The 64708-nt window shown below is 37.1% G+C and overlaps 1 protein-coding gene across 1 annotated transcript; it reads right to left on the bottom strand.

Annotated features, from left to right (window-relative positions):
• Positions 1 to 6224: 6224 nt before the first annotated feature.
• LOC134670306 (putative inorganic phosphate cotransporter) lies at positions 6225 to 46944 on the bottom strand. The gene is made up of 11 exons (XM_063528056.1): positions 46610 to 46944; positions 19603 to 19733; positions 18284 to 18463; positions 16027 to 16165; positions 10504 to 10730; positions 9881 to 10030; positions 9529 to 9661; positions 9167 to 9291; positions 8905 to 9024; positions 8636 to 8771; positions 6225 to 8192 (listed from the first exon to the last, which is right to left on the bottom strand). The coding sequence occupies exons 1-11, from the start codon at positions 46647 to 46649 to the stop codon at positions 8116 to 8118; spliced, it is 1458 nt and encodes a 485-aa protein (XP_063384126.1). The 5' UTR covers positions 46650 to 46944; the 3' UTR covers positions 6225 to 8115.
• Positions 46945 to 64708: the final 17764 nt, after the last annotated feature.

The raw sequence follows: 64708 nt of genomic DNA, 5'->3' as shown, positions 1-64708 counted from the left end.
AATAGACTTTAATTAGCTTCACGCAATAGTGGCCTCTTAATAAACTTCAAGTGCTCAGTGCATAATTAATGTATAGACTTAATAAACTTTAACTGAGACTGCGTAGCCAGTCCGATAGCATAGTGTTCCTAGTATACTTAATAGCATAAGGTTATTTTCTGTATTGCCTTACTGTACTACTGTTTTTGTGTGAAACATTGATATTATATTTAATTGTCTCGAGCTTAAACAATAGTTTTCTTTTCTCATCTTGGTTTTCACCTTTCTGTACGCTTTACAGCGTGCTGGCGCCCATTGCTTCTCATTCTCCCTGTCTAAAATTAATTTTAGTTATTAAATAGATTTTTAGGAATATCACAGACGTGTAGTGTGACAATAGAGCGTCAGACCCACGAACCCTAAGTACCACTGATAGTCCATAGCTCTTAAAAACCAAAACGCCAATATAGCCTGTTACAAGTATCAAGACTGAGCAACGTACCATACGTCAAACATATTGTTTACAAGTAGTCAAATAACGGTTTCTCAATAAATTGATTTCTCTCAGAGGTGACATTCTATGCCCTCCAAAAAGCTCAGACTTTAGGTACACCTTATTAAACCTACCTTATCTTACCTTAATTAAACCTAAGCATTTACTGCTGTCATGTTTACGCGCCATGTTTTCGGGCGTCAGAGGTAATGAGCATAACTAAACTTGGGTTCGCATTTTAATGATTAGTCTCGCCCACTCTTGCACCTAAATGCGAATAAAGCCTGTTTTTATTGCTTTCACTGAGGTGTTCCAACTGACGATATTTTCTGTAGGACATAATTTATGTACGACTACTTTAAGGCCAGTAACGAAACAATTTTATATATAGGTACTTTACAATAAATAACATATTACCATTTTAATGGCAGCACATTTGAATCAAACTTATTTCAAAGGATTATTGTCAAATTAGGCACCAAACGAGCATACCTTTGATTTCGACAGAAATTGGATGTATACGAATTCCTTTAATCGAACTACTCCTGCAGGAGGTACCGGTAGGGTGACCAGGTTGGATTTTAAATTTTACGGGACAGTCCCATTTAAGTATATTTCAGGACTCGGGTAATTCAGGAAGGTATTTACTTGAAATGAACTTACGTTACTCAAAATAGATAACTAATTCGTCAATGGACTGGTATTTTTGAAGTGAAATCTTCTTTAGCGGAGCTATGCACTTTTTGAGGTGGGGAAAAAATGTTAAACTCGAGACAGCGTAAGGCGTAAGGCGGCGAAAATGTATGCCTGAGTCTGCTGTTTCGTTTAGGCGGCGCAGGGCGCTTGCGTGACGTCATGTGTGACGGACAATGTCATTACTTTTTTAATTTAAATGCCATCTAGTGAGTTTCCCTCAAACTGGTATTATAATATAACTGTAGTACTCACAGAGATGTGCTTAGGGGTTTCAAGTAATGCGACGAAATAACGCTAGATGGCGTTAACCTCAATTATACATAGTGCTGCAGACATTTTACAGTAGATAGCGCTGTTATTAATATTTTGAGTTACGATGTCGTTGAGTTTTCACTTCTGCCGGCACTCCCGGAGTGCAACCCGTTATTTTTTTTATTATGGGAAAATATTTAAAAGTAAGACTACATTAAAATATACAAAATGCATGGAGAAATTGTTCATTAATTCATTGATAAGTTCGACATGCAATTTTACAGTTAAGGGGTCCTAATTGTTAGGCATTTGGACAAGAAGGACAATTTTAAACCTGCAAATAACTTTGGAAATTACGTAGAAAATAAATATACAAAGTTTGTCCTCAAAAGCCGAAAGAAAAATAAACTCAAGAGATGTAGTCTCAATTTCCTCAAACAGTAGATATTTCCTTTAGAAACTTAACTCGTTTAACAGTCAAATTAGCTGCTGAAATCCTTTTCATAAATCCAGGTGATCACCCTCTTGTGGTTTGAATGCCAAGTGGTCTATAATGACTTCATAACAAAAGGTGATTACTAGATGTTGACAACTTCAAATCATCAAAGTTTGACTATTACTTATGTTATTGCCATCACTCGACTGCTTTGACTCTATTCAGAGCGGGCTTTCGGAATATTTGGCGACCCAAAACTTAAGTGACATTGAACTTCTATGTCTATGAATAAACTCCGCCTCGATATGTGTGTTCTTAGGGTCTCTTTAGATATATCGACGCCCATTCGGCAAAATTCGGTAGCAAAAAGTCGTCGTCGCAGGCAGGTGCCGGCGGATGCGAGCATGCAGAGCCGAACGACGACTTTTTCGCTCTTATTGCGCAGAGATAAAGCTTTTTACTATCGGATTTTGCCGATTCCGCGTCGACATATGTGGGGGAACCCTTACGCTTCGTAAGCGTACTGTACGATGTACACTGAGGAGCAATTTCATACGATGGCGACGGCTGCTTCCTGGAATCTCACTGCTTCAGAGGACAGGGTATTTATCTTCACACCGTTTAAGGATATCCGCAACTTCGCCGTACTGGCGGGCGAGCGGATTAACGGAAAATAGTGTGAGTGCCACTGACTCACGCAGAGGCAGATTTTACCTACAAATTTCACTCCATGCACCGCGACATTGCGGGCGGCCTAACCTAGAAAGTTTAAACTGTGAAGCGTCTAAAAAACTCATCTCGCAAGGGTCTACGCATCGTTTTTAGGGTTCCGTACCCAAAGGGTAAAAACGGGACCCTATTACTAAGACTCTACTGTCCGTCCGTCCGTCTGTCACCAGGCTGTATCTCACGAACCGTGATAGCTAGACAGTTGAAATTTTCACAGATGATGTATTTCTGTTGCCGCTATAACAACAAATACTAAAAACAGAATAAAATAAAGATTTAAGTGGGCCCATACAACAAACGTGATTTTTGACCGAAGTTAAGCAACGTCGGGCGGGGTCAGTACTTGGATGGGTGACCGTTTTTTTTGCTTTTTTTTGCATTATGGTACGGAACCCTTCGTGCGCGAGTCCGACTCGCACTTGCCCGGTTTTTTTATGGAAAGCATCACGTGATCGCCTGTCGTGTCATAGAAAAGTAGGCGCTGGAAGCTCCGGCCCGGACACGACCCGGTCTACCGTGAGTCATCCTTAAAGCTGATGCTATAATATGACAGCATTTTGTAATGCATAAGAGTAGTACAGCGGTGCTTACTGGTGAACTGTATTTTATTTCTGAGAAAATTTAAAGCAAATCGCTTGCACACATACCGGGAAATAATATTTTTTGTATGTTTCATAACTTTCATAATTCATTTAAACAATCTGCCGTATTCGAACTTCAAGATATTCACAAGAGACGACACGTACTAGATCCATTCTAGATACGTTATAGTTTAGATATCAACTAGTTCTCTTTTGCAGCGCAATACGGGCAACCAATGTCACTTTTAAGATAGAGTAAGATATTTATTAGATGTGAATTGGATCTCTAAGTCATATCCTGTGGAAATCGTTCAAGAGTATCTCCAGAATCGCGCAAATGTCAAATTTGACAGGTTAGATCTTAAACATATCGTTATCGTATCTTGGTGGTGTCTAAAAGATATCTAATAGATGTGTATTAAGTGAATCGGGCCCAATAACTATAAAACATAAGTAACTGACAAATACTCACAATCAGAATGTTGATACCAGATGATACTCTGCATCAATATTCCTCACTAAAGACATCCGCACAAAAAACAACAGAGCCAATAGGGCCGATTTACTATGGAAATCCTACTTTGGCCTTTCTATGAAACTATCAAGTTGTGGTTACACATAAATCTAAATATTCCGACAATTTTGCGAAGGATTGACCACAAGCCCGACTCGGATGATAGTTACGGAGTTATGTTCTGCCTGACCAAGCATAACTTATGCAACTGCTATTGGTAAAATTCATTGAGTTCACGTAATAAATTCTAAATTCAAACTGGTTTCAACTGGTTCAAACTAAAAGGCCTACCTGTTACGCATTTAGTTGCGTTTTCAGAGTACATAAAAATACCTAATACGGCTGAAACAAAAGTGGCAATGCCTTCTTTATTCATTCAAAACGAATACACTTGCATGAAAAACCATTTTTAGGGTTCCGTACCTCAAAAGGAAAAAACGGAACCCTTATAGGATCACTCGTGCGTCTGTCTGTCCGTCCGTCTGTCACAGCCAATTTGCTCCGAAACTACTGGACCAATTAAGTTGAAATTTGGTACGTATATGTAAGTCTGTGACCCAAAGACGAATATGTAACGTCAACAAATGAATTTTAAAGACAAGGGCTACTTTTGGGGGGTAAAAGATAAAATTTAAAAACAAAGTTTTGCAAACCATATCGTGTTACATATCAAACGAAAGAGCTTATTGTGAGAATCTCAAGTATATTTTTTTTATAAATTTACGATAAAAAGTTTAGAAGTTATCCAAGAAAATAGACAAAAAATGACCATTCCCCCCCCTCTATCTCCGAAACTTCAGGGTCTAAAATTCTGAAAAAAATACACAAAATAGTCCTTTATCTAAAGATGACAGGAAAACCTATTAGGAATCTACAGTCAAGTGTGAGTCGGATTTAAGAACAAAAATGCGGTTTAGGTTTTTTAGGGACACAGCCGCAATGGTTTAAGTGAAACGTGATGTAGACAGCTATTGCGAAAGCCCTAGGCCGATATCCGCATAAGGCCGAAGGCCCGAAGTGTCCTGAAGAGGCGTGCAATGGCGACTCACGTTGAAGCTAACTTCAAGCGTGAGTCGGAATGACGACAAAAAATGCGACTATAGTTAGACCGTAAAAAGTCTGCAGCGATTTTGATAGCCCACGCAGTGCAAGTGTCATATTAAACGTCAAACTTCTATGAAATTATGGCGTATTAATAACACTTACACTGCGTGGGCTATCAAATCCGCTGCAGACTTTTATCGGTGTGACTATAGGCTGTATCTGGCACACAGCCGCATTGGTACAAGTTTAGTACTGATTGATTAGGTTACAATTGTTATGTGTTTTAAAAAGCACTATACTGGGTGGCCAAAAAATTAACTAAGTGTATTCCCGTTGCCAACGTGCAATCCCGAAATTGCGAGGAAAAATTTGGCTGTTTCATAAATTTTGGCTGGTCCGTTTTCTATGGGAGGATACATTTTTTTATCGCGATTTCGGGGTTGGTCCCATAGTAAAAGTTGTAAAGCTCAGTATAATCCGAAAACCTCCCCGGCTGCGGGAATGCACTTATTTTTTGGCTTTGGTGTAGGTATTATCTCTCTTCGGCCTTCGCTTTTAAAACACTTGCGAAAGTTGTAGGAAGTGCGACCCGTCCGACGCTCCGAGATATCAGCCCTACGCGGAGCTCGGTCTTCAGTCTTCGCATTTGGACACTTGTACTGTTGTTCGGCATTTAATCTTCCTATCTAAGCTACTTTGCATATTTGCAGAGATATAAGCCATCACGCCAGAAAACTTCATTTTACATCTGGTTTTTGATTGACCCATTCGGGTTTTTCAAGACGTTTCACTCACGTCACGTTTCATGTACAAAAAAAATGTTGAAAATTGTGTGATGTACGGAACCCTTGAAACGCGAGTTCGAACTCGCACTTGACCAGTTTTTGTTATTATTTTGTATCATAATATTTATATGAATACATTATACTTATTTACGCATTCTGGAAGCTTGTTGTTTCATAATGGGTTGTTATTTTTCCATCATCCATGGCATGGTATCCATGGATTCATTCCATAATATATGCAGTTCACGAAGCGAACCCCAGTGTGCGAAATGAGAGCATCCTAAATCCTAAGTAAAACTAGAGGGGTGTTTGATGTAATAATAAAGCGATACGGGTAAAATTAAATTGATATTTTAGTTAATTAAATTTTAAAGGAAATCAACCCATAATGTAGGTACACTATAATGAAGCCCACTGATAAAGCGATACGGGTCAAATTAAATTGATAATTTAATTAAATTTTCAAGGAAAGCAACCCATACTTACACGTGAAATTTCATGGTAACTAGGCAACCTAGACTCATTACCTAGTAAATCTGTTAACTCAGAGAACCCTCTTAATTAAGGCCCTATAAATTTAATAGTCTCTCATTTTAGCTCGCCCTTTGGTGAACAAATAAAAAATATCGATTAGGAGCTGATTATACAAAAAATTTTAGGTGATGCTGGGGCAGTCTAGCAGGAAATAGTATTCTACAGGGGATAAAAAATCGTCTATTTTAAATCTATTTATTCAATGTTCAATTTACAAATAAATAGTACATTAGTTACCTAACTATTTACATTTAAAATCATAAGCTAAATTTATTATTACCACCCTTATTGACAGGAGAAAAATCATAAAACGCTCAAAAATATGTACGGGCCATAATGGAATCCAGACAAAAGGGGTCTTTGGTGTGGTTGGTTGGATAGTGACCACGGTTTTAGGAGTTTTGAGGGTAGTCCTCAAAAAACTTAGGATAGCCATTTTAAATAGTTTGTAGCTTAATTTTAAAACTATGCTAAATATGTCGCAGGCCATGTCATGGGCGTATTAATTGACATTGTATAAATAGAGGTATTTTCCGGGATTGAGGAAATAAAACATTTGGTTACATTATCGGCATCCTACCAATAGTTGACGTATTAACATAATGAAAACGCAGCAGTGATTTTTCTATACCTAAGAATAGGGCGCTCTAGTTTGTTAGTGTATTGTTATAATTGGGTAAGTACCTAATTTGCGGTAACCGAGATCACTATAGTTGTCTAGTATGGCTGTTAAAACTAAAAATTTCAACATTATCTTTTATTTGATGTCGTGTACATCTCGTTCGCACCAATTTATACCTATCAATAACAGATTTAAAAGGATTTTAAGGTACAACTTTAATAAAATTCTAGCATTTGTCATTTTGATGACTTCCTTAAATGTGACTAGTATGAATAGGAATATGAAATCATTGATTACAATTAGTGATTACTATTTTATAACGATAAAGGTACTCGGTTGCGTTAATAAAAAATCTGTCTATACTCGTAATTATTAGCATTTAAATCTCTTTTTAAAAACAAGCTGTACATTACATTCATTGGTTCACATCTATCTGAATTTTTTGTTCATTCAATATCTAGAAATGGAAAATACCAAATTGGAAAGCAAAACGTAATATGGTGTTGTGCATTTCATAACACAACAATGTGTGATATGCCAGTTCTGAGCGCCTAAAGCCACTAAATTGCAATTTAGATTATTGTCCAGATATACCATTGTCCCATCCACGAAGGCGCGCCAAAAACGTGGCGTTGGTAATCATCTCTTGTAACGTAGCCAAATGACAAAATTTGCTGTACAGTATGTCTATTATGACTTCAATATATTACATACATTTGGAATTATAATCTTTTCAATAAAGAGCGCAATGTCACCAGCATTCTTAAAGCTGTCGTTCAAACCAAGAGTTACTTTTGTTTTATAGAAACATAGATCCAGTACTTCAATTTTTAACACACTGAAAAATTTAAAACATGGTTCCAAAAATGTAATGTCAATGCGGCCAAATCCGTTAGCTTTTAGCTGCTGATACTAAAAGCATGCGCTAATTTTTTTCATTGAATTAAACAATAGTGTACTTTGCTAGAAAAAGGCGATAATGTGTATTGTATTTAAAAAATTTTCGATGGATTTGACCACATAGACCTTAGGTAACAGTAGGTATTAATTCATTTAGCCATATGGCACACAAATCTTGTACTACTTTGTACTATTGTGGCTCTAAACTTAGGATTATTAATTATTGTAAAATTTCGCCTTCACATTTTTTATGAAAGTTTGTTAGCGGAAAATATTAAACTAAGTAATTATTTACAGTAACTGTTATTATTACCTATAATGTAATGATATATTTATGAAACAAGTATTTGCAGTATGTGAAGAAAAAATTATTTGTGAAATATACTGACGTTATTTAGTAAAATAATATTCAGATATATTTGGTTTTAAAATATTATTGTCACTTTTTGCGTATAGATATTTTTGAACTATTGGTTCTCACATTCAATTAAACAACATGACTAGCTAGCACAGCTAACAAATAAGTTAACATTAACACAACTCTACATTTCTAAAACTTCTCTTCTCCGTAGTTTGAACTGCTATTCTTTTTCCCTGGTTTGACTTCTTTAGTTTTCACTCCCTCTTCTGTAAAAAAAACACGAGTTTAATAAAGAGTGTTACTCGTATAAGTAATGTTGTTTTTCTTTGTGTTAATTGTGTTGGTTCCTCTAGGTGTTGTTTTTTCATTAAGACATAATCATATATCAGATATAACTAGCGAATGCTCCCGGTACTGAGTTTGTATGGCGAGAATCGGGAATTACCGGTTCCGGTACCGTGTTTGTATAGAAAACCGGCGCCGGGAGCACTCCCTAGATATAACATTTATATTTTTTTAAGTTTCAAATATAAAATTGTTATGTGGAGAGATACGATTTAAACCGGAGCCACTGGATCGGATTCAGTAAACTGTATCAATATACAAAAGTTTATAAGGTATTTACACGTAAAATGGTTTACATTAATAATGCATTCAATAAAAACCTACTACATATTTGGAAATATGTTATAAGAAATTGTGAACTTACCCAAACTATTATTTTCAGTAATAGGTTCATTCCATGGTTGAACGTTGCCAGACATGAAGAGGACATAAAACATATTACTGAGGAAGTAGAAACCAATCGATATGAAGAATACCTTCCGCCATTCTGAAGCGCTTGCCTAAAAAATAATAAAATATGGTATTACCCATATATTTCCCAAACGCACTTAATCGAAAAAAAAATTCAATAATTTCAAATGGAAATGTTTTATCGACCAAGTATCAAACACATTATAACAATAATACATTTACCTCATCTTTGACCACAGCTGAGACACTAAGAGGCGCCAGAATGGAGAAAATGTTTCCAACGCCATTTGTTATACCCATCAAGGTACTAGCAAAGTTCGGTGATATATCAATATGTGTGATCTGGAAAACAATAGAAATATATTAACAACTAGTCTTATTAAACTTTGAGAAGTACAGGTCAGTGAGAATAATGAAGCTGAAAAGGATACACATTTTTTTGAAAGTTGACCAGATGCAATAATTACAATATTATTATCCTTACTAAGAAACCGACGTAGTGAGCTCCGTTTAATCCAACAGTGAAAGTCAGAATTACAACCGCCAGTGTCAAGTGTCCTGGCGGAAGATAGGAGAGGATCAGCAATGCCGCTGCAGGCCCCCAGAATGCTAAAAAATAAACATTTATCCATAAGAGATACATTAGTTTTGAAAGTTTTGCTTTCAATGTTACAAAATTTTTCGAATAAAATTTCGGGGTTCATCCATTTGCTTTAAAGTTTATTGTATCTAGTAGTAGATTGCATCGGCATACCAGCAGGTGAGATTGTTGTCATAGACTTACCTTTTTCCAATAACAAAAGTACATAATCAAGTGTAGTAATATTAACTTTGAATTAATCATACCAATTGTATTAAAGATTTTTCGTGTAGTGGAAACTGAACAAATGTTTCTGTTGATAAGGAAGTCCGCCGACCAGCTGAAGATGAAACTGAGGATGTACATCGCAACATAGGGAAGTGCAGACAAGATTCCATTCTGAAAATCAAAAATTTCAAAGATTTTAGAAGATCATATAGATTAGCGTAAGAATAATTTATACTGTAATTTATCATTATGAAATAAATAAACTAAACTAAACTATTTTGGCATTTGTACTAACAATAATCCACTTGAATAATTAATCAACAAAAACTAAACTTTCACGAAATATTTTTTTTAAACTGATACATAGACCAGGTATTAAAGAAAACTTACGCTTTTAATGTCGACCCCAAGAACCTTAGCCATGTAGGAAGGCATTTCAGTAAGGAGCGTCCAGAAGCCAAGACTCTGTCCGCTGTGAGCGAGCAGGATAGCCCAGAAGGGAAGTGAGCTCCAAATGCTCTTCCACGGGGTCACCATTTTCTAAAAAAAATATCATGTTAAAACTTATTCCTTTATACGACTATTTATAAATTTTATAATACTGTTATATCTGTATCTTTAAATCTAAATTTGACAGCAGAATCCTGAAAATGCGTGCACATAATAATGATTACTTATTCGTATCAATAATATTTTTAAAAGTTCAAAAATCAACACCAGCAATCGCATGCTGCCAGGAATCTTGATAATTTTAGAAGTCTTAAAAAATGTAATTTGTAACAATTATTCAATAAAAACATTTAAGAAATACATAGCAGATGTATGAAACTAAAACCCGTTCTGAGCCTAGCCGGGTCCAAAGGTCCCGTCCCTATCACACTAGCAGTGTTAGTAGTGTTACCCTGCTGTATGGCGATGGAGACCTGTTGAAAAAGCCATGACTCAATATGGGGGTCTTTCCCTTTCTCTCTTGCCAAGCTCATCATCTTAAAAAAGTACGACCATAATTTTACCTTGGCTTCACTAATGTCGGCCGAAGCAGTATTTGTCTCAATATACTTTCTCTCCTCCTTCGAAATCCATCGGCTCATACCCGGAGTGGAGGCTCCGAAGATGATCCACAAAAGAGACCAGCCCAGGCAGGTGATGCCCGTTACGTAGTAAACAGAAGGCCAGCCCCACTTGCTTGCTGAGAGCACTCCGGCTGACATCATCTCGATTATAGTGCCTAGTTGTGCTCCTGAAAAAAAAATGGTAGGTTAAAGCTGATTAGCCATTCTTTTGTGAATAAAATAAATGTGCCGAAAACCAAAAATGCGCTGCGGTCACTATCGGCCCGATTCGAACTATAAGATACGTCAGTTAATAGATCTAGAAACGATATGGATTAAATATGTCAGTGTCAAATGTAACGTTCCTTCAAAAAAATGTTACTTTTGACACTGACACATCTAATCCATATCGTTTCTAGATCAGAAAAAACAACAAAATGCAGTCAGCTACAATACGTCAGGATCTTTGAAGATCTTGCATTGTGAGTCTTTTTTCAGGAAACACTTTTTTTAACTCCTAAAACGATATTTCGACCTAAAATATTTACTTATGTATAAGAATCATGGACTGGACTCTCTGTTGGATGATGATGATTAGTATGGATTGCATGTTTTTGCGTTAGTATCATTTCCAACTTAATTTGACTAAGTATCATCAATTGAACGGATTTAATTAAGTAATTAACCTAATTAATATTTGATAAATTTAATGAATCCGCTTTCAATTAGAAATACCTATTGTAACAACATTTTTTTAAAGCCTCATAGGCATTAATATATTTCGTTTCTAATATAAGGCCATCTAGCGTTGAGCGTTGGTAATACTGGTTTTAATACTTGCATTGATCAAGAGAGGGCGTGAGTAGCCCGCTATTGGATTTTTCTTAAATAAAATGTTTACTCCTATTAATTTACAGAAATTAAAATCTTATTAAATATTTTACAACTTTCTTCTTTCCTTTTTGGAAATTATTATTAAGTATCTTTTCTTATTGAAACGAGTTTTGGAAGCTGTATTTACATCGTGCGCTCAACGAAACGCAGCGGTGGAAGCCTCTGTGGTTTGATCTGTCAGCTGTCATTTTTTATTTCGGATGTGATGGAGTAGGATGTCGATCCGTTTTCTTCAAAGGCCAGTGAGCCATATTGTTTAAATCGCGGCTTAAACCGCTTAATCGTAAGTATTTTTCTTGATCTACGTATCAAATTGTTCGAGACGTGTTCAGTGCTTATTGTTTTATTACTTATTTTCAGGGAGAATATTATGTTCCTCGTACCATAACCTCTGAAGGCCCCATGCATCGACATGAAAGCACGGACTTACAAGCCGGCTTCTTTTCTGCATTGGGTAAGTTGCTCAACCGTTCTGGTGAATTTTAACTCTCGTCGAGAATCGGCAAAGCCACATACTTATTGTTTTTTAGGGCTTTCAAGAAAGGGTATTTCAGAAAGAGGTTTATTTAAGAAGAGGTTTTCGTTTACCCCTTCAGTCCCCTAGTTAGTCAAGGGCGTCGGCATGGGCGAGGATGTGCTCCAGACCGCGCTGAGCTGGTGCTTCCTTGGCGGCTTAACTAGCATGGACGTTCGGAGGCGGCGGCTGCGGCACCGGGGTGGTTGAGCTCACCACCACGAATCTGCAGGGCTCGTTTCTCATTCCTTATCTAACTGGAGGTCAGACGGTTTTTTATTATTTTATAAAGGCGCCCAATATTCAAATATTTTTACCCCTAGTTACCAAGGTCTTCCAGCCTATTGAAACACAGACTCACCCCCTGTGCTCTAAAATTAATACCTATTTATTTAAGTTACGACTGAGCTAGCTATTATTATAATATTACCTTAAATGTCTTGTCGGAATGGTAAATATACTTGTTAATACAAATTTCTTTATTATTTTATTTTTATACCACTATAGGGCTTCCCGAACCGTTACAGTGGCGGCCCTACGTGTGGCTCTAGTGTGTTCAAGCTGGAAGACCATTATCTTTTTATTATTTACTTTTGTAGTTAAAGCGGTTAAGCACCGTGTGTTGTGTATAATGGAGGTTATAAAGCAATAGCCATCCTTGTATTCTTACAATTACTTATTAATTTACCTTAGTGTTGCGGTACTGTGTAATTAAATCTAAATATTTTATTTGTACTTTTGAGGGTGTTTTATGAATCTTAAGTTTGTAGTCATGAAGGTAGTAAGTTAAATAATTTCAAGTAGAAAGTTATGAACAGGTGTTACAAGTATTTCTGTACCTATTTTAGTGTACATTTATCCTCATTGGTATGGTTGGCAAAATAATTGTTAAAATATTAGTTAAAAAATAATTAATTAATTTAGAATGTTTTGTTGTAGGAGGTTTCTTGTGTATTAAAAGTACAGTCAGTTGGAATTATTTACCCTTGCTTAGTGAGTTACCAAATATAATTATTCAGTTTTATTTTTTAATGGCTAAAAGTGCTGACCATACCTATTTTATTCCTTTACCGAAGTGAAGTGTAAGCAAGTTATACCTAAATTTTCTTTCAAATAGTACCGCAAACTTATCTATTCTTTTTATACTTAATAGTTGAAGATGAATTGGTCTTTTTGATGTGAACGAGGTACAGTCAGCAGTTTATTTTTTTTATAATGTTGTACTAAATTTATTACTGTTTGTTCCGGAAGGTGGTTAATTTAAAATTAAATAATATTACTTACTATAGATGTGTAGGAGAATAATTAAGTACAGTCAGTCACATATTTGGTGCTGTTTTTACCTTAAATATATTAATACTAACTTAATGATAGTGAATTGCGGTTTTGTAAATGGTAGCACAAGATATTCATATTAAATATGTAGTACTTTTGGAACCTTAACACAGTAAGTTAAACATGTGAAGAGCATACAGGGTGATTCTAAAAAAAAAAATTTTACATCCATTTAAGTTTTGAATAACTGGTTGACCTCTTAGTTCTTTAATCGTTTAACTTAGTCCAACGTGCGCATTTAACAATAACCGGGTTCATTTCTTTGAGGTTTGTCTTTATTGTTGAATCTTATTGTAGTTGTTACGACGGGAGTTATGTTAATTACCTACTTTTCCTTATCTATTATCTCGACTTAAATCGAGTTTTTCCTTATTGTTGTTACTTTAGATGGAGTAAATATTTACTTATTAGTTAACTATCGGTGATTGCGCGTTTTTTTTTTGTTGATGTTCGGTAGGAGTTTTTATTTATGTGTTTCGTGCAGGTGTTTATCTACATAGTGTCCGGAAGGGAAAATTACCTTTCGACCACGCGTACTTATTACCTTTCGATCGTGTCTGAGCAAACGTAACTCAGGCACGTGGTTTGTTTGTTGTTGGTGGGCGAAGAGGACGATTTAAAGACTCTTCGTGTGTTTTACCGGGGTGCTGGCGCTTTAAACCAGCATTCCAATCGGCACTGGCTGGTCGGGTTTTGGCGGATTTTAAACCGTCAAGCTCTTAATAGCAGTGCCATCTTCTCTGTTAACGCTTTGCGGTATGACTTAAATCATATGCGTGAACGTTAATGTTGATGTTAGGGGGTTGTTATGTGGTACACGCCTTAAAGCGTTGTCCGTAAACATCGGATTTTTGTGTGTCAGACTGACAGACTTGCATTGCCTGAAATGGAGCCTGTACAGTCGAGTTCATTGTGTCTCGTGTTGTTTCGAACGTTACCGTCTGCTTGTCGTTCAGACACAGCTGGTCAACGTATCATTGTTGTTGTGTTATTGTCTGATTACCGCGTTCAGACCTGTGACGTCTGACAGTCACGGCCTGATATGCGCGCTGTATATATATTTAAATTAGTTGTAGTACAGTCACCGATCTTAGTTATAATTAATTTCACTTGGCTATATGCCGTCTTCCGCTATATCACTTGGACGCATAACCCGCGGCCTGGGCCGTTCGTTATGTCACCAAGAAATATATGCGATTCGATGTTTTGTAGTATTGTAGCTTAGAGCTCGACTTGCAAACGTCGTGTTTATTATAAAGTAAGTATAGTTTAGTGCGTGGGTTCGATTTGGGTGGTTGTTTTTTTTATTTAATTTTTTTTATTTTGTGCGGGGTAACTGTTGTTTACATTCTGCGGATGGATGTTTGGAGCTGGAGACCAGCTCAAAATTTTGCCTACGTCAAAATTTTATTCGGGGAGGGATGTACTGTAACAACATTTTTTTAAAGCCTCATAGGCATTAATATATTTCGTTTCTAATATAAGGCCATCTAGCGTTGAGCGTTGGTAATACTGGTTTTAATACTTGCATTGATCAAGAGAGGGCGTGAGTAGCCCGCTATTGGATTTTTCTTAAATAAAATGTTTACTCCTATTAATTTACAGAAATTAAAATCTTATTAAATATTTTACAACTTTCTTCTTTCCTTTTTGGAAATTATTATTAAGTATCTTTTCTTATTGAAACGAGTTTTGGAAGCTGTATTTACATCGTGCGCTCAACGAAACGCAGCGGTGGAAGCCTCTGTGGTTTGATCTGTCAGCTGTCATTTTTTATTTCGGATGTGATGGAGTAGGATGTCGATCCGTTTTCTTCAAAGGCCAGTGAGCCATATTGTTTAAATCGCGGCTTAAACCGCTTAATCGTAAGTATTTTTCTTGATCTACGTATCAAATTGTTCGAGACGTGTTCAGTGCTTATTGTTTTATTACTTATTTTCAGGGAGAATATTATGTTCCTCGTACCATAACCTCTGAAGGCCCCATGCATCGACATGAAAGCACGGACTTACAAGCCGGCTTCTTTTCTGCATTGGGTAAGTTGCTCAACCGTTCTGGTGAATTTTAACTCTCGTCGAGAATCGGCAAAGCCACATACTTATTGTTTTTTAAATTATTTCCAGGGCCTTCAGGCAGGGCTTCAGGCAGGGCTTTCAAGAAAGGGTATTTCAGAAAGAGGTTTATTTAAGAAGAGGTTTTCGTTTACCCCTTCAGTCCCCTAGTTAGTCAAGGGCGTCGGCATGGGCGAGGATGTGCTCCAGACCGCGCTGAGCTGGTGCTTCCTTGGCGGCTTAACTAGCATGGACGTTCGGAGGCGGCGGCTGCGGCACCGGGGTGGTTGAGCTCACCACCACGAATCTGCAGGGCTCGTTTCTCATTCCTTATCTAACTGGAGGTCAGACGGTTTTTTATTATTTTATAAAGGCGCCCAATATTCAAATATTTTTACCCCTAGTTACCAAGGTCTTCCAGCCTATTGAAACACAGACTCACCCCCTGTGCTCTAAAATTAATACCTATTTATTTAAGTTACGACTGAGCTAGCTATTATTATAATATTACCTTAAATGTCTTGTCGGAATGGTAAATATACTTGTTAATACAAATTTCTTTATTATTTTATTTTTATACCACTATAGGGCTCCCCGAACCGTTACACTATGGAATACGCATAGAAGCAACTCTATAGTCTTGGAATTTAATAATTTCTCTAATTATATTATCATACATTCGCAAGTTACCTGCATATACTATGGTCCCCATACGACTTCTTTCAGAAACTGGTGACCATTGGCCGAGCAAACCGTGAAGACTTGGATACAGCAGACCCTGAGTCAGACCCATAAGAATACGGCAACCGCAGACCGCTATCCACCCACCCTGAAAAAAAAAACAACGTGTTGCATTCCGGGAGTGCCGGCAGATGTGAAAACTCAATGACATTGTAACAGATTTTCGATCGGGTCACGTGTCCGTCTTACGAATCTTACGGTCACGTGACCTGTCGCGAGTTTAACATTTTTTAGCCATCACAAAAAGTGCACAGCGCCGCTAAAGAAGTTTTCACTTTAAAAAAAACTGAGCTTGAAAGTGGGATTAATGATACTTAATGGAAATGTTCCTTTCCTGGAAATATTTCTAAGGGAAATATATCTGAATGATAACTATTTTCCTAGTAACTTTCCCCCAGCATTCCAAGCAAATCGTTTAATTTATATTCAACATGCACCTATAAATAATTGATGGAGCTCCTGAATCTCTTTACCAACCAAACAGAGACGTAATCTGTTGTTAGTAATCGTTTTTACGAACACGAATAGTAGACACGATAACAATACCTATTAACTTTTCAAACTAGAGCTCCACCTTGTGTAAATAAATTCGCCAATTTTCGAGACACTAGATCAGCCATTCTCAAAGTGTGTTCCGCGGAACCCTAGGGTTCCGCAAAGCCTCTGTTGGGGTTCCGCGAAAATATACTTGTAATAATAAGAAAAAAACCAGCTCTTCTATAGGTATATTAGGTATATCTGGTCCACAGTGATGGACGAAAATTTTTTATTTGGGGTTCCGTCAAATATTTCGCTTGCCGAAAGGGTTCCGTCTCCAAAAAAGTTTGAGAACCGCTGCACTAGATACTTTCGATAGCATTTTAACTCTAGAAGTTAGGATAAATTTAATTTAAGTATACTATTGTCAACATTTGTGCCCTGAAACTTGGACAAAGGTCTGGTAATGGGCCATCACTAGTTTGGACCCAGTAAAAACCGATTTTTTTGCAAAATAAAACAGCAACTTTAATTGCCGATGATTTTTTAATTTACCTGATCATCACTTTTTGAGCAATTCATGCTAGAAAATATATTACTAACCTACAGAAGCAGTTCTAAAGTTCTTTGGCCAAGTTTGTTTGTTATATTTATCAAAATATAAACCTAAATTTTGGTCAAAAAAGTCAATGGAAACGACGCCGCCGCAAAATATAATACTATCTTATTATATACAATTATATCCAACAACAAGCACTAATCTCCTAGAAATGTCGCCAGCTTATAAACTGTGATAGACCTCTTCCAATTCATCTCGGGAATGTTGGAAAAAGCAACGAATAATTTGTATCTCGAAAAATATTTGTCAACTACAATTGAAACTTATTCCCTTGACTGAAGAGTCAAATTTGAAATGTTTTCATTGATTTTCAAATACAGCCGGCGGCAAAATGGTTTTAGTACATTTCTTTTGGACGGGTTTCTTTTAACAAATTACTGTCATTTGTTTTCGCCCGCAAGTTTAGTCAAGATTGATTCGGTGATTACTCCTTTATTCAATGTTGTCTTGGATACAAGCAATTAATGAGTAATTAATTACTTAGGATACATTTTAATCATGTTCATCATCATCACCAGCATATTTACACCCCACTGCTGGGAAATGAGTCTCCAATTGAATTTTGGATTTCAGAAACCGCTAAGAATTTTCTTCACTGTATGTATTGTACTCGTATTAATAGGTACTTACCTATATTATCTTACATTTTCGCCAGGAATACGCGTTGGCCATGACAAACGGATGAAAGAATGAAAAGATGATTCACGTCAGACCGGGCCGTGTCCGGGCCGAAGCTTCCAGAGCTTCGTTTTCTATGGAAAGCGCCACGTTAACACCGTCAGCCGTCATAGAAAATGACGTAGGACGCCCCGGCCCGGGCACGGCCGGTCTATAGTAGACCCAAACCAAACGGACGACCGGGGTCGTAAATCTTCTCATTCACGCTCGCATGGTTGAAGGTGGAGTGAGAGAGATGGAGATATAATCCCAGTCGTCCGTTTGGTTTGGGTCTACTATAGACTGAGGCCGGTCTAGTATGAGTCATCCTTTAAGCATAATGTCGGATTATTCAAACCCATCCCGTATAATGAGGAACATCATTAAGCGCACCAGCTGGCTCTCCTAACTTAACAATGTTGCTATGAGCATGAGTTTAGCTTGATTTAATACCTTTTGAGCAGCATACGGCACGAACAGATTTACTAGACCGTTGGACAGCATCGCAGTCAGAATGAGGTTCTTGCCACCGAACCTCCCGGCTATCATGCCCGCCGGAATCTGCAGCACTATGTAGCCCCAGAAGAATGATGACAGGATCAGGTCTTGGATGCTGCGCTCCCACTCGAACACCTAGGAAAAGTCAGGGTTTACTTTTAATTATAGCCATAGTTTATATTTAATTCACACAAAGAATTTTATACACTGAAAATAATACACCGGAAGAATGAATGTGAATCTGAGGAAAGGAAAACCGAGGAAAAGGTGGATGGATTGTGAGAGAGATGTTATAAAACGAACGCAAGTGAATGATGAGATGACGGGCGACAGAGAGGTGTGGCAGAGAAAAACATGCTGCACCAACCCCAAATTAATGGGAGAATGGCGAGAGAATGATGGTATTTAACACACTCAAAGAAAACCTGTTTTCACTCGCTATCTGAGGAAAGTTTGTTTCCTTTATGTACTTATTCCTGTTTTCGAACCGTCTGATACACGTGTTCTTCATTTGACCTTTTGTCATAAATTTTCGTCGAAATTTCAATCTCGAATTTTTGTAATATATTTTGCTTGTTACTCGATACCTATTTACTGTGCAAACACCATAACAAATTATATTTTGCGGAAATTTGAACATGTATCTTTAATATTTTAAATTGCTTTAGTTTTAATATCTGTTTCAGATTATATTTAATATGTTTATTTATTAAGGAAAATACAAGGTTCTAAAAGGGTGGTTATTAATTACTTTGCACCTTGACTTAAGTACATTGTTAACGTTTAACTTCGGGCAGGATTGAATTGAAATATAGAAAGTTTATGTAAATCTCTGGAATAATGAGGTAGGTTCCTGAATTAGTACAAAACTGGCTTCTAATATGAGGATTAATTTGTTTAGTTTTGAGATATAACTAACTATGTTGGGAGGGAGAGGGACAAAGAGATTGAATAATGCATAATAGTACGTACGAGTATATTATACGATCTAAAGGTCCATTATAATACGTCTACCTGCGGCTGTGGCCAGATACCGTGGAAAAAGTTGGTATTTAATTTTTTTTTTTCTCTAGCCTACTTTGGTGTCCCACTGCTGGGCAAAGTTATTTAATCATTAATGTCAGGTTTTTTAAAAGCACCAACTGTGGCGCCAACCCGCTAGATCTGACCTTGACATCTGTCAAACAGTATGAAAATATCGTCACGTGATCCCTACACATTGTTATCGTTTGATTTTCATTTTGTTTCGTTTCATACCCAATACTTTTACTCACTGGGTACCCATAGTCGTTGGAACTGGTCATGGCCACGATGGCCATGCTCATGCTAACTCGTGTGGCGTAGGCGACAGTTGTGGACAGAAACAGCAGAAGAACCATGACGTGACGCATTCCGAACATCGCATCTGAAAAAAAATGTGATTGAATCAGTCAATTCTGAAATGAATGTTAAAAACTACTTCTCAAAAACTTAAAGATGTTCAAGAGCACCCTAAACCGGCGAGCGTGTATGAGGAATGTTATGAAAGTGAAGGAAGCGAAAGAGGTATGTCAAAATCGTACGTAGCAACTGGAAGTCCGTGGTCTCTGCTTAACCCTCCGGGCAATAGGCGTGATTATATGTATGTATGTATGTATTAAAAATGTTATTTGGTACTTAAGTGCTATATTAAACTAAGACGAGGCTGTATCGCGTAAGCTTAAATTTGCACATGAATAAATATAAACTAAGTAATATAATTTATCTGAATTTTCAGTCCGCTGAGTTGTAAAAAAGGAACAGTCAGAATCTCAAATACCTACCTAAGTTGCTGGTTATTAAATTATAGTTTGCGTCAACAAGCGACCACTTTTGAAATAACAGTAAGTACCATTCGATAAACATCGTTGTAAGCTTTTTTAGTTGTGTTTAAGTAGTTTTCTTTTAGTGATTGTGACGATGTCCGATTTTATAAATCTTCCCAAATATGATTAGTAACGAAAAGAAATTCTGCAAAAATGCACATATTCGCATTTTTTTTACTTGATAGTTCGATATAAGTTCCTCATGTCTATTCTTTACTCGTCTCTCCGGCAAATCTCGGGTAGATAAGATAACAAGGAAAAGCTTTTTAATAACTTTCATGTATACGTGGGTTAAATGTAATACTAATCCAAACGGTGCGTAGGTACTCGCGTCTATTCCAATTTAGCTTACTACTGCATTAGAGATATTACTTGACCTTTATCATGATAATGCATACCTTAGATTAAACAGTATGTTACATTGAGGACATAAAGGGCCCGATTCAGATTTCGAAATAGACATCTATTAGATATCTTTTAGACATCACCAAGATACGATAACGATATGTTTAAGATCTAACCTGTCAAATTTGACATTTGCGCGATTCTGGAGATACTTTTGAACGATTTCCACAGGATATGACTTAGAGATCCAATTCACATCTAATAGATATCTTACTCTAACTAACGTAAAAGTGACATTGGTTGCCCGAATTGCGTTGCAAAAGAGAACTAGTTGATATCTAAACTATAACGTATCTAGAATGGATCTAGTACGTTTCGTCTCTTGTGAATATCTTGAAGTTCGACAGCAGAAAAACTGTTTTAAGTTTAATAGCGATATTTTAGAAGTTGTTTTTGTAGAGGGGTTATTTTATTTAAAGTTTTAGGTGATTCGTTTATTGTCGTATTGTTAATTTGTAATGTTGTTATTGTATGTTTTTATTAATACTTAACGTAAAATTTCACCAAGCTTGCAAACACACTCCTATATATTAATGATTATTGCCCAATTTGGAAATGTTTATGTAAATTCTACTCAGAACGGGCTCTTTCGATAAGTACTAATAGGCATACGTGTCTACGTTTCTTAACTCGGGGCACGTAAAGTGATGTTAATTATTAAAGTTTATTACCTTAATATAAGGGTCTCGTTATGATGTTAATCCTCTTTGCTGTAATAGAGAATGTATTTATCGCCGTGATTCCTACTGACATTGTGGGAGAATCTATATATATAAATGCAAGTGTCCTGACTGACTGACTGACTGACTGACTGACTGACTGACTGATTCATCAACGCAGAGCCGAAACTACAAAAGCCAGAAAGTTGAAATTTGCACACCAGATTGCATTTACAAAGTGTACAAGAGATAAGAAGCGATTTTGAGAAATTCAACCCCTAAGGGGGTTAAAAAGGGGATAAAAGTTTGTATGGGGTTAAAGTTTTCTTTTAAGCTAGGAATTTGAAACTTCGTAAAAAGATATATTATTAAAATACAAGAAAACTAATTTCAGCGTTTTTGAAAATTCATCCCCTAAGGTGGTGAAAAAGGGGTTGAAAGTTTGTATGGATATCAAAAATTTTTTCGAGTGGTGGACTTGAATCTTTGTATTTAGGGATATTATTAGAAGACAGGAAAAGTAATTTCAGCGTTTTGTAAAATTCATCCCCTAACAGGGTTGAAAAGGGGTTGAAAATGTTAATCCATTACAAATGCTTTGAAACTTCTTAGAAAGGCATAATAGCCGATTACAAAAAAAAGTTATTGCAACGTTTTTGGAAATTCAACCCCTAAGGGGGTTAAAAAGGGGATGAAAGGTCGTCTTCGGTTGCAAATTTTATTTTAAGCTAGGAACTTGAAACTTTGTAAAAAAGTATCAAATTCAAATACAAGAAAACTAATTTCAGCGTTTTAGAAAATTCATCCCCCAAGGTGGTGAAAAAGGGGTTGAAAGTTTGTATGGATATCAAAATTTTTTTCGAGCGCAGGACTTGAATCTTTGTATTTGGGGATATTATTAGAAGACAATAAAAGTAATTTCAGCGTTTTGTAAAATTCAACCCCTAAGGGGGTTAAAAAGGGGATGAAAGTTTGTATGGGGTTAAAGTTTTCTTTTAAGCTAGGAATTTGAAACTTCGTAAAAAGATATATTATTAAAATACAAGAAAACATGTTTCAGCGTTTTTGAAAATTCATCCTCTAAGGTGGTGAAAAAGGGGTTGAAAATTTGTATGGATATCAAACATTTTTTCGAGTGTGGGACTTGAATCTTTGTATTTAGGGATATTATTAGAAGACAGGAAAAGTAATTTCAGCGTTTTCTAAAATTCATCCCCTAACAGGGTTCAAAAGGGGTTGAAAGTTTAAATCCATTACAAATGGTTTTGAAACTTCTTAGAAAGGCTTAATAGCCAATTACAAAAAAAAAGTAATTGCAACGTTTTTGGAATTTCAACCCCTAAGGGGGTTAAAAAGGGGATGAAAGTTCGTCTGCGGGTGCAAATTTTATTTTAAGCAAGGAACTTGAAACTTTGTATAAACGTTTTAAACTAAAATACTAGAAAATTAATTTCAGCGTTTTTGAAAATTCATCCCCTAAGGTGGTGAAAAAGGGGTTGAAAGTTTGTATGTATATCAAACATTTTTTCGAGCGCGGGACTTGCATCTTTGTATTTGGGGATACTATTAGAAGACAATGAAAGTAATTTCAGCGTTTTGTAAAATTCATCCCCTAACAGGGTTAAAATGGGTTTCAAAGTTTGAATCCATTACAAACGCTTTGAAAATTCTTAGAAAGGCATAAAAGCCAATTACAAAAAAAATAATTGCAACGTTCTTGGAAATTTAACCCCTAAGGGGGTTAAAAAGGGGATGAAAGTTCGTCTTCAGGTGCAAATTTTATTTGAAGCTAAGAATTTGAAACTTTGTAAAAAGGTATTAAATTAAAATACAAGAAAACTAATATCAGCGCTTTTGAAAATTCATCCCCTATGGTGGTGGAAACGGGATTGAAAGTTTGTATGGAGATCTGATATTTTGTGAGTGCGGAACTTGAATCTTTGTGTAAGGGCATAGGTACCTATTATGAGAATACAAGAAAAGTAATTTCAGCAACCAACATCAAAATCCACTTGACTTAAAACTTCATACAACTTGCTAAAAAAGAAAAGTACTTAATTTCAACATTGCTTGGATATGAAAATTATAGGTACTTAAGATGTAAAATGTTGAAGATAAGATTCCACGCGGACGAAGTCGCGGGCAACAGCTAGTTATTTTATAAATTTAAAATTAGAAAAATTACTGTCTTGGATGAGACTTGAACTCACGGCCTTTGGATCGATACTCCAGCGCTCTGCCATCTGAGCCACCAAGACCTCATCCATAGCAAGCCAATCTTTCCACCATATGGGTGGGTTCTGATTGTTAAAAATTAAAATAAATATTTCATAATTAAGATGAATTACGGTAGTTACGCTTTTATTCAGAGTTTTTAACAGAAATAAATGATGTAGGCCAGCCATTCTCAAAGTGTGTTCCGCGGAACCCTAGGGTTCCACAAAGCCTCTGTTGGGGCTCCGCGAAAATACTCGTAATCATAAGAAAAAAATAGATCTTCTATAGGTATATCTGGTCCACAGTGACGAAAGAAGATGTTTTAATTTGGGGCTCCGTCAAATATTTCGCTTTCCATAAGGGTTCCGTTACAAAAAAAGTTTGAGAACCGCTGATGTAGGTGAACATACATTATCTGTTCAAATGTCACCCTGACTTTGTACGCGCGAAATGTCATAAGATGTTGGATAACTAAATCACGTCCATGTAGCCCTTGAGACAATTCTAACTCTGCGAGGAATGTAATGTAAACATATACAAAAATAGTAAATAAATACCAGTAGTTATATTTTTCATTATAAGCTTGTTTTTATAAATGTACTAGCTTTAGCAGCTACCTAGTTTAAGCATAGCGCCTGCATAAAGTTTAATAGCAATTATTCTATTTGAGCATAAGTTTTCAATATAAAAATATATATATGGATGGTAAAGTCTTACAAATTCTGTGGAGGTAATTGGCATCAAACTTATTACCTTATTAGCGAGCTGTTTAAAAAACGTTGGCCTGCCAGGAAGAATAAACGCTATTTTTTGCTCACAAACTGTTATATTAACAATTATCTAGAATTATAATAGGTAATTTGAAATTTTGATCGTGGGAACATCCGTTTTTAAATAAGCGTTTTTATGCCGTAGGTACCAATATAAATTTGACTAATAGTAATAATCCTGAAAAGTGCCTATTTTTTCCTACAATGAATATTTAGCCCATTACTATACTTTATCGATGTCAGCGAAAAATATCTGAGCACGTACTCTAACGCCCTGGCAATAGAGGCGTGTTCAGATATTTGTGAGCGCCTCGACCGCTCCGATATATCTGATGGCGACTGTACATTGTATTGAATTCCCAAATATTGTTATTCGTATTTTTACAAGAAATTACTATAGTCCTAAGGTGGCTGGCTCTGACATTTTACTGATTTTTGAGTTTCACAACCCTACTAAGGAACAAAAGTATTATTATGCGTAAGGAAAACGGTGTTATGGGTAAGTAAGTTGTTTATTCATTATTTTACTTTAGCTGACTAATATAAAATATACCACGTGTCCCAAAATTCAACGATAAGCTGGCACCAGAAGATGGACCTGCTTATGACTACTCGAGGAAAAATAATAAAAAAATATATCTCAATTTATTATGGATTTACAAGAAAAAATTAAAATCGACACCCCTAGTGGTATTCTTAACGACCATGTCTACAATTTTTCAATTTTTTTTATTATTTTACTCGACTATTCATAGGCAGGTCTATCTTCTGGTGCCAGCTTATCGTTGAATTTTGGGACACTTTGTATGTATTGATTGTTAAACGGTGCACTCTTTTCAGAATCACAAAATTTTATATTACTGTTTTGTCACCTGTAAATAGGTACGAGCTTGCAGCTTGCTGTTATTTTCTTACTATGGAAGACGTCGCAGAAGAGAGTGGTAATTTACATTACTTCGGAGAGATACGAGTAGGAATAAACACATTTTGTAATTCTAAGAGGGATTTTTAACAAGTTTAGTTTTTTATGGTTCTTGATTTAACTTTCTGATGAAAATATGTAGTAAATTAAGTTCACTAAAAACGCAGATCTGGCATCTATGGCAAAATAAAATTAGATAAATACCTACATTTAATAAAATAATTATGTAACTCTAGACTTTTACTAACACTAGATTACATTTGTTTCAGCGTTTACTAGATTATTGGAGCTGCCGGCCTAGCCAAGGTTACAATCGCTATCGCTTCGACAGCGAAAAGCTTTGTGTCTCTCTATCACTCTTCCATGTTAGTGCGACAGTGACAGTTGCGTTTCGATCGCTACGGAGCGTAAGCGATTGGCATCTTGGCTACGCGGGCTGGCCAACATAAAATTATTAATCGTTAGTCATTTGAAAGGAAACACACCCACACTAATACATACGACATTCAACTCAACCCTACCAGAAATATCTAAAATAAATCAATTAACATACGGCCCTATTCTAACTTTAACACTAGAGATCATCTAGAGATGAATAAGATACGATATCGAGAATATATAGTGATTTGTAAGTTAGATATGTCAAATTTGACGTTTCCGCGATTCTGGAGGTCCTCTTGAACGATTTCGACAAGTTATGACTTAGATATCCAAGTCACATCTAGTCGATATTCTAATGTAGATCTAGTTGATCTCTATATCGTCTCTAGATCTTGTGATTATCTCGTTTCCCGAATACGCGTGATAGACATCACTTTTTTGACGCCCATAAATCCTACATTTTTAATAAATTATTTAAAGTACAAAAAAAGAAAAAAATGCAAGTAAATTACGTAGACACGTAAGCGTTACGCAGGTGCCTACCACACTTATAAAACAATACACAGAATCTATCCATTCTTCATAAGAATGGGCACATTTAACCAATTTTGATGGTCCTTACAAGTAATGGCTCATTGCGTACGTGACAAAGCTGTCTATCACGATCATTAAACACAACTTGAATGTGTAAGTGTTGCCATATAAGGTAATGTGTTAATATAATTCGCAGGCGGCGGTAGGTACAGTCAGCCAAGAAAGTGGTTTACCACTTTTCGACTCTATCAATCAGATAATAGAGTCGAAAAGTGGTAAACCACTTTCTTGACTGACTATACCTAAACTAAATATTTATTTATACAAGGGAAAAGTAAAAATAAGTTTCGGCATAAATTTCGTTTCTTTTACAAAATTTTATCGCTGACTGTATTTTTCTTTCCACAGGCAACTAATAGCTACTCAAAGAGACAATTTTAACAACCCCATTCACAATTAGGTTGTGTTGTTTGATCACTGAGTTCCTATGGCCACCCTCTGTCTCCATCATCAGATCAGCTCGATGGTACGGTCGGTGCCCCAACTGTGTCTACCCAAGTTGCCATACTAATTGTATGGAAAAGTGGATACTTATGTTAGGGAACCGAGGGTACAATAATATTGCATTGTATGACCCGACGACAGGTGTATGAAAAATTTCAGCTACATTGGAAACCGGGAAGTGAGTCTTTATAAATATAAATAATAATAAATAAATAGATTTTTTTTATACAAATTGACTGTCCCACGGTAAGCTCAGGAAATGAAGAATACAAAACGCGAACACGAAAAATGTTTCCTCATAGGTGATGTGAAAAGCATTGTGTGTGTGTCACATTAAATCATTTCCTCCTTGGGCGTTAACACTTGAATCCCTCAATATGCTCAGGATTCTATTGTAAAATCCCTCGCTATGCTCTGGTCTGGATTATATTAGAGAATCCTTCGCTTCATTCAGGATAATGTAGGCCACAATCTTATCATCAATACTTTACGTATATTAACCTTAGATCTTACAAAGTTAACACTTTGGAACATTTTGTATTTTTTGCACCTTTAAAGACTTTTTACATTATTTTTAATTATATTCGCCCTATTTTATTACAAATACATATTATTATGTTTGCTGAAGAACTTATGCCTACTATTACAACAAATTAAATTATTTTCAGAAAATATTTTAATTTGTTTTTATCAAGTAGAAACACTAATATTTAAATTATATACTGAAATAAATGACATTTACGTACTAAGAAAAAGGGCGCCATAAGCTTTCAGTAAAAAGTGCATATACTTGGAAAATTTCGACCTATGCCGCTGGGGCCCGGTGGTCGAATGGCACAGGGACCTGCCGCGATAGCAGAGGACATTGGTTCGATTCCAGCCTGGGCACTGGAGGACTAGGGCACTTTTTCTTAGTAAGTATATGATATTTATTTCAGTTTATAATTTAAGTGTAGTTGTAAATATAAAGAATAATTGCGTAGTCGTTTGTTAGACAGGCAAATAATGTATTTGCAATATCATACCCATTTGCTAGGTGTTAGTGCCTATATAATGCAAATATGTAGTTATTTTCGCTTGACATAAATATGATAGGTACAAAAACTAATAACAGCTCACGTTGTGACGCATATTTAATATTATGTAGGTATGAAAGGTGCTTACGATAAAAGTCTACGAGTAAAGTATTTTTTATGAAGAACTCATAACTTATGTAGGTTTGAGTGACACTATCTGAAAAAAATTGCGCTACGGTTAAGAATTATTTTAATATTCATTCAAGCCAAATTCATGCATATTTGGGGCCCGATTCGGATTATGAAATAGATATCTATTAGACATCTTATAGACATCACCAAGATACGATAACGATATGTTTAAGATCTAACCTGTCAAATTTGACATTTGCGCGATTCTGGAGATACTCTTGAACGATTTCCACAGGATATGATTTAGAGATCCAATTCACATCTAATAGATATCTTACGCTATCTAACGTAAAAGTGACATTGGTTGCCCGAATTGCGCTGCAAAAGAGAACTAGTTGATATCTAAACTATAACGTATCTAGAATGGATCTAGTACGTGTCGTCTCTTATAAATATCTTGAAGTTCGATTACGGCAGTTGATGATTTAAATCACCCGTGGCTCGAATCACGAATAACTACTTATGTGGAGTGGCATTCATGTTTTTCGTACTCCAGCAAACATAATTTTATCTTCATATACATATTATATCATCATCATCATTTTTTAGCCTTCAGTCCGTCAACATTTTAGTATACCTGCCATCACTCGGCCTAGCAACATGTCCCGCCCAACTCCATTTAAGTTTGGTGATGACGTCACCCACGTCTTGCACCTTGGCGCGGCGTCGGATCTCTACATTCCTCACTCGGACATGCAGTTTATTTCTGAGCATGGTGCGCTGCATTGCTCTTTGTGCTACTCGTATTTCGTATTTTATACACAGCCTCGTTAATGAGCGTCCATATCATTATAACAAAAAATACGCTGACCCACTATCGTCTTCAGCCGGCGTATTATGGATATAACTGTCACTTTTTAACACTGCGGAATAGAAAGTGACGGACACTGTTTTATCACGCTGTCACGTAGACAAGAACGACCATATCCGTACAGCTTTGATATCCTTATCGTAATGTCTCAATTCCTCGTATTCTTATAAAAGGTTCGCTACACACAAATTCTATTCTATCTACATAATTATTTTGTGTCGCCTCTTTCGGTGTTTTCTTCGATGTACCTTCATAACGAATGACTCACGCTATACCGACCCGGGTCCAGGCCGGAGCAACCGACGCTTCATTATCTATGACAGGTGATCACGTGATGCTTTTCATAAAAAACGAAGTGTCGGATGCCTCGGCCCGGGCCCGGGGCTTTCTAAAGTGATCCTTAACACAAACATATCTGCTTACTACTTATACAATACTTACGACTTAAATATGCTTATTACTAGCTGTTTTTCATCTTACAACGGCATTTTTATTTGAAAAATATGGCATTAGATAAGTAAAGTTCAATGACAATATATATACAGTGGTACTACTAAACGAAATTAATAACTAGCATAAATCTAAAATAGGCTCCTGAGGCATTGTACCAAGGATGCTGGCGGCATTTCCCCGCTGTATCGCAATACTGATACGTTGTGCGAGGTAGCCGCCAGCTCTTCTGTCACCAGTTACGTCAACCAGACGCTTCGCAATTTCTGCGAACAACTTATGCACGCTGGGACCCCATGGACCTAGAGTTTCAACTCCAAATGGTACAAAAAGTACTAGCTGTTATATAAATATCACAAGTACGGCCCCCGACATTGAATAAACAGAATACTTCAACAGATATAATTTATCAAAATACATAAAGTATTGATCGTCGATACAAGGCACTTGTCAGTAACCAGGTTTCAATACCTCCTACTTGATAAGTAAATCATGGAATTTCTTACTTAACGGTCAATGACTTAAAGATCAATTTTGCGCCATTACTTAAATCTGATAAGTGTGAGAGACTGAGAGTAAGTCATTGACATTATGTAGGACGAGATTTGAAATGCAAATATAGATTAGATAAAATGATTTTTGTAATAGGATCTTTTTTTTCGGGTCAAGTACCGTCACTTGTGGGGAGGGAGGTAAAATTAATTCATTTCTATTACCATTTCATAATTTTATCCTTTAAGGATAACTCACGCAAGATTGGGCCGGGACCGGGCCGGGGCGTCCGACATGCCATTTTCTATGACGGCTGATCGGTGATCACGTGGTGCTTTCCATAGAAAACGAAGCTCCGGAAGCTTTGGCCCGGGCCCGGCCCGGTCTAGCGTGAGTCATCCTTAAACTAAGCTCATCTTACTTCGTAAAATTATATACAATTTTGTGCACATGTTAAGTACATAGTTTTTTCAATGATTACGTAGAAATTGTATTTTTTTACGTACAAAGAATATAATGATATTTCATGTATGGAAACACCCCATAGTTAATATAATTTTATTCTTAGGTATATTTTTATTATTTGTTATAAATTCCAGTTGTTTATTTATTACAATTTTTGAGATACAGTTCTGTGACTGACAGACAGAAGGGTAGTAAGAGGGTTTACCATCCTTTGGACATGAAACCCTAATAATAAAACTAATGCCTTCTTCAAAATGCTCGAACACATTGACAGGACAACGTTACACATTGATATTATATCTTTGATATTGAAATCCCAGCACTTAAGATATCAGACACGAGCTACCCTATTTTATCTAAAGGATTATAATGATTTGCTTCTGAACCACTCAAACTTTTCCCAATAGGTAATTTTCCAAGGAATTATAAAATAACATCACCAGTTTTCCTGAGCTTTTCAAGATAGAAACGTAAATTCCAAACACGCCTAGGATAACACCTCTATGACGTCACGTGACTTCAAATAAAGTGGTGTTATCTTTGTAACGCAACTTATAAACTGAAATAAATGTCATAATGCTAAGAAAAAGTGAACCACCTACTTACTGTAAGCCATGTTCGACGTATTGCCTCCCTGTCACATTTATGTACGAATTTACAAGTGCAACAGAGAGGCAACACGTCGATCGTGGCTTGCGGTAGGCCTTCAGTTTATTGCGAGTTTGACCGCCTGATGCGTCAAACAGCATCATCCGTCACAGATATGTGAACTAACAGAACACCTAGTAAGTTTAGCAAAATAAGTTCTTTGTACTCAGGATTAAGGATGACTCACGCTACATCCGGCCGGGGCCGGGCCGGAGCTTCCGGCTTCGTTTTCTACAGAAAACACCACGTGAGCACCGATGAGCCATCATAGAAAATGGCATGTCGGTCGGCTCGGCCAGGGCACGGCCCGGTCTAGCGCGAGTCATCCTTTAATTAGTTAAAAACTATTACACATTTATAACATGTTTTAAAAGAAAAGTTTATTTAAAGTATTTCCATACATCGGAATTTTACATCTTAAAAAAAATAATAAAATTAAAGTAACTTTCATTTATATTTATTATGTGATTTCGAGGCAATAGCATTAAAAATACATTCTCGCAAACGACTCAAATTCTTTCTATTTCGTCTCGCAAATTTGAATCGATTAACATTAATATCGGGCAAATCCATCTGTCAGATTATGTCATTTTGGTATTAAGAAAAGGTAATACGATAGATATTTGCTGAGAGGTAGGGATTTACCGGAGTTTGAAGTTAAACGACACATTTATCAGTCAAATTCCTAATATCACCGTAGCTTGCTTTCATCAGGTAGTGTATCCCGTGTATCACAAATGGACGTTTATTGGGATATGTAACTCTGTCCGTTCCAACTCTGTGACGTCTTATATTGCGGCCGGGATGCCTCTTCCACATGCATCCAGATATTGAAATACCACAGGGTCCGCTCTTTGGATCTCTCTTATAAGTTCCGCATGGATTTCAACTTGCGACCTTGCAGAAACGAAATGCGGACCTCTCTATTCCTTATTTTCGAATTAATAAGCAATCAATGTCACTGACCTTCTCTAGTACAGTCGGTTAGACTATTTGTTTCACTAATGAAATAAAACTATTGAAACGGATTATATCGCGTATATTGAATTCATACTATATCCCGACGTTTCGAACCCTTTACAGCGTTCGTGGTCCACGGGAAACGCCGGGATGTAGTATGAATTCAATATAAGTGATATAATCCGTTTCAATAGTTTTATTTCGCGAGTAACTATCGCGGTAACCGAAGACAATATTTGTTTAACTCTTTGCGAACTTTTTACTGTACATAAGTCATAATAAAAACTAATGAGCTTGTGCTTTTTGCAAGCGCGAGCTCATTAGTTTTTACACAAGCTCTTTGTTAATTGCAAAGTTATATAGTCTAAGTTTTAACGTATGTCATGGTATTCATAAAGGTTTTTATGAGACAAATATGTGACAAAGAGATGTTTTTATCATAGCGATATATTATCTACTTAGTTATGTGTTTCTAAAAAGCTAATGCAAAGATAGTATTTTGAATGTTTATGTGATTGTTTTGAATTGTTACGATTACAAATTAATCGTTATACTCATTAACGCTATCCTATTGTTAAATATAAGGCATAGATAGCACAAAAATTACTAAGTAAATTTGAAAGCTCTAGTGTGTTTAAGTGGTATTCATCAATACAAAAATATCAAAAGTTGTGGATTAACTAACCCCCTTATTCATAAATCTTTACATCCTACGACCTTTGAGATGGGATTACGATCTTTTGAAAGTTTTAATCTTTTATGTATAAAGCACAAAAATGGAAATTAATGAGATGAGATTTGCGCAGACCAAGTTTCTGAAGCTAGTAAATGTCGTATATTAATAACATTTTACACCCCGATGATGATGATCCTTCCGGCCGATTTCGGCCATGGCGACCACTTCGACTCCTAGTTAGCTCGGCGCTCGTGCGTTCGAAGATGGCTTACGTAGCCGATCTTTGAGGTTAACCCTCGCGCACATTGAGGCCATCTAAATACACCAGCCACGTAGTGGTAGTGTATGGGAGCAAGTGGCGTAGCGTGACCTAATCTAGCGAAGTTGCAACTGCGAGGCCCTTTTCTTTCACTATGCCCGAAGGGGTCTCGCGCGAGGCCCCCCTTGGGGCGCAAGGCAGTGGGCAAAGGCCCACTTCGCCCACTCCTCGCTACACCACTGATGGGGGCAGGCTGGCGTGTTTTGAACTCGTCGCGTTTAGCGTCGAGGTCAACTTTAGTTACTCCTCTAACTCATGTTTGTTGTTCTGCACTATACTGCATCATCATCATCATCAAATTAGTATTTTTTAAACCCTACATGAAGTGCTAAGCATGTGCATAACAATCCCATGCGAGTGTACCCGGTCAAGCGCTCGAAAGCAACTAGTTTAGTACAAGGTCAAGTGCTCGACCAAATTCGCAATTCAATTTAAATTAATTACGAAGCGCGCGGAGTGACGATGCCGTGGCATGTAGAATGAGATCGAATGGAATTTAATTTGGTTTGACACGTGTAATTATATTGTTAAAAGGATAATTGGATACATTTTAAATTAAATAACGGATTCGTATAATGTTCTATTATATAATGTTCTAATTGCTAAGCATGTGCTAACTCTGGTACATATAATATAACCCGTTTTTCATTATTATTATTATTTATGACTTGAGTCTCAAGTACTAGATACTATAAAACGGGTATGACCCAAATAGGTTAAGTTACTTGCATAAAAAAGAGCGTATCTCCCCATCAAACTTCACAGTTTGGCGAGTTTTTATGTTATTTGTACAATGTATTTTAGTGTATTATGAATAAATAAATTAAAAAAAAATTAAAAAAAAAAAATATTTTATCCATGGCGAATCAGGAAACTGAGAATGGAATCTGGATTATATTGTTCATTAAAAAAATTAAATCTTTTCAAAATTTTATTATTAGACTTTGTGACCCTGCCTACAATGCTGGAGGTTGTAGGTTCCAATTCGGGTAAGGGCAGTTTTAATATTTAAAGTAATGTTTATCACATATATTATATTTATTCTTGAGCTACATGTTTTCTGTGTATTACACTATGTGTTATCTTTATCTATATGATTTTTTTTATATCATCGTCTATTATCCAAAACAAAAGCCTTTAGTTTACGTGGGACAGTCATTTCTTCATACTATTAATAGACCAATACCTAAATATAAACAAAGGCAATAGACTAGAAACTGCATTGATCCGAGATAAATCAGTGAATAAAGTACAAGTTCAAGGCTCACATCCGGTCATGGTATAATAATACTCCGCCTGGTACTCTCTTCCGACCACGTGACTGACACAAGCCTACCGGCGCGATTCGGGAAATGAATTAGAGATTAACTAGATACGATATAGTAAAAATATGTGACGTCCCATGGGTAAAGGTACCTTATGGCGATTTGAGCTTACGCTATTATTAACGTCGCTTCATTATTATTGTGGCGCTATGCGACGTAAGCGCCAGCCGCCATAAGGTACCTTTTGCCGTGGAACGTCACATATCTTTACTATTTCATATCTAGTTAATCTCTAATTCATTTCCAGAATCGAGCCGTACGTCATCATGCGACAGCGCTATAAAATAATATGCAATAGCGCTATATAAAGTGGCAATGTTATTGTGACGTAGGCTTGTGTCGCTCTGGGAAGAGAAGACCATGTTTTATTATTAGACTTTGCGTCCGGTTGAGTGTCATCTCGATCGGTCACGCAACGATGTCCATTTCCCAGCCGGAAATGTTTTTATACGTTTGAAAACATTGTCGTTACGGCTATTAGATACGCTATATTTATAAAAAACGTAACACGGAATTGTGAGAATTTGGATTCACATTATTACGGTTTTTTCGAATGTGACTCGTTATTAATTATACCATCAAAAACCATTTAATTAGGATCGGATCGACAGGATTAATTAGGATCGGATCGACAGAAATCAGTCGTTTGAGACTTTGAGCCTTGTGAGATAGGTCCCTATTTGTCAAACATAAAGCTCTACACTGAGATTACGGCGTATTACGGCGCGATTCGGGTCATGAATTAGAGATTAATTAGACACGATAATAGTAAAGATATGTAACGTCCCACGGGTAAAGGTACCTTATGGCGGTTGGCGCTTACGCTATTATTAACGCCGCTCCAATATTATTGCGGCGCTATGCGACGTAAGCGCCAGCCGCCATAAGGTACCTTTTCCCGTGGAACGTCACATATCTTCACTATTTCATATTTAGTGAATCTCTAATTATTTCCCGAATCGCGGCGCCAGCCGCCATAATGTGCCTTTTGGCAGTGGAACGTCACATATCTTTACTATTTTATATCTAATGAGTCTTCTAAGTCATTTCCCGAATCGAGCCGTTAGGCCCTGTACGGCCCTATTCTTCAAACAAAAATGTCACTTTTGACACTGGCATATCTAATCCATATCGTATCTAGCCGTAATATTTGACGTATCTTGAAGTTCCAATCGGGCAGGTAGTGTAGTGGATCTAGTTTAGCTAAATCATAGTTCAGATATTTTTTCCGCCACTTGTCACTACTACTTAAGCCTTAAAGTGACATTCCATTTCCAACTGCAGCTGCAATACTGTTCATTTTCTATGGAAATTGACAATGACAGCGACGCGTTTCCATAGTAATATGAACAGTATTGCAGCTGCAGTTGGAAATGGAATGTCACTCTTACGCTGCTGCGCCGGGCACATGTGACCGATTTGAGTAGGTATGCCAATTACGAGCGCGGCGTTCATAACTTAATACCACAGTCTAATAAAACATGATGGTCTTCTCTTCCCAGAGTGACACAAGCCTACGTCACAATAACATGGCCGCTATGTATAGCACTATCGCATATTATCATATAGCGCTGTCGCACGATGACGTAGGCTTGTGTCAGTCACGTGACCACGAAAAGACTGGAAGAGACTACCAGGCGGAGTATATTATTATACCATGCTTAATACAAACTAACTACATACATAACTTTGTTACGTTTGATTCGTCTTTCCCGCGACCCTGTTCAAGTTTTGTATAAGAAGATAAAATGTTTTGTGCAAATCCTATGTCATGTCAACTGAAGTGTGACACATCATTACTTTCAACACAATGAGTCCCATGCTATAGAAATATACAGAAATATGTGACGTCCCACGGGTAAAGGTACCTTATGGCGATTGGCGCTTACGCTATTATTAACGCCGCTCCAATATTATTTCGGTGCCATGCGACGTAAGCGCCGGCCGCCATAAGGTACCTTTTTCTGTGGAACGTCACATATAGTAGGTACACACAGGGTAACAGTATTCTCCAGTCTGACACACCACCATGCTTTCAGTTAAAATTAAAAGGTACCGTCATACAGAGTAAGTCCTAATAATAGTTAGGTAGGTACCTAAGCATTTTAATGTACTTATTTAATTGCAGATTCTAACAACAAATTGAATTACTTTCATATGAATACTTTAAATTGTGTTTGTATTACTATTTCAGCTACTCTGAGTACTTGACGCTACTATTTAAACTATAAAAGGAATAATGTCATATATGTACAAAGGAAAAAATATCAAAGCCCCCAGTGCCCGGGGCTGGAATCGAACCAGCGTCCTCCGTTTACGCGACAGATGTCTGAACCGCTTAACACATTCACTGCCCCCGACGCACATGTGCGTTCACAGTCATACAAGTTTGTTCCTAGGCCACGCTGGTAGTGAATGCGTTAACATATAATTTTGGTTTAGCCCATAAATTTGCATTATGTCACAGTACCTAATGTATAAAATAAATAAGTAAGTGAATTTTAATAGGAAAAAATCAATAAGTACTCTTTAAGTTAACATCCTGTATACCGTAAAATCCGTTATTGCGTAATCCTCAAAGCCTAATCTGAAAATGGCACCGCGTTGTAGTTTAATTTTTTCCTTCGTTTTACGCTTCGGATTTTATGATTGACTGGCTTAGGATAATAGGAGCGGCGAAAATATGTGTGCTAAAAATGCGAGAGTCGATCCGATGTTTTATTTAGCCTCACTGCTTTTTGAACAAAAGGCTTTGATGGAATAGACAAAACAATAGGTACGCCCTCCACCGTTAATATAGATTTACAAAAATGTATCATCTGTATGTGATAATACTATTATCATTGGTACAGAAAATTATTTCTCCTGACGAAGACAATTGCATTGGTCGTTGCCTACGTCATTATCATTTCGAATAACGGCCGAGCCACACCGGCTTACGTGTGCGTGACGTGCGCGTGTGCGTGCGCTAAAATGTTGGAGCCGCACACGCACACGTCACGCAAGCGGTGCCGTCTCTCATAAGGATCTGTATACTACAACGCCGCATGCGCACGTGCACGTAACGCACACGCAGCCGATGTGCACAGGCCTTAAGTCTAAAATTTAGGTAGGTAAGTCTTTTTTATATGAGGCATTCATCATTACATTTCATCATTAGGCATTTTACATATTGACAGATGATTTAAGCAGAAAATATTTAGGATATATGTAATACATAAAAAAATGACATGAGTTTATGAAAATGTTAATTGTTTTCAGTAATTTACATCCATCGCCAACATGCTTGTCTGAATAAGGGTAGACTGGGTACAATTGAAACACGTTATGATGAATCACTGCCGTTTACCTATACACTATATTATTTATGTACATAACATATATTTAGCAGCAATTCTACAGTACATACGAAAGTGATAGTACCTACAATACCTAGCTACTACCATACACTGATCGATCTATAACGAGGAACGTTTTCAGGGACCTAGGAATTCTAACACTGCCTGGCGAGCTCATATACCAAGTGGCATTATTCACACACTTAAATATTCATTTATTTAAGCGTCAAGGTCGAAATGCTAGCCGTCCTCTCCGTAAAGACAAGTACCACTACCGCCTCATAACGCCGAATCACAAGCTGTCGAAGTCGATACGGTCAGTCTACATAATGGGCCCGCCGGTGTACAATAGGCTACCTCAGTATATCCGAGATGCAGCTTCCACCGCAGCATTTAGAACTAGGCTACGCAAGTGGCTGCTTGATTTAACTTTGTACAGCGTGGGAGACTTTTTTGAGTTACCATGCACATAAATTATGTAATAAATTACTATTGACATTGGATTATTTTCTGATAATTAATGATTAATTTAAATTATGTAACAACATAATTATGTTATAGTTATACAATGTATACCTAATTCCTTTGACATGTAACATTGGTGTTATCAATAAATATTTGTATTTGTATTTGTATTTGTATTTGTATTTGTATACTTTCTTACAATTCATGCTTTGTTATTTATTGTTTTCTTGCGTTATTTATTTTACATATTTAGATAAGGCGCTTTAAACTTTACAGTCCATACTATTGATTAAAATACTTAAAAGTTTGAGCGTATTTCGTCTTAACAGAAAGGGGAATTACATTCTCTGATTGATCGTTTTATATCTAATTTGCTGACGTCACACTTAAAGTGGTACGGATTTGCTGAGTCAACGCTGAGCCAGATTGATGAGGATCTAGATATAGTGGTCGTTCTCGCTAGCATTAACTCGACCAGTTTACGAAGAACCACATTTCTTTGAGCTACCTTTAAGGTAATGACTTGCTTTAGACTGAACCATTAATTATTCTAAATGTTGATGAATATTAATAGGCAGTGTTACACTTTAACCCACTTTATGTGTGTGGTTCTGTCAATGAAAATGAGAAACAAGACAAGATTTAGAGGCAAATGCATGGTTTAAAATCACTCAATTCATCAAGAAATTACCATTACATTACCTTGCCTTTTTATGTTGTGTTGTGCTATACAAAATGGCTAATATAAATAATTGCTTTTCCATTGCCAGGGAGGTTTTGGGACTTTACTGAGCAACTTTTACTATGGGACCAAGTCCAAAATCGCGAAAAAAGAATTTGGCTGTTTCATAAATTTCGGCTGGTCCATTTTCTATGCGAGGGTAAAAAAATTTTTCGCGATTTGGAGGTTGGGCCCATATTAAAAGTTGCTCACTATAATCCCAAAACCTCCCTAGTAACGGGAATACAGTCATTTTTTAGCCACCGTGTATAACCTTTCACTAATCTCTACCCGTGACTTCCTCTAAGACGTAGAAATATTTAACTGACCATTCTATCTCTACGCCGCGACAATGTTAGGAAATTTTACCCAAGAAAAAAAGGGATACAAGCCAAACTATACCCAAATCACACACAAACTTATTAATTTGTAACCTCCTCCTATACAAATCCCAGCGAATAGGCAAAGCAATTGACGTCCTTTGTTAACTAAACTGTCAGTTTGAAGGCCCTTAGGATTCAATATTGAAGATCGACTTGACCCCTTTGATAGTCTTTAGGGCTTCACACCAAAATCCATCGACCGAACCTTGATTGTACCACCGAGTGTGTGCTTGAGATACCAATTACTCGAAAATCGAATTCAGATAGGTACGTTGCGGGAAAGCGGTTTCAGTGAAATATGTGAAATTAATAATGTTTGCTTTTAGGTACGTATTCTCATTGATAGCAAACGAATGCTTCAATGTTTACGGATTCTAGATGCCTGCCTATTTGAGGAAAACGATAGAATCTAGGTCAGAGCACACCGTACATACCTACATAATTTTATTAAGAGAATTTCAAAGCAAAAATTTTTGTCGTAAGAATTTAAATAAAGGATGACGCTAGACTGGGCCGGGCCCGGACCGAGGCGTCCGACATGTCATTTTCTATGACGGCTGATCGGTGATCACGTGACGTTTTCCATAGAAAACGAAGCGCCGAAAGCTCCGGCCCGGCCTCGGCCCGGTCTAGCGTAAGTCATCCATAAAACATTATAGGTACTTCAAATTTGTTTCTTGAAAGCGCACAAATAAATATATTTAATCATTACCATTAATTTATTACTTATTCAATGAAGCTATTCAAGTCGAATAAGAAAATTAGTTGAAAACTCTGATACAATAAATTTCAATAAATATAAGTGTTTAAGTTTGCAGAGTAATAGTGAGAATGAATCTTTCTGGGGAATTAAATATAAATAATAGCTTCAGGTAGGCATTTTCACGTTTCAGAGCATAACAGAAATGTATAGAATAGAATATTTTTGTTTAATGTATTTTCACGCTTCGGTTAATAATATTTATGTTATTTGTATCTCCTTGGAATTCACGGCCCTATAAATATAAATGCCTATTATGTTATTAATTAACAGGGCCGTAAAATCTAAACTTAATGTTTTATTAATCGAAACGTACGAACGTGTCTTGATATTTTAGTCAGTCTCAGTACAACAATTACTGAAGTTGACTGAAGCAGCATGACAAATACAATACAACGTTTTCGAAAAATATGGTGAAAAACAATTATGTACTACATCTGTACATATTTCAGATCGCTATCGCTACTTATCCGATAGGAAAAACGTTGAAAATGCACGTAATTGTCGATGCACAGAAAAAAGAACGAGTCGTGATTAACAATACGTAACCTTGATGTCGGACAATGCGATGGGACGCACCTGTGAAAAAGTGAAGAATGCCTTTGTATGGGCTTTGATGGAAAAAGGACAAACCTAATACAGATAATACAGGCTGTAATCGTTAAATGTTTACATGCTATAATTCCGTACATATAGCGGACATGAAATAAATTTAATCTGGCACCGAAAAAACATTACCCAATAACAAAACAAAGGTTAACTGGAAAAATCCCTTAAAGGGATAAGTTCGCCTTTGTACTGCCTATCCTGTGCCATAAATTTGTGTTTTGTACAATAAAGAGTTTATATACAAAACTAAAAATTCCAAAAATATTAAATAGGTAAGTTTATACGCCCCCAAATATTAAATACGATGTTCGTTAAGTGGTTTAATTTGTCAACAGTAAGAGATATAAATATGATTAATTGTTCACATGATTATTATGTAATAAAGTAATAAAAGTATTTGTTATTATTATTTCATCATCTCAGCCATAAGACGTCCACTGCTGAACATAGGCCTCCCCCTTGATATTATTTATTACAGATAAATCACAATTACGAGTAGGTACATAATATTTGGATCCAAAAGCATCGTTAAACCAGAATGTTTTGTCTCGGTACTCCATTTCGCAGTACTTAATTAATTAAATATACAATAGGCACTTAAAACACATGTTAAGTGATTTAAGTAGAACAATCCGAATCATCATTAATTGATTACACTATTAACACCTGTTTTGCTTAAAGCGTACTTGATATTTGAGCTAAACAATCTTGATCCCACTCACTTTTCTACGTTCTAATTATTTTTTTCTGAATCTCAAATGGGTCAGAGATGTAAAGTAATTATATCTAAAAGCATATGTAGTGCTTTTTGTTGCTGGTAAGCTAAAATCGCCTTGAATGTGTCGACTTACGATATTGACTAAAATTACTAACTCGTATCACTATTTTTAGGGTTCCGTACCCAAAGGGTAAAACGGGACCCTATTACTAAGACTTCGCTGTCCGTCCGTCCGTCTGTCTGTCCGTCTGTCCGTCCGTCCGTCTGTCTGTCACCAGGCTGTATCTCACGAACCGTGATAGCTAGACAGTTGAAATTTTCACAGACGATGTATCTCTGTTGCCGCTATAACAACAAATACTAAAAACAGAATAAAATAAAGATTTAAGTGGGGCTCCCATACAGCAAACGTGATTTTTGACCAAAGTTAAGCAACGTCGGGCGTGGTCAGTACTTGGATGGGTGACAGTTTTCTTTTTGCATTTTTTTCCGTTTTTTTTTTTTTTTGCTTTATAGTACGGAACCCTTCGTGCGCGAGTCCGACTCGCACTTGCCCGGTTTTTTATGACGGCTGAACTAGTTTTTTGTGTTGCGATTTTGCCTTCGATACCTATTCTTGTAAAGTTTTACGCGTAGTTATTTGTAATACATAATATATACGGTCAACTTTGTTTTTTTCAAGTGATTAGCATATTGTGTCAAAATAAGAGTTTGGTTTAACCATAGACTAGGAATCCTTTAGACCGAGTTTAGAGCAATTATTTCAAGCAACCAATGATGCCAAAAATGCGGGGGTGCGCGGGACGAGGTGAGCGAAGGCCCGTGCCGTGATTGGTCCGTTCAAAGACACGGACATCACACAAAGACACTTTCGACTCGAACATGGAGTAAAATTACCGTATGCGTGGCCGAGGGGGTAACGCGACTATGCTAAAAATCTGGAGGATGTTTTGTCTGTGGGTTTAACAAAAGATAACAATACCATTCATGAGCAGGTAATCTCTGAAGTGGATTCCGGCATTTTAAAATCGTACGGTACGGTACGACTATATACACATACACAGATCGACCTAGCCCCATCAAACAAAGCAATTAAGTTTGTACTAAGAGTACTAGGCGACGATATACATAGGTGCATACGTATACAGATAAATACATACGTATATACATAGAAAACACCCATGACTCAGGAAGAAATATCTGCGTTCATCACAAAAATGCCCTTACCAGGATTCGAACCCGGGCCATCGGCTTCATAGGCAGGGTCACTTCACTACCCACTAGGCCAGACCGGTCGTCAAATGCATACAAACGCACATTAAGTACCCATACTATGAGTCACTGACAGTGTCAGAACTGACCAACGTATTTCTATTCATCTCGCTTGCACTAATATGCGAGTACGAGCGAGATGCATAGAAAGTACCTTACATTCTCGATAGCGTTTATATGTCAGTGCCAAAGTGATGGTAGCCACAATGATCCTACACTACATGATTGTATCTGTACAATACAATACAATACACTTTATTGCACACATCACGTACTCGCAGTTCACATAGTCGCTGTACATATATATAGGTAGAGTTTACATGTTAACCTATTTAACTATATATCCCTATAGTACACTTCAACAATTCAATAGGTAAGTACGTTTAATCTACCGTATCGCGTACTCTTGTCATCGCATGGATCAACCTTGGTATGAGTACAGATCAAGTACCTATACCTAGACCAGAGATTGTGTAAATTTTACAGCCACAGTAAATTTACTGCCATCTATCGACACAGTATTAAAACTTAAAATGAAAATTTATTAAAAATATCAAAATGAATATTTGCATTTTTTTAGAACGCCATAATTTTATGACTGACCCATGTTCTTTCACTGATATGAGTTAAAATTATTAAAAATCAAACGGACAACGCCATCTACCCGAGCATAGGCCAAAGGAGTGGCGCCATCTATTCCAGAATAACTTCCTCTTCAGAATATCTTGATTTCCGAGGCACGTTTTTTCCTTAGACTTTGTTCATCTTATACGGAGTTACATTTATATCTTTGCCTAAAAGTAATGTTTACATAGGTACTCGATTGTAGAGGCACTTGTGCGTATTGTATATGGGGTATTACGTGTATTGAAAGCTGAAATGCTAAATACATTGACACATCATTGTGGTTTTTATTGTAATTTTATTGTCATATTGACGTCTTAGAAATACCTCGTCAGTCAGCAAGTGTCATACTTAATTACTTACTCAGTCTTATTTTTCATTCACCTATAGCCATACCACGACCCACGACTGCCTTAGCACTAATATGCTAATACGAGCGACATGCATAGAAAGTAAGTTACGCACACACTAGCGAATATGTCAGTGTCAAGCTGGTGCTTGCAGTACTAAAGGGGCCCACCATGGGCCTACTGATTACCAGTCTGCCAGACGATATCGACCTGTCAGTTAAACGCAAAATTTGACAGCTCCGAACAACTGGCAGGCTGATATCGTCCGGCAAACTGGTAATCTGTGGGCCCTTATACGGCTCACGAGAAATATCTCGGAACTGGTGCAAATTCAAATAGCGCTCAAATAAGGCATTACTAGATTAAAAGCATTATTCCCAATTTTCTCCTCTACAATTTGCGCCGTCCGTGTTTAAAAAGTGTTTCTTGTTTTCTAAACATAATCGTCAGATCATTATGTAGTTTCATTAGATTTTCCTGTTAAGTATGTTAGTGGTTTACATTTACATGAAATCTTATTACTTACCTAAATATTGTGTTAGAGATAGCACGCAATGCAAATGTCATGTATAAGTCATAATTTCATAGAAGTTTGACGTTTAAAATAACACTTACACTGCGTGTGTTATCAAAATTGTTCCAAAACTCTCTTGGTCTAACTCTCTTGTTAGTTGTTACCCATTTCAGTAGCATAGAAAAGATCAGTTTTATCTTTGATTACAGGGAAAGTAGGGTACCATTGGGCAGTCGGGAGCCTCGGGCACTCCCTTATACAGTCGCCATCAAATATATCGGAGAGGCCAAGGTGCTCACAAATATCTGAACACGCCTCTATTGTCTAGGCGTTAGAGTGCGTGTTCAGATATTGTGAACACCTTGGCCGCTCCGATATATCGGATGGCGACTGTACATAAATCAGGATTTATTATAAGGATTTATTATATGTATATGGTACTCACCTCAGTAGACAATAATATCTATGAGAACTAAAAACATAATTAAAAAAACTAAAATCTATGAGAACTATTGTGATAATTATGTCAATTGATATACATCAAGGCTGTATGACCACTAAAGGGGATTTTATTAACAGGTAAAATTCTAAACCTAATCATTGCTTAAGTAAACCATAGACCACAATGTAATTACTTAGGGCAATTTTCCTCTAACATTGTGATTCTTACCAAGGATAGGCGCATAATTTCCTTGATTTACAACCATTGTTCTTTTTTTTGACGCACAGTCTCTCAATAAAATTTTCGTTGAATTCTATAATCAAAGTAACAGAGATCGTAGAAGACATTAAACTAGGGATTAATCGTGGGATATTTTAGCCACTCTCAAGCCATATCATTTCATTTATTTTATATTAAAAGTCATGTCACTTGGTTTAGGTATAAAATAATTGGAGATCATATTGTATTTAGCATTTTAGCAGTTGGGATTAGCACAATTAAAAAAAAAATTAGGTATAGAGCTTCTTTATTTTTAAAGGTGGGTAACTGTGTTTCGCTCTGTTGTAAAATCGTGTTGTAGCTTAATTTTTAGGATGAGTTCTTTACTCATACTAAAAATTAAGCTCTCAATTTACATTAAATTTGCAGTTATCCAGTATCTAGTTACCTATAGTCCGACAAGAAATTGTAGAAAATTATTAAGGGCGCCACTTCCTACAACAACAACAAACATGGCAACAATTTAGTCTGGAATTTTTTTAGTTCCATTTTTTTAAATTTCTACTATTTTATGTCGCACTATAAGCTATTTGACATCCAAAATATTGGTTTGGTTTGTTGGTGGTATTTTTCGTACCACCGTGTACACTAACAATTGATAGAACTTTTTGCAACGGCCCCTACCCATAATCAGATCAGAGTGTTTATGTAAAGTATATCAGAACTGTCACGAACAATGACAGCGAGTGACGTCGGCCCAGTAAATCTGCCACCGATTTGGATATCGTATCTAATCGGGCGACATAATCTCGGCCTTACGAGTTTTATTAGTTTTATTACCCTGCCGCTCGATTGTTTGGTCAGCTGTTTCAAAAGGTATACCAATACGGACTGATTAAATGGTTGTTATGAAATGTCGCTCTTGTAGAGGGAAAACTGACCGATGACATGCGGGGCTTATTATTTGTAATTATTAGTTAAGTACAGAGGTAGTATTAGCGCGCTTCTATTGTTTACCTAACATCTGTCACTGCTATATCAAGTATATAATTACTGCAAGAGTGAGAGTGAGAAAGATAAACCAACCCAAAATACACAAAACCGAACATAAATCAACATAAATGTACTTGGATTATATATTAGGTATCACATTACGCAGTGGCACAAGGTATTTGTTACATAAGAATGGGCTTAATGAATATTTACACGTGTTGATCTCGACAGAAAAAAAAACAACAAATTTTCATTAATTTTCAATTCAATACGTTACCGTGAATACTAGTGTATACTAAATCAGTATTATTTTAATATATTTGTCACAGAGTATAGGACCAAATGGACCACATTTATACACATTATCAGGCCTCGGAGCTGTCATAAAATGGTAGACGAAAGTGACCTACGGACTCTTTCACTATGCACAACAACTATGCACTTTAGAGGTCAGAGTTAAACTAGTCCGCCTACTGTGCAGCAATGATTTTGTGAATTTGCCCTTAGGTGTTGACAAACTGTCCATAGTATACGGTCAGTAGAATCACATACAACAGACGAATTTATTTAGAGAGAATATTTTTGCGCTGAATTTGCACCGACTAGACAGTAACAATGTATAGGAGTGCCATATTGGCGAATGCCAAAGAAAATATTATCAGATTAGATCAAATCTATATCTATACATATTATGCTTAGAGTGTAGTGAGGGACGTTTATAAAGATATGGTAAGTATGTGAGATGGGGTAATACGAACACCGGTACAAGAAGCGGGAGCAAAATAATATTATGTCTTATCTTATCTAATCCTTACTTACGTTAAAAAATCCAAAAAAAAATCTAAGAAGAGTAAGAAGTGACATAGAAGTACCAGTCTGTATCGATACAAATATTGACGTTCCATATCTCAATTTTGACATAACTTATTTTGACACTTTGTTGAAAGAAGTTGCTACTAAATTTGTCAATTAGTTACAATGAAATCTACGGTGTAAAAAAAACTTATAAAAACCTCAACAAATTTTATATTAGCTCGAACACTTTCACATGAGTTAATAACTGTTATTTAGATTTTTTTTTTAATTCGCGATGGTAATTTTTTATCCGTTATTTTTAGTTGTTTGAAGTCTGTTTATTTATTTTTGTATTTAGGTGAAATTCATGCAAATCATAAATTGTGTATTTACGAATAAATAACATACTGGCAATGGCATATACATAATTATATAACAGTTCATAATAATAACTAATTAATAATTATTGCTTAATTTTTCACCCTCACCTGGTTTTGGCGCCCGATCCTGTTCCGATACTGCCACCATTTTGAAAAACCAAAACACAAGCACTCAACAAATTTCTAAAAATATTTCCAATTCATACAATTTGAAAATTCAAACTGGAATTGGAATCACAATTTTCTTATTTCGATTTATTTTTTCTAAAACAATATTCATCGATTTAAATTCATTAACTGCACTGCATCGCGGTCGGTTCGGTTTTGCATTCGCTCAAGGCATTGCCGGGTGAGCAGGAAGCTTGCGTTTGCGCTGGTTACTATTGAAACTGTTTTTATATAGTGAACGAGTTGTGAGCGCCGGCTGATATGCGCGGGACAGGCGAATCTGCACGGTTTTACCGGACACACAGAGTGTTTTAACAGACACCGCATCAGCGTTTATAAATCGTCGTAAATTTAAGAGTTAGACTCTTGTCGGTGTAGCTCTCCATTTGACTCTATCCAGGGCCGCCTCCTTGATTTCCTTATACGACATTACAGCTACCTTTTCTTTTATTTGTGTTATGTAGCTTATCCTCGGCCGTTTAATATATAAAATTCAAAATTGAAATGTACTCTGTAGGCCTCAACTCAATGGCTCTTTCACAAGTCAATAAAACATATAGTGACATGAAAAATACAAAGCTACATTAAAAATACAACGGCCAATACCTGGGGTAAGCATCACATAATAAAATTTTAAGATAAATAACTACTAGAATATAACATAAATGTATAGTCTCTATGGTTAATAAAACATTAAATGTGGAGATGTAAAAGGTCCCCAACAAAGTCATAACTGTGTTTTAATATCCAAGAAACTAAAATTTTATTTGGGTAGCAATTTATTTACAATTTGTCTGGTGTAATATGTACTAAAATGACAGTCGCAGATTGGGCAAACATCGTATAAATGTATTTTAGTATCAAAACGCAGAATCCTTCACCAAACCATCTTTATTACTTATATTTTTGATTGATATTTGGCGGTTTATTATAAGTACAACTTTTTAACAAAAATGTAGTTAAAATGAGACACAAATGCAATTTGTGGATTCAAATTACATAATTACCATGAAGTGCCGCCGCGCCGCCCCGAGCGCCTACGCCTGACGCAAGGTGTCTGCGTGTTCTGTGGTGGAATGACCTCGATCCCAGTGCGCCCTCACGAACGGCAAAGAGGGTGAAACGCCGGAGTGGGTTTAGTGGGTAGGGCCAAATTCTCCCTCCCTCTCGCTAAGAGAGGGATAAGGAGCGGCGAGTCCCACACACTGTGCGTAAATGCATTCCCACTCCGTCAGAAAAAAAAAAAAAAAAAAGTGTCTGCGTGTTATGTTAGTAAGTATCTGTTTCACCTAGGAGGTAAACAATCTGTGACCGGGCACTACATGATATAAGATATGCTTATCGTCGTATAAAGCTGCATTTTACAATAATTCTTATACTTAGCTAAAATTACTTTCTCATTTTTTTTCATGATGACGTTTTATTAATTATAAGCTAGTCTTATGCATACTTACCTCCTTGTTCATAAAACTTTACGGGCCTGATTTAGTTAAATAACTGCCATATAAATGTATGTTTGGTTTTTTTAAATACCATGAAACAAGGGTTTTGGAGTGCCCAAGGCGACCGTAACCATGGCAACGAGTGAAAAAAGTAGAGTGAAGACAATGTGAACAATACAATTTTATTTGATAAGAAAATTACATAGGTAGGTACCTTATATTTAGGCATTATTATAGGGAAAGGTACAAATTATTAATTAACAATAAATATAATAATTAACAAATAGCTTTGAGAGCCTTCCTAAGCGCGTGCATGAGACAGTGGACCACAGTCCTCCGTCAACCAGGAGGCAGGGATGACCGCCCTGGCCCGCAGGATTTTATAAGGATTGAGCGAGGAATTTTTCAGGGCGACAGTCTGAGTCCCCTGTGGTTCTGCCTAGCTTTGAATCCCCTCAGCACCCTGCTGAAGGATTTGGGACTAGGTTGCCGGCTTCGGAGAGAGGGTGAAGTCATTTCTCACCTTCTGTACATGGATGACCTCAAATTATTTGCAACAAATAGCCAAGACCTGTCGGAGCTACTGAAAACCACGGAAGTCTTCAGTAGTGCCATCAACATGGAGTTTGGTGTCGATAAATGTGCGGTTATGCATGTACAGCGGGGGAGGGTTGTAAATTCAACAAATTTACAACTGTCTGAGACAATGTCTTTCAGATCTATCTCTGAATCAGAAACCTATAAATACCTTGGTATGTCACAGTCGTTGGGTATTGAGGACGAGGGTATTAAACGGTCGGTGAAGGAGCGCTTTTTCAGTCGGCTCACAAAAGTCCTTAACAGTCTTTTGTCAGGAGGCAACAAAGTGCGCGCCTTCAACGCCTGGGTAATGCCCCTACTCACATACTCCTTTGGCATACTAAGGTGGACTCAGACCGAGCTGGACGCCCTGGATCGCAGGGTCCGATCACTGCTCACCACACATCGCATGCTACACCCACGCTCGTCAGTTATGAGATTGTACATCCCACGGAAGTGTGGAGGCCGAGGCTTCCTAAACGCCAAGGATCTCCACAACCGCGAGGTGTACAATCTCAGGAACTATTTCCTTAACAACGAGTGTGGGATGCATCGTGATGTGGTGGCAGTAGATAGGAACCTCACGCCGCTTTCCCTGGCAAACGAGAACTGGCGCAAACCTGTGGTACTAAGTACTGCGGATCGCAAGGCGGCATGGGAGAGTAAGGTGCTACACGGGCGGTTCTACAAGGCCCTCACGGGACCCGATGTGGACCTGCTCGCGTCGGTGAACTGGTTACGATTCGGGGACCTCTTCGGAGAAACCGAGGGTTTTGCCTGTGCAATTGCAGACGAAGTGATGATGACGAACAACTATCGGAAATATATCCTGAAGGACGGTACGGTCGACATTTGTCGGGCATGCCGCCGTCCCGGAGAGTCACTCAGGCATATCATTTCCGGTTGTTCTCATCTTGCTAACGGCGAGTACTTGCACAGACATAATCTCGTAGCCAGGATTATTCACCAGCAACTTGCCCTTCTATATGGCCTTGTGGACCGCGAAGTACCGTACTACAAGTACTCACCTGCGCCTGTTCTCGAGAATGGTCGTGCCACGCTCTATTGGGATCGATCTATCATCACTGACAGGACTATTGTAGCCAATAAGCCTGATATTGTGATAATAGATCGACCGCAACGTCGGGCCGTGCTCGTTGACATCACCATCCCCCATGATGAGAATCTCGTGAAGGCCGAGAAGGACAAGTCCAGTAAGTACCTAGACTTGGCTCACGAGATAACCGCCATGTGGGATGTTGATTCGACGATCATTGTCCCGATAGTCGTTTCAGTGAACGGTTTAATAGCGAAGAGTCTCGACCAACATCTCGAGAGACTCTCGCTAGGTGGTTGGATCAAGGGACAGATGCAGAAGGCGGTGATCTTGGACACGGCGCGGATAGTACGTCGGTTCCTCTCTCTGCAGCCCTGACCACCGGTAGCTTGGGCCTTGCCCCGCTGCTGGCGGCACCCTAGGTTAGGTTTTTTATAATGTGTTTATATGTATTTTTTATTGTTTTGTAAGTGTTTTTATATTTTACTTTTATATTCATATTATAAAAACCCTAGCCTAAGAGAAATGATGAATAAAGAAGGAACAAATAGCAATAAACGTATATGTATGGTATGTATATTGTTTAGTTTTTTATTGTTCTGTGCTAGTATTCTTTTATTGCATCTGAAACGCCTACTGACATGACATAAAATTAATTTCCGCTACCTAAAGGTTGTCTGGAAGAGATCGCTTTTTAGCGATAAGACCGCCTGTTGTTTATGTAACCTCCTCTTTTCTGTACTCTTTGTATTGTTTTCTGTAATGAGATGTACAATAAAGAGTATTTGTATTGTATAATAAGAGTGTAAGAGAGAAAAAGCTAGTGCAATCGAAAATGAAAAACTGTTATGGCAAAAGAAGCTGCCTCAATGTACCTACCAAAATATTAATTAAAATTAGCTTTCTAACACAGAGTCTTAAATTAAGTAAAACCGTTGTTTATTTTAGGATTATTTAAGATAAGTTGCGTAGATTTTAACATCAGATTAGGTACTTTAATTTTTTTAAATTCCTTTAGTTAGTTAAGTAATATTAAGTTACTTAATTTTTAGGGTTCCGTACCCAAAGGGTAAAACGGGACCCTATTACTAAGACTTCGCTGTCCGTCCGTCTGTCTGTCACCAGGCTGTATCTCACGAACCGTGATAGCTAGACAGTTGAAATTTTCACAGATGATGTGTTTCTGTTGCCGCTATAACAACAAATACTAAAAACAGAATAAAATAAAGATTTAAGTGGGGCTCCCATACAGCAAACGGGATTTTTGACCAAAGTTAAGCAACGTCGGGCGTGGTCAGTACTTGGATGGGTGACCGTTTTCTTTTTGCATTTTTTTCCGTTTTTTTTTTTGCTTTGTGGTACGGAACCCTTCGTGCGCGAGTCCGACTCGCACTTGCCCGGTTTTTTAATATTCACCGAAATCCTTAGCCAGTATAAATTTTAATGCTACTAGTCTGAGAACATTTTTTACTGATACCTAATTAGTTAGCAAAACTTCGCTAACGATGTAAATCCTAAAGGCCAATTAATTTTTCTCGCTTAAATCCTAAGACAAAATTCTAGACTTCACAAAAGTTTTCGGGAGCCAAGTGTTCAAGGGCTGTCACAAGACACGATTCATTATACAATCGTATGAAATTAAAATATTTGTTAGAGTTAGACCAAGAAAAGTCTGCAGCGATTATGATAGACTTCGCAGTGCCGTTTAAACTTCTATGAAATTATGACGTATAAATAACATTTGCACTGCGTGGGCTATCAAAATCGCTGCAGACTTTCCTTGATCTAACTGTATAATATACTATAGTAATTTTTTTTTCTCTCAAAATGACCGGCAAGGCATAAATGTATTGATATAAAAATCAGGCGAAGAGCATTTACTATTTTTATACTTTAATTATGACAAAAAAGGCTGGTAAATATAGGAAACTGATAATCTGTAAAACATACCACGTACGTCATAGTTGTAACTGATGCGCCTTTTAAAACGTATATGTTACCTACATGTATGAATACTACCGACGCCCCGTCACCTCTCCTGGGCTATAACCGCGAAAATCGAAGTTCGCAAATACCGGGCATCTTTCTCTATCACTCTAATTACGCCTTTATCGGAGTAAACGAGAAAGGTCCCCGCAATTTCCAAATTTCGATTGTTGCGGTTGGGCCCTTGATCCTGGAGTTTAACTATGTAAGATTTAGAGCCTAAATCAATGTTTGCTTTGTATGTCAGCCGAGCCCCGAACATCTAAGTAAAGACGTATATCACTGAATTTTGTTTCAGCAAACTTAATTACCCGCAATTATACAAGAGGGCGATCTAAATAACCGGGCAAGTGCGAGTCGGACTCGCGCACGAAGGGTTCCGTACCATAATGCAAAAAAAGGCAAAAAAAAACGGTCACCCATCCAAGTACTGACCCCGCCCGACGTTGCTTAACTTCGGTCAAAAATCACGTTTGTTGTATGGGAGCCCCACTTAAATCTTTATTTTATTCTGTTTTTAGTATTTATTGTTATAGCGGCAACAGAAATACATCATCTGTGAAAATTTCAGCTGTCTAGCTATCACGGTTCGTGAGATACAGCCTGGTGACAGAAGGACGGACGGACGGACGGACAGCAGAGTCTTAGTAATAGGGTCCCGTTTTACCCTTTGGGTACGGAACCCTAAAAAAGGCCAGCATGCTACTCTCAGCGCTTCGAGGGCTTTATACGGATACGTAATCAATCTGTCCTATCTCACATGTCTCCAATTATTAGGTAAGTTCTCAAGTTTGTAAATACTAGTGGATTTAAGGAAGAATTAGATAATTAATTTCTTTCTTTTAAATTTAATAAGTAGGCTTAGGCATAGTCTGGGTAACTTAAAACAGTGGCAGAGAGGAGAACGGAATGGTGACTACTCCAACATTCTCTTTAAATTATGATAATGATGATGAGGTACCTAAAAGGCTCTTTAAATTATGATAATGATGACGAGGTACCGAATAGGCCTTTATTTCCGATATTAATAAATTCCTTTTAAGTACCTATGTAGGTACTTAATCTCACATTTGCCTATTTGAATGGTAATGACAGAAAATACCATTTCACATTCATACACACAAATATATATTTTTTTTGTACAATACATAATTATTAGGTTTTTTCTAACCAGATTTATGAATCCCTCTAACTGACAGAATAACAACAAGTTACTACATAATCTGAAAAACCGGGCAAGTGCGAGTCTGACTCGCGCACGAAGGGTTCCGTACCATAAAGCAAAAAAAAAAAAGCAAAAAAAAAACGGTCACCCATCCAAGTACTGACCCCTCCCGACGTTGCTTAACTTTGGTCAAAAATCACGTTTGTTGTATGGGAGCCCCATCTAAATCTTAATTTTATTCTGTTTTTAGTATTTGTTGTTATAGCGGCAACAGAAATACATCATCTGTGAAAATTTCAACTGTCTAGCTATCACGGTTCGTGAGATACAGCCTGGTGACAGACGGACGGACGGACGGACGGACAGCGAAGTCTTAGTAATAGGGTCCCGTTTTACCCTTTGGGTACGGAACCCTAAAAATTATGTAAAAAATATATACGTCATAATTTTAAATAATAACACTAAAATCTAACTTCCAATTTATGGGTCAAAAACTGTGAGAAAAAAAATAATTTACTCAATTTAATGGTTCAAACATGACGTCCCACGGGTAAAGGTACCTTATGGCGGTTGGCGTTTACGCTTTTATTAACGCCGCTCCAATATTATTGCGGCGCTATGCGACGTAAGCGCCGGCCGCCATAAGGTACTTTTTTCTGTGGAACGTCACAAATTTCCTGTAATCCTGTACTTTCATAATCATAGACATTGTCAGGCAAAGAAGACACCGCGGAAGTAAAACAATGTCAATCCTAATATTTTCCTGTCTGCCTATCCTGTGACCTACTAATGGCTATGTATGGCTGTTGAAGGATAACAAGAGGAAACTGTCGATACCTGCGATGATTATTAATTAGGCGGTAAAATATGATAGGTTTTACCTTATGGGCCCGATTCGGATTTTGAAATAGACATCTATTAGATATCTTTTAGACATCACCAAGATACGATAACGATATACTATGAAGTATTTGAACAAATTAAATTATTTTCCAGGAAATATTTTAATTTGTTTTTATCAAGTAGAAACACTACTATATAAATTATAAACTGAAAATAAATGTCATATACTAAGAAAAAGTGACCAAGGCCTCCAGTGCCCCAGGCAGCCTGGGGCACTGGCCGGGCCAGGCTGGAATCGAACCAGCGTCCTCTGCTATCGCGGCAGGTGCCTGAACCACTCGGCCACCGGGTCACAGCGACATTAGTCAACTTTTCCAAGTATATGCACTTCTTACTGAAGGCTTGTGGCGCCCCCCACAAGCATCAAGCATTTTCCTTAGTATATGACATTTATTTCAGTTTACGATAACGATATGTTTAAGATCTAACCTGTCAAATTTGACATTTGCGCGACTTAGAGATCCAATTTACATCTAATAGATATGTTACTCTATCTAACGTAAAAGTGACATTGGTTGCCCGAATTGCGCTGCAAAAGAGAACAAGTTGATATCTAAACTATGTATAACGTATCTAGAATGGATCTAGTACGTGTCGTCTCTTGTGAATATCTTGAAGTTCGAATACGGCAGTATAGCGCTATTTGATTGATCAAAGCGGTGGGTGATAAGGCGTGTGACTAGTGACTGACTACTTAAGTATATTTGTACCTACCTATAATGAATATACAGGCTGAATCATAAGTCATAAATAGAAATATGTTTAACTAACTCCATAAACAACGAGCATTTTAATGCCCCTACTCTTACTAAAATCAGACAAGATTTTTTTTATTGTTTTTGTTTATTTTTTGTCAATTTTTTTTTTGTCATGGCGGGCAATGTTTAAAAAAGTTAAGGTAGGTATTAGGCCTTAGCATGTCGAGTAGGTATTTGGACGTTTACCTTATCATCTTCACCATAATATTTACGAAACTAATGATTATTAGCATGAGGCAACTTAAGGAAAATAATATAACACATAAAAACTAGAGTTACCTTATTGATAAACATCTTTTTATTGTCACTGTCCAGTCTCCATCAGATATATCGGAGCGGCCAAGGGGTTCACAATATCTGAACACGCACTCTATCACCCTGATAATAGAGGCGTGTTCAGATATTTGTGAGTGCCTTAGCCGCTCCCATATATGTGATGGCGACTGTACCTATCATTTTATATCTACTTGTTGCCTTTTTATGTGGTTCCTATTTTTTTAAACGGTTGTTCAGATTGTTTTCGTAAAATATTTAGCATTAAGTAAATCTTTGCTGCGCAGCTGCGTCATCGTCATGTCATATCAAGGTCACTTTATTATCACTTAAATGACCTAATCATAAAATTTTAATAAATTTTACTTAAACATCTATATATACGTACCGCAACTGAAAATAATATATTTATAAGGAAAATAGGTATCTTGTGGTGGAGGTAGTGAAGGAAAACATAGTGGAGACTAATCCCAATAAGACTTTCCCATCAAAGTCGGAAGGCCAGATGGCAGGCTCTTTCATAAAAATCCAATTATTGGGATTAAGTAGCTAAGCAGATTCTAAGCTCCTTAGAGCGGCCCTTAGATAATCAGATACCATAAATGAATTCAGCACTCCCGAATAACGCTACGTCTTACGTAGGCGAACAACGCGCGAACGCGGCGCGGCGCGGCGCGGCGAAAGCGGCCGCCGCCGCGCTGCGCCGCGCCGCGCCGCCTGACATTCGCGTGCAAATCGCGCCGCACCGCGTTCGCAACGAGATCGCTTACGTAGGACACTTCTATGGGCATCAAAGGATTGATTTCGCCGCGCCGCGCCGCGCCGCGTTCGCGCGTTGTTCGCCTACGTAAGACGTAGCGTAAGACGAAAACGATACCAAACACGGCCTCCTAGCCGCACTGTGGGACGAAATTTGGCTCTCATTGACATAGAAACCGAAGTTGTTATTTTTATGTTTTTTTTATTGAAATAGGTTTTGCTAGGCATTGTTATAATAAACTTTCAAGAGCGGATATCTTAAAAACTATTCAAGATATCGAAAAACTTAACAAACTAAACTTGATCAGCTTTCGGTTTGTCTAAGTAGTCATGTTAAATAGTCACTATGACGCAAAATTTCCAAGATATAAAAGAAAAACCGAAAAAAGAGACCTTTTCATCCCTCTCCGCCCGGCATAGGGGCTACGGCCGAGGACTTTTAGGTTTATAGAACTTTATTTTTTCTCAAAGAAATTATACATTTCACTTAAGAGAAACTTAACTACAACAGAACTAAATATAAATAATCAGTAAGTATAGCGAGTGCATGCGTACTCACTTACAAAGCTCTTAACTACACTTAAAAATAAATAACAATTAAAAACAAAATGTTATTAAATTTACATTTCATTTTTCTTGCGCACAATGCGAAAGAAACTTAGTGTAATAAAATTTTACTACTTATAGATCTAACTATGAATAAGTTAACTAACCTATGTTTAATTAAACTCAGTTCTAAACAAAGACGATAAACCAGTAAACAGTGGGTAGAGAAGAATCTACAACTTGTTACCACAAAATATATCAGTTACTGTATATTGTATTTTAAGTATATTGTATTAAGGTCTACAATAGTACGCGCGCTGTTATTGTTTACTACTTGACGACCACTTGACGACAAACCTTTGAGCCGTACGTCTTGGAACTCCCAGGGCCGGATTTAAATATTTTTAATTACATAGTCTTTTAATTTTTTCTTAAAATTATTAATGTTTTTACATTCTTTAATAGCTGTAGGTATTTTATTGTAGAACTGTGCCCCTTCATATCCGATGTTTTTTTGTCCAAATTTAGTGCGCGTGGGTTGGAGGCATAGACTATTAGAGTTGCGTAAAGGTCGTAATCCTAATTCAGTTTTTGTTATAAAAGTTATCTGCGATCTAATTTTCTTATCTATTATTTTTCTTATAAGTATACATATATTGTTAAAATAAAGCTGATTAAGATTCATTATTTTGGTTTCCGAATAAATTTTAGCACTTGGTGTCAGGAAGTCATATCGAAAAAGTGTTTTTACAATTTTATTTTGGGCTATCTGTAAACTTTTAAGCGTCGTCTTATTCGCACTTCCCCATATCTCTACTAGATAATTTAGGTGAGACTTCACTAGAGAGTTGTATATAGTGTATAGTACTGGACGCGGAAAACAATGTACAGTGTTAAAAAGACATCCTCGTAGTGATGATAGTTTGTTTTTTAATTTATTAATATGAGGTTTCCACGTTAGCTCACTGTCAATTATGAGTCCTAAATACTTTTCTTCTGAGGATTTTTTTATTTTGAATTTACTTATCATTAATGGTGTTTCATCATTGACTTTTTTATTTTTAGCTTTAAATATCATGTAGCTTGTTTTATCTATATTAATAGTGAGTAAGTTATTTTGGTACCAGTTATATAGTTCATTAAGATCACATTGTGCCATTTTTTTTATTTCATCTATCGAGTGCCCAAAATAAAACACACACGTGTCATCTGCGTAAAGACTAAGCTCTCCATGTAATGGTATTTCACTAATGCTGTTGATATATATTAAAAACAAAAGTGGCCCAAGGATAGAACCTTGAGGGACGCCGCATGTAATTTTTTGAGGAGAACTTTGTTCATTACCTATTTTTACAATTTGAAAGCGATTTTCTAAGTACGACTCAAAAATTGCATATGCTAAGCCTGTGATTCCTATGTTTTTAAGTTTTTGCAATAGGATCTCGTGGCTGACAGTATCAAATGCCTTTTTAAGGTCAATGAATATCCCCAAGGCTATTTTTCTGTTATCTATGTTAGTTTTGATATTGTTGACTAGATCGATCGTTGCAGATAATGTACTAGATTCTGGACGAAACCCGTATTGCTTGTCGAAAAAGAAATTCATTTGTGTTAGATAACTATTCAAACGACGATAGATGATCTTTTCCAGTATTTTTGACAATGTAGGTAATACGGAGACAGGTCTATAATTCCCAGGTTCGGTTTTGTTTCCTGATTTGAAAATTGGTGAAACCTTAGCAATCTTTAGTGAGTCCGGGAAAACACCATTCTTGAGACAGTAATTAATGCATTTGGTAAGTTTCGGAACCATATTATGTATTATACACTGAATAGATTTTGTAGTGATTTTGTCTATACCAGCACTACTGTTCGAATCCAACTCCTTAATTATTTTCGAGACTTCTTCTTCATCGCAGGGTTGTAGCTCCGTCATTTTATCAGTGTTACCGTTAACGTTGCTAGCTTTGTATGTGCTAACACTTGCTTTATAGGGATGCTGTGATTTTATTTCGTTAGCTAACTGCGGACCTATTGTAGCAAAATAGGTGTTAAAGTGCTCACAAATTTCCTTTAGGTTGGTGGTAGTTCCGGTAGTTGTAGTAAGTTTTGAAGGAATGCTGTCATCTTTTCTTTTATTATTGGACAGAGTTGATATCAGTCGCCACATCTGTTTAGGTTCGTTCTTACATTTTATAAAAGAGTCATAGTAATATTTGTTCTTGCACTTGTTGATTAATATTGTAGTCTCATTTCTTTCCTTTTTGTATTTTAATCGTAACTCGTCGCTTTCAGGATTTTTTTTTAATTGTTGCCAGAGTTCATTTCTTTTATTGATTTTCTGTATAATATCTTTATTTATCCAGTCCTTCTGTGGAGCGTTCATAATTTTAGTTTTTGCTATCGTACTCACCTTTATCATATTCTTTATGGACTCATGTAATGTTTTAAAATCGGTTTCTGAAGCCATATCAAAACCCTGATCAGCAATTTTCTGTAACAACTCGTAATTGACCGCCTCGTACTGTGTCTTGGCATGGGTATTTAGCTTGCAATTTTTTAATTCAAGAACAATTTGTTTATGATCCGATAGTGAGGAATCGGCCAATGCTATGTGAATATTTTTTCCATTTAAATTGGATATTATGTGATCCAGGATGCTGTTTGTTGTTGGTGTTGATCGGGTCGAGTATTGTTTGTCTAATTGATTTAAGATATTGTATCCGTTTTCCTTAAGCATACCAGTATATGTTTTAGAATCAATGTTCTCTTCTAATAAGTTTATATTGAAATCACCAAAGATAATAGTTGGTTTTCTTTGTGGCAATTGTCTTTCAAAGTCTTCAATGAATGTATTAACATTGGTATCGCCGGGTTTGTAAATCAGTCCAATATTAAGGTTGAATTTATGTGTGTGTATCCATAAGTAATTATTTCCGTTAATATACTGTCCTCCAATTAGATCGTGTTGCAAATTTTTGTGTATATATATAGATACTCCGCCGCCTCTTTTATCAGTTCTGTAGTTATAATAATGTTGGTAGTTAGGAATATCTAGGTAAGTTGCTTCCTCCTCCGATTTTATCCACGTTTCAGTAAGCAATATTAGGTGCACTTGTACACTTATTAATTTTATGACGCATTTTAATTCGTCTAACTTCCCATGTCTTACAAGGCTTCTAATGTTGGCGTAGAAAAAGTTAAATGAGCCTTCTATAGGTTTTAATTCATTATAAGATGTTAGAATCTGGTACGATATTAATTTTGGATCAGGTATTGTTGTGTTGTTGATATCTCTTTGCTGTTCATACTGTCGTCGTTTTTTGGTAGCGACACAATCTTTGGATGTCGCCTAATATATTTGATGGTCAAATTTTTTTCCCCATTTTCTATTCTGTTTGAGAGTTGCTCACGCAGTTCTTTCATGCGTGTCTGTTGAGCTGGTGTTTGATCAGAAAACAGTTTTACTTGGTCGTTTTGGTAGTTATTTCGGTTCCGTAGGAGATCTATTGCAGTTTTACTCGAGTCAAAACATACTTTAAGAGGACGATGTTTTCCTGGTTTGTATTTTCCAATTCGCAGAACTTTTACTGGTTGTGGGGCCTCTTCAGTCTGATGTACTAATTTTAAGATACCGTCAACTGCGTCTCGGTCCTGCGCCAGTCTCTCCTCGAAAGTATTGGCTGAGGCCTCAGCAACACCCACTATTATAATGTTTTTTTGTCTCTCCGATCGCTCGGTTATCTCTTTGATGAGTTCATCCATTGATGGTTGGTGAGTGCAATTTTTTTCTTGTTTCTGAAAAGCTTCTACTTTATCTTCAAGTAGCTTAATTTTCTCTTCCGCTTCGTGACACATTTCTTTCATATTTGACAAATCGGTCATCATTTTAGTGTGTTCGGCTGCGAGATTGTCGGTAGTGGTTTGGATGCTATCAATTTTAGACTTAATTTGTACCATATCCTCATGCACCGAGGAAAAGTATTGACTTTGCGACTCGGAAAACTTTGCAAACATTGCTTCCATTTTTATCGATAGATTTGTAATTTCTCTCACACACTCACAGTCCGACTCTGGATTTTTGCGCTTACGCAGCGACGTTTGTTCATCCAACTTCGCTAAGCTCGACAAGTCAGGTTGCGATTCGCTGTTACGTACCGCGCATTCCTTCGGAGATCCGAATCTGGACATGCTTGCTTATCGATAATTTACCTTAAGCCGTCGGTTATAGAGTGGCGGCACGGTACACGCTCCGGTGTGGCTCTTGTGTGAGGGAGTTAAAAAATCGCAACCGTCTCGCTTACCCGAGGTGATTAAGAGCGTTTCTTAGCACTGGTTTCACTTTAAAAACGTTGTAATGTTTTTATGAGTTTAAAATGCAAATTAAGTTCTAGTCTGCTTTAGTTAGGGTATGTTTTTAGAAGAACGTAATTTAATATTTATTATTTAATTTATGAACACGTCCACTCGCGATGCCTACTGGTTCGCTCCTTTTGATAATTATGTTCTTCTCCTAACTAGTCCAAACAAAGTTAGGAAGTCAAAAATTGTGTTCCTAGCATTTCTCTCTACAACTTTTTTTGGGCAGGCAACGAATGCCTAAAATTCAAAACTACAAAATAGATAATGACGAGTAATTAGAGAAATGAGTGTGTTGACTAATTTCTCGTCATATTTACTAACTTCAAAATTAATTTCAATTCGTGAAATTAATTTACAAATAAGAGGCACCCTGGTGTTCCAAGTAATGAAATGTGGTTCTTCATAAAGCTTTTATACGAGTAATTAATAAAGAAATCACGACATAACTCTGCTGGAGATGCATAAGCTGCGCATTTATCAGATTTAGCGTATATTTTCTATACTAGAGCACTGATTTATGGCTTTCACCTCCACCCATATTTACGATTTGGACCCGATTTATAGGACTTGAACCTGCTGGCGTATTTTAAGTGGTTTGATTTATTTGCCAACCTCTCGCACATATACTCGTATCAGATATATCGAACATGTCGGAAGGTTACACAAATATGATCAACATTACAAACTGCAATAACTCACTCTCTCAATTTTATCATATAAAAATACAAAAACTCAATAGGCATTGCTTTAAAACTCTGACCATTCGAGAACCTTTTATAGTTCATAAAAAAAGAAATAACAATAAAACGCGCCACGGCGCGCATTGAAAACGCAGAAATGAAAATATTTTCTATCGCCACTTTTGATCTTTTCGCCAAACGGACTTTATGAATCAGAGTAGGTTTAGTACTGAAAAGCGCTGGTGGCCTAGCGGTAAGAGCGTGCGACTTGCAATCCGGAGGTCGCGGGTTCAAACCCCGGCTCGTACCAATGAGTTTTTCGGAACTTATGTACGAAATATCATTTGATATTTACTAGTCGCTTTTCGGTGAAGGAAAACAGCGTGAGGAAACCGGACTAATCCCAGTAAGGCCTAGTTTCCCCTCTGGGTTGGAAGGTTAGATGGCTGTCGCTTTCGTAAAAACTAGTGCCTACGTCAAATCATGGGATTAGTTGTCAAGCGGACCCCAGGCTCCCATGAGCCGTGGCAAAATGCCGGGATAACGCGAGGAAGAAGGAAGAAGAGTAGGTTTAGTACTGGTGATAGATTCCTAAGGGTACCACAATAGCTTTGTGGCGACGACGGAAAGGGTCTTACAAGCAAATGGTTCGCGATATAGAACGGGTGACCTCCGCAGCGGGAGGGTACAGATAAGTCAGTTATACTCCATTTCATGGCTCCTCTACACGATAGGCCAGTGGGATAGAAAGTGACGGACACCGTTTTATCACACTGTCACGTAAACAAGAACATATGTGACGTCCCACGGGTTAAGGTACCTTATGGGGGTTGGCGCTTACGCTATTATTAACGCCGCTCCAATATTATTGCGGCGCCATGCGACGTAAGCGCCGGCCGCCATAAGGTACTTTTTTCCACGGAACGTCACATATCCGTACTGGTTTAACCGTTAAAAGCAAACTGTGCTTGCCCCTTCAGGGACAAATAGGGTTATCCTTTTCAGATATAATATAATGATGATAATGTCCATGAAATAAGGGAGGACGCGTTTTTCAAATAATTCTAAACATTAGGGCGTAACAATTTATCGTCTGTGCCTCGATTAACAGAATAGCTTTAATAAAATCTGAAAAATCACGAAAATAATAGCAAACGTAGGTAAGTATATTACGTGAGTAGTGACCCGTTTAAAATATTTTTAATATGTTCGAGTCTCACGACAGTTTTACTGAGTCATTAGGTATCGGCATTCTTTTAGCTTAGTATAAAATTCTACATGTAAAGTGTTAATTAAATTGTAATTTAAATTTTATTTTAAATTTTAGTTATGTGTAAATAGTTCTCGACCTACTTATTTTAGTTATTTTAACTTATGAACATTGATATTATAATTTTAATTTATATGACATGACTAGAATTAGTTTGTTATTTTAGTAGAATAAGAACTCAGGTCGGCGGCGCAGACCCTGAGGTTTGGAAAGGTATCCTCGGACGTCACGGTGTCGGAAAGTGACATGCCAACGATGACATATAAAGACGGGTCTTAGAATGGTGCTAGTTCAGTGGTGTCACTCACGAGTACGAGCCAATCGTGCAGTCTAACGCAACTAGTTGCGACCAATCGCGCGCGCGATGAGAAGTCATCAAGCAATCGCGTTGTGGCTCCGTAAGGGTCGCCCACACAGAAAACCGCCTGTCTCACAGCTCGTCTCAACGAAGTAATATATAAGTCAATGAATATATATGTCATAATATATATGTATGCTCGTCTCAACGAATTAATATATAAGTCACTGAATGCCCACATCGGCTTGGACACAAGGTGGCTTGAAGTTTAACTGAACAGTGACTGTACATAAATTAATCCGTGGCGGGACTCTCCAAGCTAAATAACGAACGGGAATATACAGCAAGGACACCAGTTTGCACTTCGCCATTTCTCTGTGCGTGCGACGCAGCACAAAACGTCTTATAGTAATACAGATATGATGGCGTTTACAACGTTTTCTGTAAAAGTAACTGCACTTTGTAAAGCGCTATATTTTTGCATTACATTTAAGCTCTGGTTGAAATATAGACTAGACCGTTGAGATACGAAGGACATAAACTTTGTAAAGGCTGCATTCATCTTCATATTCAACTGGATAGTTCACTAGTAGTACGCCAAAGAGGCTATAAACCACCTAAAAGAAAAAATGCATTTTTTAAATAATATTTTGTACTATATTTTTGTATATTTTTGTTATAAAAAAATACACAGGTATTATTTTTAGTTGTTGTTCAGAGATTTTTAACACGATTACATGGATTTAGTGGGGTCCCTTTGTTTCCCATAAAGTTTTAATATAACACGGATTTAGTATAACAAATGGGGCCCGGAAATTTAAGAAACAATTAGCACTTGTGTTTTTCCATTACAAAATGAAGGAAAGTAGCTATCCATTTTTCCCTCGAATATAATATTATCATGGGAATTTACTGGACGCTGAATGAAAGGCGCTGGATGCGGGTCGCTTCCAACCGGCACGTATGGAGATCCAAGGGGGAGGCCTATGTTCAGCAGTGGACGTCTTATGGCTGAGATGATGATGATGATGGGAATTTACTAGGGCAGAGGACATATAAGACGTGCTACTATGTAATTGTGTCACACGTCCCCATCGTCCCCATCCTGAGTTATAATATTCGCCAGTGTTTCTATTATCTCCAAACTGGTGCAGACTACAGTGGAGGGACCCTAATATATCTCGCGACTCGAATACTAAAAGGTGTCATAGAGTAGATAAGAACAGTTACAACATTTATTGTTATCCGCCAGATTATTAAATAAGAAAATAAGTATAGATAGATAGAAAAAAAGCGCTGGTGGCCTAGCGGTAAGAGCGTGCGACTTGCAATCTGCAGGTCGCCGGTTCAAACCCTGGGTCGTACCAATGAGTTTTTGTACGGATCTTATGTACGAAATATCATTTGATATTTACCAGTCGCTTTTCGGTGAATGAAAAGATCGTGAGGAAACCGGACTAATCCCAATATGGCCTAGTTTACCCTCTGGGTTGGAAGGTCAGATGGCAGTCACTTTCGTAAAAACTAGTGCCTACATCAAATCATGGGGTTAGTTGTCAAGCGGACCCCAGGCTCCCATGAGCCGTGGTAAAATGCCGGGATAACGCGAGGAAGAAGAAGATAGATAGATAGAATACTCTTTATTGGCACACCTCAGTAAAAAGATACAAAAGAAATTCACTTGATTCAATTGATTAAGAATTTGTGAGATTATTTATCAACATCATCAACATCAACATTTATTCAGCAAATAGGCCACAAGGGCACTTTTACACGTCAACATTGAATTTACATAAAAGCAAAAATAATAACATCAACAATTTTATAAAATAAAACTAACAATTCAATCTAACGTATTACAATTACTAAGAGATGTATATGGTCTCTTAATGTCGAATTACATACAAAATACAGATAAAAAAACACACACAAAAAAAATCTATAATATTTAGAGGTGTAAA

Source organism: Cydia fagiglandana, chromosome 13, assembly GCF_963556715.1.
Source record: "Cydia fagiglandana chromosome 13, ilCydFagi1.1, whole genome shotgun sequence".
NCBI classification, from domain to species: Eukaryota; Metazoa; Arthropoda; class Insecta; order Lepidoptera; family Tortricidae; genus Cydia; species Cydia fagiglandana.
The sequence above is the reverse complement of the archived record's forward strand: the minus strand, read 5'-3'. Positions and strand labels throughout refer to the sequence as shown.

Bases quoted from the DNA above. Each gene is read 5' to 3' on its own strand.
- LOC134670306 (XM_063528056.1), bottom strand. From the start codon at position 46,649: ATGGTGGCAGTATCGGAACAGGATCGGGCGCCAAAACCAG. The intron at 16,166-18,283 runs GTATTAAATCAA...TTTTTTTTTCAG, and splicing joins TGCCGTATGCTGCTCAAAAG to GGTGGGTGGATAGCGGTCTG. The intron at 9,292-9,528 runs GTATGATTAATT...TTTATTTTTTAG, and splicing joins AAAAATCTTTAATACAATTG to CATTCTGGGGGCCTGCAGCG.